General features: G+C 38.5%; 2 protein-coding genes across 3 annotated transcripts in view; both read left to right on the top strand.

The window, feature by feature from the left end:
• LOC131662394 (disease resistance protein SUMM2-like) overlaps nt 1-4,602 on the top strand; it is a 6,731-nt gene extending 2,129 nt beyond the window's left edge. Inside the window, exons 2-4 of one of the 2 annotated variants that reach the window (XM_058932169.1) lie at nt 1-1,478; nt 1,604-2,119; nt 2,369-4,599. The exon at nt 1-1,478 is cut by the window's left edge and continues 1,580 nt beyond it. In XM_058932169.1, coding sequence (XP_058788152.1) covers nt 1-1,478; nt 1,604-2,119; nt 2,369-2,383 — 2,009 coding nt within the window. In that variant the 3' untranslated portion in view covers nt 2,384-4,599. Of the gene's footprint in view, nt 1,479-1,603 lie in introns of both variants that reach the window. The other variant, XM_058932168.1, reaches the window with a different exon arrangement.
• A 39,074-nt stretch (nt 4,603-43,676) lies between these two features.
• LOC131658874 (uncharacterized) lies at nt 43,677-53,794 on the top strand. Its single transcript, XM_058928124.1, has 5 exons — nt 43,677-43,921; nt 50,432-50,475; nt 51,850-52,088; nt 52,515-53,682; nt 53,727-53,794. Exons 1-5 carry the CDS (start codon nt 43,677-43,679, stop codon nt 53,792-53,794), a joined length of 1,764 nt encoding a protein of 587 aa, XP_058784107.1.
• Nucleotides 53,795-72,089: the final 18,295 nt, after the last annotated feature.

The raw sequence follows: 72,089 nt of genomic DNA, 5'->3' as shown, positions 1-72,089 counted from the left end.
TTAAAATTCTATTGCTAAATATAAGTTCTCTTGGGTCATTTAATTCCTATGTTTTATTGCGTTTAACATTTGAAGGAATGCAAGGGCTTGAGGTGTTGTCTCTAACCATCAACTACAAAAGAGTACGATTATCACTACCTCCCTCAATCCAACTGTTGAGAAATGTTCGAACTTTGCGCTTAAATGGATTGGAGTTTGGTGACTTATTTTTCATACCTAGCTTAATAAGACTTGAGATTCTTGACTTGCGACGTTGTAAGTTCAATGAACTTCCTATTGAAATAGGAAAACTCTTAAGCCTAAGGCTGCTAGATTTGTCAGAATGTCATATTTTTAGAAGTTACTACTATAATGGAGCAATAGGAAAATGTTTACAACTAGAGGAACTATATGCTTCAGCATGCTACCCAGAAGAGTATGTTTCTGAGATCAGTATGGATATCAGTATCCTCCCAAATTTACAAAGGTTTAAATTTAGTGATCAAATCACACTAAAATTAAAGGATTGTAATATCTCAAATTTGAGGACAACTGAAAAAACAATTCTGCAAATAGGTAAATATGTTTCTTTGACAGGCCTCCATGGAGGATGTAAAAATATCATTCCAGATATGGTTGGAATTGTGGGAGGCATGAAAGATTTGACTTCTCTCCTTCTTAAAAGATGCAAAGAGATAAAATGCATCGTCGATGCAACCTATGATTTCAAGGAAGATGATTTGATTCCCAACTTGGCCGAGTTAAGACTTCAACGGTTGGAAAATTTTACAGTATTGTGTCGAGGTCCACCTCTGGAAGTACTGCGCTACTTTGAGAAACTAGAACTACTTGATATTCAATTTTGCAAGCAGTTATACGTCATTTTTCCTATGGAATGTAAGTTACGAAATCTTAAGATCCTCAGGTTACAATATTGCTGGACCGATGGAGTACTTTTCTCAGCATCTGTTGCTCAAAGTCTGCAGCAACTAGAAGAACTAAGTATAATTGATTGCAATGAATTGAAGCATATAATTTCTGCAAGTGGAAGTGAACATGATGATGGCTTTAATACTAGGGAGGAAATAATTCCAATTCCAACGAGTTCTCCTTTTTTGATGACCAATCTAAGGGAAGTTAACATTGTCGGTTGTAGAAGTTTAGAGTCGATATTCCCAATTTGTTATGTTGAAGGACTAAACCAATTGCAAATGCTGGAAATATTATCATCTCCTAAGCTGAAATATGTGTTTGATGAATATGGTCATGAACACCTTTCATCACACCAATACAAGAACCAGGTCATGCTTCCTCGTTTGGAATCTCTCACTCTCGATAATCTTAACAATTTCATTGGGATGTGTCCAGAGAATTGTCAAGCAAATTGGCCATCTCAGACACTGAGGATAATGGACATAAATAATTGTCCGAGAGTGGATCTACTACGGTTGAATTTGCAGGTTGGCTATGATAAGAGACGGCGTAATCATCTGAATGAAGTGAGTACTCGTTAAAATGCTTTATAGTTTTTGTAGAATAAATACCATTTTTGTTTTTTATATTTATAATACTACCCAATCCAATAATATTACTTGGTTATTTACCTTTGGATATTCCATTTCAGATTTGGAGTTTCCAGTGTCTTCAACATTTAACAGTGGGCAATAATGAAAAATTGAAATATTTGTTCTTCATGAAAACACATAGAAGCCTACCAGAGTTGATTGAACTTAGTGTTTACGATTGTCAAGAATTGGAACAAATTTTTGCAGCAAGTGAAGAACTTGTGCAGCTTCCCCGTGCTAAAGTTTATTTTCCGAAGCTAAAAGATATATATGTCGATAACTGCAACAAGTTGAAAAACCTTTTCCCTCTTGCTATGGTCAGAATGCTTCCACAACTAAGCGTGCTTAATATAACAAATTGTACTGGAGTGGAAGAGGTTTTTAGACATGGTCCCGGAGGAGACAATATTATCAGGAAATTTGAAGTTGTGATTCCATACTTGGCATGTATAATCTTGGATGATCTACCTAATTTTATAGATATCTGCCATGGTTATAAGTTACCTGATATTGAACTTCTACAACTCTGCATATCTAACTGCCCCAAAATTGTTCCAAGCTTAAAAAAAGTTCAGGTAACTCTTTTCCTTGTTAACTTGAATATTTTAATTTTTTTTTTCTTCATTTAGTTCAATGTTAGGATAATGAGATAGAAACAAGAAGCTTCATTTTGAATATTGCTTGCTGAAGATAAATTCCTTGAACATAAAAATGCAACATAAATGCAAACTAAAGAATTCAAATATATCATTTGAATGTACCTGGTGTGAAGATATTTCATCTGCTAACTTGCTAATCGAATTTTTTATTTTGTTGTTGAAAAGGATGAAACTCAATAAATATTCGGGTTAAGTAGATGAAGATTCTTTTTACAGATATGAATGAGAATTTTTCACGGTCATCTACAGATGGATCATCATCATTTTATTTGTTTAGACTTTACATTACAACTTGTATTGAATAACAATGTGGTTAGTTGCATATGAATTTTGAACTCTGAATGTGCTATATTATTTAAGTGTACTTAGATTATAGATATTTCATCACCTAATTTGAGAATGCACTGAAGCTGGTTGAATTTTTCCATCACGAGGTGTAAATATCAAGGGAATAATTTTGCCTTGAGCTGGAGATGTGGATGGGAGGCCGATTAACATTGAGCCGGACTTGTAGTTCTTTTTTTTATCAGGATGCTTTTGCCCAATGTAACACTTGCTGCTAAATAATTAAGACAATTTCTTTATAGATCTCTTATATACAAATTTCACAAACGCCTCTATATTTCAGAAGTGTAGTATCTCCGAAGGTGATTTCGGATGTGCACTTCCGAAAATACCATTTTTTTTAGAAAAAAAATATGCATTTAAAAATGCACTTCCGAAAACACTTGTTTTTTTTTAAAAAGTGACTTCGGATGTGCACTTCCAAAACCACCCTTTAGGATATTTCGGAGATGCACTTCCGAAATATTGTCTGATGCAGAAAACAAATAACAAACCAACGAAACTTTGATTTATCATAGATAGTGTTAAATACAGGTAGTTGAGGATGGGTTAACATTTTGATAACGTCGGCTCCCGATCTTTGTAGTTTCACATCCAACTCGATCGGACATTTCGAAGAATATCGATCAAAAATTGACCACACAACCGCTAAATCTTCGTCGTTCTTGACCTCAAATGGGGTGAACTGGACGTCTCCCTCGTCGTCAAGTGAAGGCGAACAGTACTCAAACTTGACAACCTTCCGATTTTTCGGCTTTTTCAAGAGAGAGTTAAGCGTCAGTATCAAGACGTAGCTCTTTTGTATGATGTGTCATCCACTGACAAGACGTAGTCGGAATAGGACGCCTCAGTTTTAAAAAACTTGCACAAAGTGGCGCGATCTTAGATACCCGATACAAATGACGCGGTCGGACGCGTCTAAAGGTGGGCGACTATGAAGCGGAAAAATGTCTCCAAAAATCCAAATCTCGGCAAATTGACACACACCCGGTCGTACGCACTTGCTATAAGATAGCCCATCTCGGGGAATGACATCCACTTTGAAACCGGTGCGTGACCGGTTAGTGATGGAACAAGGGAATCATGAATTTTATCAAAGTTGTCTTGTTTCTCATAAAGTCGGTCGTAGATGTCCCTGTGCCAAGTCAACTCCCAAATAAGTGCCCGTCGAATAAAAGTGTAATTTTCTTCTCCTTTTTCGAGCAAACCGGCAACGACCCGATACCCACAATTATCGTCGGTACCCACATCAACTATATTATCAATATATTTGTGCATAAATAGCGGCATCTCATCAATGTAAATCGTCAGAGGTTTTTTAATTGGAGGTGTGCGAGGCAGCTTCGAAATACGTGCTCCTTTGTTAGCACTACACTTGGACTTTGGTGTGGGTGAATCTAGGATCAATGCATCAACATGTTCACAATAAGAAGGATCTCGTTTAGTTGATGTGTCATCTTGGGTACTTTTCGACTATTTAGGTGCACATTTGGTTTTAACCGGTTGAGATGGAGGTTTCAAATCGGTGGTCTCCGGAAACAAAAATTTTCGCAATTGTTCTTTTATGTGCTCTTTCAACTCGTCGGAGATGGTAATTTTGAATTCACCCTCTTTTGCCAGTTCGAAATCATCAAAACAGAGCTTTTTCCAATGATCGATTACTTCATCAGTGCGTGTGATCCTCGGTTTTTTTGAGATACAAACTGACTCTTCTTTTATTTTTGAGTTTTGAAAATCAGAGAGTCGCCACCGACTTTTATTTTATCCAATTAAGGAAAGGTTTATAAAAGAAACAGAAAAAAGACCTTTAAGAGATTTTGGGTAAGGGGGTAGGTTATACAAAGGGAAGGTGTTAGCACCCTTTGTATCCATGGTTATCCATGGGCTCTTAATTTCTTAGCTCACTTGTTTGAATCGTTTGTCTTGCTTTGAAATGCTTGTATGTGGTTTTAAAATACGTTTGAAAAGAGTTAACTTTGTAATGATCCTTGTGCAGATGTATACAAAGTATTTATCTTTCGAAAGATATTTTGATGGTTCGAAAAAAAGATTTTTTTTAACTTCGTAATAATCTTTGTTTGGATGTATACGAAGTGTGATCTTTTGAAAGTTTGTTAAAAAAACAGTGATGTGCAACATTCGTTGTCTTTTTATTTGAGCAAGCAATTAGGAGGTCTACCCTAAGTTTATAAGGTCCTTTCCTATTTCGTTTAGAAAATTTTCCGTGACCGGATGTAAACAAAAATCAGAATTTTCATTCGAAACAACGGAATTGATTTTGAAAAAGAAGTAACAGAGGGATTACCCTAAGAGGTGCAAGGGTGATTGTGTTTTGTTTCAGATATATTTGTCTGAGATTAGTGATCTAGCGCTTCAGTTATTATTCTTGACATACACGCAGTTTTATATGTACAGAAATTAAAATGCGGGAATGTAAAATGCGGAAAGTAAATCTACGCTATTACATTGATTGTGCGAGAAATGTAAACTACGCTATTTACATGAATTTGACAACCTATACACTTTGTTGAATGCAGTATAGGGCAAGCAACAAAAAAAAAAGATTTGGAAATATTGATCCGGGAATTATCGTCCACAGAGATGGAGAGATGCCATTCAACAGTTTCTACGGTTTCGAACTTGGGTTTGAATGAGCAAAAAGTAAACAAAGATATAGACGGTAAAAGAATAAACACATTCTTAGAAGAGAAATAACTTATCAGGAATGTAAATATATTCACTCTTCACAAACATACACTTACCAACCCATTATACTCAACTTACGATACTCATCTATGTCATCACGTATCTCTCACATAAGCGTCCATCCCTGGAGCACAAACGAGATCATCTCACAACTAAGGTTATCTCTAACGCGAAGTCACGAGAACATCCGTATTCTCGCGTCGGCGATATCTCGCGCGTCGCTCAAACACAAAAGCATTAAGAACAGATACAAACGGTGAATGCTAGCTCTAAATCTATCTCTAGAGTTCAGAACCAACAGATTATCATCCTAGATAAGGATTCAAGAAGTTTATCTCTAAAGCACCCCAAATCCCCAGCATAGAGCAAAAATCCAGGATAACATCAACACAGATTCGTAAAGCAAGTTAAATATAACATTATAATCTGTAAATATACATAAGATTCGAGTAAATATACAAACAAACCCAACACAAAAGAAATACACAAAGAATAGAAGAGATAAACAAAACATCTCGCGGATTGTCAGCTCCGGTTGATGAGAAATCCACCTCCGATCTTCCAAGTGCATGACCCGGTGTTGTTTTCTAAGCTAATCTTACTCTAAGAATGAAAATGATGGAGTTGGAACTAAAACTTTCCTAAAACCATTCCCTAGAAATGTTACAAATGAAGAAATATAAACACATTTTCTGCTACGGCCGCTTAGCGGCCAAACCTCGCTGAGCGGACTACACGTATTACAAAAATATCTAGAACAGTAAACAGGGCTCCGCTTAGCGGCCAGAGCTGCCGCTTAGCGGCCAGGAAAATTGGTTCGCCCCTGGAAAGCGCTTTTAGACGCCGCTAAGCGGACCTCTCTGCACAAATCTTGCTTATTTGATCCAAAATCGCGCAATCGGAGCCGTGCCTTCAACACTTTATTCCTCGAGGCTCCAATAAGCATGAATACCTATAAAAACAAAGGAAAAACTATTAAACGGTATATAAAACATATGAAAACTAAATAATGTGAATATATACACAAAAGTGGGGATTTTATTACAAAAACGGAATGAATAGAATCGATAAGTGCCACAATTATATACTCAAAATAACAACATTTTGGCACTTATCAAACTCTCCCCAACTTGAAACTTTGTTTGTCCTCAAACAATGTCAAATAAATCAAAGAATCAAAAGCAATAAACCAAAGAATCGTGAATCAACAAGTTTTGAAAACCAAAAACAAATGTATGGCTCAATACAAAAACGTATAAACAAAGTAAATACTTACCACTATCCTACAACGACAACATGTAAATGAAACGAATCCTAAGCACAAAAAGCATACAAAACATTTTAAACCAATACATGCTCACATCATGAATCACACATAGCAAAATTTCATCAATGGATGAAGAACACACAAAGTGAAGGACTTTTAACACTCATCCAACAATCTTGCAAACAAAAGATTAAATTATGCATTCATCCAAAAATCACATTGAAGATACAAAAGCAAGAATCACAAGGACTTTTCAAGGTTGTAATGTGGCTTGGTAAACAAACAAGGGATAAGTCCTAAGGTTAATAGAAACAAAAACTTGCCTAAACCTAAGGGAGTGATCAATCCACCAAAGATTCAAACAACAAAATCTCGATTAAACTTCTTCCATAATCACAAGTTTCTCAAACCAATCACAATACTTATTAGCACAGTTATTCGCTTCTCTTTTCTTTTTGTTTTTCAAAACTTTTTCATATTTTTTTCTTTTCTTTTCACATTTTTTTCTTTTTCACATTTTTTTTCTTTTTCTTTCTTTTCAACCTCATAGCAACAACCACATGAGTAGCAACCATTTCTCTACCCAACTTGATTTCAACCACACCATCATATGAATACTCCCTACTTTTTAAGGCAAGGTACAAATTCATACCAAAAGTCATGGTTGAGGGTTCAAGAAAACAAAGAATCAATCATCCATGCAAAAATGAGAACTAAACACTCAAAGATAAGCATTTAGCAAAAACAACATGAACATTGACAAAAAGCTCAAAAGGGTTAACAAATGATCACACACTCACAAGGTGAATTGACTATTTGGTTATGGTGGTTGTGCTCAAAATGAAACAAAATGCCTTGATCCTTTTCATGCTTTCATAAAATCAACATAAACAAAAGATTAAGCATAATAAAATCCAGTTAAAACAAAGATTGTGGCCTCCAGCATATGTGAATAATGGAAAGCTTCCTCACATTTATGGTTTGGGAACTAAAGTGATTCAATCAACAAGCAAGTAATGCAAAAGAATGAATGATATGGTAATTGTACAAATAAAAAGTTTCCTAAACATGCTATGCTATAGAAAGCGATAAATGAGTACCTTGAATTATACACTTCAAAAACAATATCCTACCATACATCCGCAAGTTGAAACACTCAAGCTTTGGAAAATCACCTCAAAAATCTTCGAATTACCGACAAAATTCGAGTACAAACAACCACAAAAGAATTAGAAAAATAAAACTAGTATCTACTACTAAGTAGCCTTGGTGAGAGTGGGAAAAGGAGTGAACCAAGTGGAATAGGAACCCCACTGGTAAAAATCAGGAAAAAAAAATTTTACTGTCATCGCTTAGCGGAGCTAGGCTCGCTTAGCGGATGACAGAAAAATCAGAACAGAAATAGCTGTTCCAACTTTCCTCCACTTCACCTAAATACTTCTTAATCCTAATTATAAACAACATTTACAACCGTTGGGGTGCCTCCCAACAAGCGCTTGTTTTACGTCGTTAGCTCGACGCCTTTATTGTTTCGGTGTTTGGAAAGTAGTCTCCTCTCGTCATGCCATGGTGACGTCTCACCGCACAAGCCTAAAGAAAGTGTCCTAACCAACCACTCAACAAACGTCACAGGTACAAATATATACAATGATTAAACGAACTTAAAAATGAAAGTATACAACTATATACACAAACAAACACATATGTACAAGTATGGAACACAAATAACTATTATCATACAAAAAGGAAAAATTGGTGAATATAAACAAGTAAACATATACAAGTGAAACTATAAAAATATATATGTTATACACAAAAGTATAATTATATGTAATTATAAACAAGTAAGCTAAATTGGTGAACATAAACAAGTAAACATGTACAAGTGGAAATATACAAGTAAACATATACAATATATACGTTATATACAAAGCTCAAAACCACGGAAACTATTGCGATGCAATCATAACCATCCCCGGCAACGGCGCCAAGTTTGTTGAATGCAGTATAGGGCAAGCAACAAACAAGATTTGGAAATATTGATCCGGGATTTATCGTCCACAGAGATGGAGAGATGCCATTCAACAGTTTCTACGGTTTCGAACTTGGGTTTGAATGAGCAAAAAGTAAACAAAGATATAGACGGTAAAATAATAAACACATTCTTAGAAGAGAAATAACTTATCAAGAATGTAAATATATTCACTCTTCACAAACATACACTTACCAACCCATTATACTCAACCTACGATACTCATCTATGTCATCACGTATCTCTCACATAAGCGTCCATCTCTGGAGCACAAACGAGATCATCTCACAACTAAGGTTATCTCTAACGCGAAGTCACGAGAACATCCGTATTCTCGCGTCGGCGATCTCTCGCGCGTCGCTCAAACACAAAAGCATTAAGAACAGATACAAACGGTGAATGCTAGCTCTAAATCTATCTCTAGAGTTCAGAACCAACTGATTATCATCCTAGATAAGGATTCAAGAAGTTTATCTCTAAAGCACCCCAAATCCCCAGCATAGAGCAAAAATCCAGGATAACATCAACATAGATTCGTAAAGCAAGTTAAATATAACATTATAATCTGTAAATATACATAAGATTCGAGTAAATATACAAACAAACCCAACACAAAAGAAATACACAAAGAATAGAAGAGATAAACCAAACATCTCGCGGGTTGTCAGCTCCGGTTGATGAGAAATCCACCTCCGATCTTCCAAGTGCATGACCCGGTGTTGTTTTCTAAGCTAATCTTACTCTAAGAATGAAAATGAAGGAGTTGGAACTAAAACTTTCCCAAAACCATTCCCTAGAAATGTTACAAATGAAGAAATATAAACACATTTTCTGCTACGGCCGCTTAGCGGCCAAACCTCGCTGAGCGGACTACACGTATTACAAAAATATCTAGAACAGTAAACAGGGCTCCGCTTAGCGGCCAGAGCTGCCGCTTAGCGGCCAGGAAAATTGGTTTGCCCTTGGAAAGCGCGCTTAGACGCCGCTAAGCGGACCTCTCTGCACAAATCTTGCTTATTTGATCCAAAATCGCGCAATCGGAGCCGTGCCTTCGACACTTTATTCCTCGAGGCTCCAATAAGCATGAATACCTATAAAAACAAAGGAAAAACTATTAAACGGTATATAAAACATATGAAAACTAAATAATGTGAATATATACACAAAAGTGGGGATTTTATTACAAAAACGGAATGAATAGAATCGATAAGTGCCACAATTATATACTCAAAATAACAACATTTTGGCACTTATCACACTTATCTATGAATTTAAATTGCAATAAGATAAAAGGAAGTATTTTTGGATTTTTTGATGATTGATTTTAATTAGAATTAATGCATGATTAATTTAATTAAATGAGAAAAATGAGAAATAAAATTTAAACCTAAAAATTAAGTCTAAAATATGTTCAAAATGTTTGTTAATTAATTTTAAAATAAAACTATTTTTTTTTTTGGGATTTTTGAAATTGTTTTTGAAATTATTAAGTTAATTAACATATAATTATGCAAATAATTATACACATATATTAAACTTGAAGAGAAAAATATTCTAAATATGTACAAAATTAGCTTATAATATATAAACTTAATTTAATAAAAAGAAAATATTTTTTCTGATTTTTTGATGGTTTAGAAATATTTGATAAAATATTGATTAATTAAACAAAATATTTTTATTATTATGAAAAATAAAATATTTTTGTGTCAAAAATTAAAACAATATTTTATCAACCTAAAAATATTTTTTGTGTATTTTTCTGATTTTTGAAACTATTTTAAATTAATTTTGCAAAGAAAATAAAATAAAATGGAAAATATATAAGGATATGATCTGGTGTGGTTGGCTTAAGGTCTATGGTATGGATTTGCGTGTGATAAGCATTGGATGAGCTGGTAAGTTGATCTGATGGCCACTGAAGCGAAGGAGCATGGCACGTGTATCACCTGCAAAGCACTGAATCAAATATTATTTAAAAAAAACACGCGCGCGCCCTCCAACCAATGGGAAGGAGCCACGCATCATCTTCTTCCTCAGGAATGGCTTTTTACACGGCTCATTCGCAGGATGCTGTAAAAAGCTTTGATCTTTTACACCTGTGCAACACGAATACAAGCAAAACGTAAAAGAAATTTGGCGCGAGGCCATGGTTCAATTCGTCTGGTTCATACGAGTTTAATGGCACCACTTAGAACTTGTAATTTTGCCTAAATCGTGAATCCCTAATTTTGAACTCAAGAACCCTAAAATGGTAACTTCGTGAATACGTGACCAAACCTTAATTAAATGTCCAGAAACGATCAGGACATCAAACCAAGTTCAAATATATGTCTACATCGTGCTAAATATGCGTGTATGATTATATTTTGGTAGGTTTTGGTTTGAACAAACCGTGAGCTATGGAGCTTGATTCTGAGTGCTTTGCTTGCTGAAAATGATTGGGATAGATTCAGGGATGTTTGAGGAACATGTTTGAGTGTTTAGTTTGGGTTGAATTGAGCTTAAAATTAAAATTCGAATTTCAAATTTCTTTCAATATTTCAAGTTGTTACAAGTGTGATACAAGCATGAGTTTGGTTCAGAATCCGTGTCCCTTCTTCTACTGAAGTGTGCTACTCCATTTATAGGCCATGGAGGTGCTTAAATCTTAAGCTAACAAGCATTAAGTGCCTTTGAATTTTTGAATTTTTAAATAATATAAAGCTTTGAATTTAAGCAACCATGGCTTCAATTTTCTTCAACCTCTTGCCATAGGTCTTCTGTGCTTCTGTGCTGCAGAGCTTTGAATGATTCTTGGTGACTCATGCTAGAGACAAAACCTTGAATCATTATCTTTCACCATTTCTTTTTTAATTTAACTTTAAATGTAATAAAATTAAACTAAAAAAGAAATAAAAATGTTATGGGCCTTAGGTTGGTCGTGGGAGGCCCTTAACATCATTAGAATCATGTTTGGATCATGAAAGCTTGGCCTCTTTTGGAAAAAAAACATTTTTGATCAATGATGGTTTCATGCATTTTCCAAAAAAATAGTCAACTTCAACAAGGCATAAATCCCTCAATTTTGATCATATGAAGGAGTTCTTGTACTTTTTAGAAACCTCAATATGTTCTCTACAAGCTACTTTGGAAGCTTTTTTGCATTTGGAGAGGTTATTTTGATGTTATGGCCTTTGACAAAAAACCACTTTTTGTTGACTTTGAAAATGACCTGTAATGTCTTGGCTCATATTTTCCAAATGGTGAATCCAATGACCATGGGACCAATTGAATTTGAAATATAATTGAATTTCCTTCAAAATGAGCTTTGGTTGGAATTTTTTGGATGAATGATGAGAGAGTTATGGCCGGTCAAAGTTCAGTTGACTTTTTAGGAGAAAACTATAATTTTGAAACTTAGGGTTTTGCTGATTTCTGATCAAACATTAATCAAATGATGAATCTTTTGACAAAATATGGATGTTGACAAAAAATTTCATTTTTGACTGTTTGTTGACTTTTCGGTCAAACTGGTCGTCTGTTGATTGTTTGAGCTGTCGACTGCGCGTCCGAGCGAATCGAAGTTTGAAAATTTGTCTGATGGTACTTTGAGACATATGGAGATCCATGAAATCCATTTGAGGTCTCAAAAAACTTGTTCTCCTGAAAAAAACAAAAACCCTAGTTAGGGACTGTTCGTGTAGGAGACAGTTGAGCGTACCTGATTTTTGTGCAGTGTTGAATCATGGTTGATCTTGTGATTATCAGAAGACTTCTAGAACAAAAATCTTGGAATTTTGAAATGTGAAAGATTGACTTGATTGAAGGTACAAAACACGGAGAAACGTGCTGTCACCGGGTTTGACTGTTAACTGGCTGTTCGGGCATTAACGTAACAGTTAAAGTGAAAACTTAACAGTTAAAGTTAATTTTTTGTTTTTGTTTTTTGTTGTGTTAATGGTGAGATATTATTTACATGATTTGTTAGAAAAACACAAACATAATAAATAATTAAAATACACCGTACGCGAACGAAATTACCGTCAATAATAAGATTGAAAAGGATTTAATGCATAGAAAAATAAGTATTTAACTAGCAATAAGCACACATAATATTATCTTGATAATTAACCGACGGTATAATGGATAGTATAATACTTAATACTGACAGTACAAATATTACAAAAAGAACTGTAACGAACAGTACAGTAAACATAAAGAACGGTACATTCTAAAAAACCGAAGATACGACAAACTTTACATATGACGATTAATAATCCATGCTATAAACAACAGAAAATAGATGATCGGAAGTGTAAACATCGCAGGTCCGCATTTTTCAGGACTATGCAGACAGAAGAATGACATGATCACCGTAAAAATAGTGATGACTATAAGAAAAAGTGTATCCATCCACTTTGCAATTTTTGTCGGGGAAGAAGAGGAAATAGTATGATAAAAATTTGGGAGATGAATGAAATTTGATGTGAGATTTTATGGAAAAAATGAGGGGTATTTATAGAATGAAAAGAAGGATGGAGACGTTGGGGAATGAAGTGATACCGTACAAAAAGGAAAATTTGAATGATAGTAGATTTTGAAAAAAAGTGTATGGTAGGGTTTGAAAAGAGAGATGTATGGAATAAAGTTAGGATTTGATTTGAAAGAAAGAGATTTGAAAAGAAAGAAAGAGATTTTGAAAATAATAATATAGTACAAAAATCAGTGAGAAACAAAAACAGTGATAATTGTTACCAGTACAGTCTGAATTCCCGGACTCTGCGCCTGCAAAATTTACTTATGTACCAATTGCGTCAGTACTATTTATCTGCAAATAAACCTCAAATAAATAGCGTGTGTGAAGTGATAAACAGTACTTGGCGTTTGTGTAAGAATAAATTCAACAGCGAACCAAAATACCGTATAAGAAATATTCTAAAAACCGAGTATTCATAAAATCAGGATATTTATGAAATAACATCCAAGATTATATGAAACTCCCAATTTTTAGACAGAAGTCTGTTGCCTTCTTTTTTTGAAAAAGATGCGGGCAAATTTTGGGGTATAACAGTTGCCCCTATTCAATCTTCTTAAACCTGAAGAGACCGATTGGAATCTAAAGGTAGAAGATGATTGAATATTTAAATGCCCTGAAATTTGCACTTACCTTCACCAGAAGTGATGTTGGAATTTGCATTGAATGTTGTTCGAGAAATATTGTTGGCGGATCAAAACATTACCTGAGATGGGCTTTCAGATGCCATCTATTAAATGTGTTGATGATTTGTTCATCAGAATGAATCCATTGATTATATCTTGATGAAGGATTTGAAAACCTCTGCGTTGACCATTACGGAACCGTCCGAGGTTACCGCTTTAAATCTTGGAGGTTGATTGTTACAGAACTGTCCAAAGTTTCTGCTTCAGATTTTTGAATGCTGATCGTTACAGAACCGTCCGAGGTGTCTGCTTTTGGATCTTGAAGATTGATTGCTTTAAGGAACCGTCTGAGGTATCGACTTAGATCTAAAGGTAGATCATGAAGGAACCGTCCAAGGTGTCAACTTAGATCTGAAGGTAGATCATGAAGGAACCGTCCAAGGTATCAACTTAAATATAAAGGTAGATCATGAAGGAACCGTCCAAGGTATCAACTTAGATCTAAGGATTTGAAGTTGTTTATTCGACTGTGGTATAGCCTGGAAGTGTCAGAATGAGTCACCATTAGACCGTACCTGCTTTGCTTGTTGATAAGTGATTTGGAGAGAGAAAGCTCTTCAGAGTGAATCTTCGGTTTGATTATATCTGAGAGGAATGCTTGTCTGGACAGAACCCAGGAGAATATTGCATGTGATTGAGAATAACTTGCTGAGGATATTCATCCGCCTGAAAAACCAAGTTAGTGACATGTAATGTCATGATGTATGTAATGTATATGTTGAGATTCTCAAACTAAATGAGAACCGTGCACGTTATGTATGCGTTTGTCATGAAACATTATATGCTATGTATGAATATGCGTATGATGTATGATGTATAGACATGACTTATGCAGTTTAGAGCGTATCAAACTTCTGGTTGGGAAAATAAATCCCTGTTTGTTGTTTTGGAAATGAAGGCATTGTAACTGTTGATGATCTTTGCTATCTTGTTCGAGTATACTCAGTTGGGGAACTTCCTTACGAACCAGGGTGTTCTGTTGAAGGATCTTTGACTACCACTTGGGGATGAAGGTAACTTGAAGGTTCTGATTTTGATGCACCCTGACTGGGAGTAAGAGAGATAGGTAATCCTCTGATGCACTATTTGATCAAGCCTTGATGTGGAGGATCACACCTTCTGGGGATAGTGATCTTGAACTGCCCTGCCGGGGAATAAGGAGTATGAACAATCATTTGATGTAATATCTATCCCAGCTTGGAGATAGGGCCCTTCGAATCATACGGTTGGAGAGGGAAATCTCATCGAGGATTCTGCTGAGAAATGTATCTCTGTTGGGGAAATTTTCTTCCGATGCTGGTGTTGGGATAATATCCAGATGCTTGGGACATTACCTAAATGCTATTCCTGTTTTTCTTATTAATCATATTCAAATGCATATGTTCATTCAAAATTATCATTGGGACGTTTACGCGTTCAAAACAGAAAAAGTGAAAACATTGATTTTGAGCATGAGCTGTATTGATTTTGAAAGAGAGCCATAATAGGCGGATTAGTACAAGGAGACAAAAATCCTAGTAGTAGGAAATTGTCATAAAATTTTGAAAAGTACTTATAAAGTAAAATAGCTATGTGGAAACAATCCTGTCAAGTTTCAATTCTGCTATTGCCAATCTGTCTTCGAGTATCTCATCCCTCACTTGTTGGAAGAAAATGATTGGACTGATTAGTGCCTTTGATGTGTTGAACCTGGAATGTGAGTAAGTAGCCAAACGGGACATAGTCGTATGCTTTATTCCCTAACTTTTGCCTAGGCTGCCTTTTCAGATTTTCAGCCTACCGAGATAATTATTTTTTTAGTCTCTAATTTTTGCCTGGATCGCCCTTTCAGGTTTTCAATCCACCGAGACGCTCATTTTTTGCCTAAGTCGCCCTTTCAGGTTTTCAACTTAGCGAGCTTTTCTTTTCTTTAAGCGAAGTACTTTTTGACTATGTCCACATTTACAGGGTGTGGGAAATCTTCGTCATCCATAGTGGTAAGCAACATGGCTCCGCCAGAGAATACTTTATTGATTACAAATGGTCCTTCATAGGTGGGGGTCCACTTGCCCCTGGGGTCACCCTGTTGTAGGATGATGCGTTTTACAACCAAATCACCGATTTGATATGCCTGACTCTTGACTTTCTTGTTGAAGGCTTTGATCATACGTTTCTGGTACAACTAACCATGACAAATAGCCGCCAGCCTCTTTTCATCAATCAAGTTTATCTGGTCCAATCGAGTCTGAATTCAATCGTCTTCGTCTAGATCGGCTTCTTTCATAATCCTTAGGGAAGGAATCTGAATTTCGATTGGGAGAACTGCCTCCATACCATAGACTAAGGAAAATGGAGTTGCCCCTATTGAAGTACGCGCTGATGTGCGATAACCATGAAGAGCAGAAGGTAACATCTCATGCCAGTCTTTGTAGGTTACTATCATTTTTTTGTATGATCTTCTTGATGTTCTTGTTGGCAGCTTCTACGGCGCCATTCATCTTTGGTCGATATGGGGATGAATTATGATGTTTGATCTGGAACTGCGTGCAGAGCTCAGTAATCATCCTGTTGTTTAAATTTGTGCCATTGTCTGTAATGATCCTTTCAAGGATGCCATACCGACAAATGAGATTGTGCTTGATAAACCGGGCCACAACATTCTTGGTAACTGAAGCAAACGAGGCTGCCTCTACCCATTTTGTGAAGTAGTCAATAGCGACCAGTATGAAACGATGTCCGTTGGAAGCAGTAGGCTTGATTTATCCAATCATATCAATACCCCACATTGCAAAAGGCCAAGGAGCCGTCAGAACGTTTAATGGAACTGGAGGTATATGCACTTTGTCGGCATATATCTGGCATTTGTGACAAGTTCTAGAGTGATGATGGCAATCTATCTCCATGGTAGACTAGTAGTAACCTACTCTTAGAATTTTTTTAGCCACTGTATGTCCACTTGAATGAGTACCGAAGGCACCATCGTGTATATCTTCCATAATCTGTTCTGCTTCCTTCTTGTTCACACAACGAAGCAGAGTCGAGTCGTGGTTGCGCTTGTACAAGATTCCATTACTCGGAAAGAATTTGGCACCAAATCTTCTTAGAAACTTTCTATCGTTAATGGATGCCCCTTCAGGATACTCCTGGGCTTCGAGATATCTCTTTACTTCATGGAACCATGGTTTTTCTTCCACTCCTTCGGTATCAATCTCATTGCAATAGGCTGGTTCATCTTGTCTATAAATGGTGATCATTGGCGCCTCATTGTCCCACCTGACTTTGAACATGGATGACATGGTAGCTAGAGCATCAGCCAGTTTAGTTTCTTCTCGCGGGATATGTTCAAAAGTGATTTCTTTAAAGTAAGGAATCAAACTCAGCACATATTCTTTGTAAGGAATTAGATTCGGGTGCTTTGTGTCCCATTCTCCTTTAACTTGATAAATTACAAGGGCCGAGTCTCCGTAGACCTCTAGGAACTTGATTCTTAAATCGATTGCAGCTTTGAGACCCAGAATACATGCTTCATACTCGGCTATATTGTTAGTGCAGTTGAAACATAGTCTGGCAGTGAATGGCGTATGCCCTCCTGCAGGAGAAATGATCACAGCTCCGATGCCATTGCCAAGCGCATTAGAGGCTCCATCAAAAACCATAGTCCATCGGGATCCTGGCTCGGGTCCTTCCTCTGGTCCTGGTTGTTTGTAGTCAGTAACTAACATAATATCTTCACCTGGGAAGTCAAAGTTTAATGCTTGATTATCATCCACTGCTTGATGAGCCAGATGATCAGCTACCACACTTCCTTTTATCGCCTTTTGGGAAGTGTACTGGATGTCATACTCTGTTAAAATCATTTGCCATCTTGCTATCCTTCCAGAGAGAGCAGGTTTTTTGAACACATATTTGATAGGATCCATCTTGGAGATCAGGAAAGTGGTATGGTTTAGCATATACTGTCTTAGTCGGCGAGCTGCCCATGCCAAGGCACAGCAAGTTTTCTCGAGCAGTGAGTATCTTGTTTCACAATCGGTAAACTTTTTGCTAAGATAGTAGATTGCATTCTCTTTTCGGCCAGACTCGTCATGTTGCCCCAGTACACGCCCCATTGAATCTTCTAACACCGTTAGGTACATTATCAGAGGTCCTCCTTCCACTGGTGGTAACAAGATTGGTGGTTTTTGAAGATATTCTTTGATTTTGTCAAAGGCTAATTGACATTTGTCGTTCCATCTTTCCACTTGATCTTTCTTCAACAATTTGAAGATTGGCACACAAGTAGTAGTCATATGGGCAATAAATCTGGTGATGTAGTTCAAACGTCCCAAGAATCCTCTGACTTGTTTCTCGGTACGGGGTATAGGCATTTCTTGAATGGCTTTGACCTTGGCAGGATCAACTTCAATACCCTTGCTGCTGACAATGAAACCTAAGAGTTTACCAGATCTCACCCCAAAGGTACACTTGTTCGGATTTAGTCGCAACCTGTACTTCTTGAGTCTGTCAAATAGCTTGTGCAGATGACCGAGATGTTCTTCTTTAGTGTTGGACTTTGCAATCATACCATTGCACGCTGATACGTTGCTCCTGCATTCTTTAAACCAAAGGGCATCACTTTGTAACAAAAGGTTCCCCAGGGTGTTGTGAAAGTTGTTTTTTCCATGTCTTCGGGCGCCATCTTGATTTGATTGTAACCGGAGAATTCGTCCATAAAGGAAAATACCTTGCATTGTGCAGTATTGTCAACCAGTACATCGATGTGAGGTAAAGGGAAATCATCTTTGGGGCTTGCCCGATTCAGATCTCTGTAGTCTACACACATCCTGACTTTCCCGTCTTTTTTAGGCACAAGCACGATGTTAGCTATCCATGGAGGATAACTCACAACTTTTAGAAAGCTAGCGTTGAATTGTTTCTCAACCTCATCTTTAATCTTCCTGGACATGTCGGGCCTACTTCTTCGCAGCTTCTGCTTAACTAGAGTGCTACCTTCTTTGATTGACAGGCGATGGACCACAATATCCGTGTCGAGACCAGGCATATCTTCATAGGACCAAGCGAATATCTCGACGTAGTCTTGTAACATTTGAATCAGTCTTTGTTTGACACTGTTTTCTAAATCAGCCCCTATCCAGACTTCTTTCTTTTCTTCGTCACTGCCCAGGTTGATAACCTCAATTGGCTCTTCATGCGGCTGTATAGTTTTTCCTTCTTGTTCTAACAGCCTTGCAAGTTCCCTAGTGTTGCACCCCAAAATTTGCCCATCTGATTTAGTTTCTAATTGGCTTATGATTTTGCATTCATACGCATACCTTCATTAGGTCACTTGCATGATATCGCATTCATTCATTAAATAAAATATCCAGAGCATGGGATCGAGGATCAAGAATCAGTGTTTATTCCCCTATGATTGCATTCGTCAAAGTGTTTATGGAGATCAACTGGATCAGGTTTACTTCACTATTCGTTTATTAATTAAAGGGATCTTTCGTATGGAACTTGGGTATAATTGTCTGGTTCACTGTTTGAGTTATAAATCACGGTACAGTATTGAATGAATTCATTGAGATAAAGATGTCGATTTATGACAAGCTTTTTTGGATTGAGTTTCTTTTGATGCTTGCTTAAGGAACGATTTATCTTGGGCCATAGTTTGGAAAGGAAGTTATTCAAATTTTATTTGAATGTAAAGAGAAAAGCCCACATTATATTTCAAGCTCAAAAATATCCATAAAATTTATACAAGCAACATTACATAAAGAATCCAAGGATCACCATTCTCAAGTATCTAATTATACAATTATTTGAAGATCCATTTATGAATCACAATCCAACACATTCAAGGAGCATTCAATTACAAAGTGAGACTACAAAAAAAAAAGCTATTAGAAAGTACAAAAAATATATATTACATGAGATTATTGCCAATAACATGAAGCCATCTATTTCTACTAGTACAGGAACTGAAAATCCATGTGATTGAATGATGTATGGTAGCAAAAGCTAGCATTGGTTCACTGCATGCACATTTTAAGTCAAGAAGCAGCTGCATTTTCTACATCTTATTCAAATCACTCTTCTCATTGTGTCACATTCAACATCATATCAGCTCACAAATGCCAGCCTGTCAATCAGAAAGTACTCGTCCTGAGGTTGTTTCAAAGTCATAGCAGACTTTTGGTTCATACCGTACGATTCAGTCTTTCGAGCCAAAACGTGACGAAGCGAGACTCCATTCAATACACTTTTCTAGCCTGCACCTGTTCAAAACGAAAAGAATTCAGTTCCAATCATAAAACCACACATACATATCCTTTTTCTAACTCCCTAACCATTTACAAATACTAAACAGTAGCAGCACACATACACACATCAGCCCTGCACATTTGCTATCACATTTAACCAAAACAATCCTGTACATAGCATACTACCTATACGTTCACCATACATCCCTGCCAAATACACATTCAACAGAGAAACCAAAACGAACCGGTTCACAAATAATCACTTGTTCAAACACTCGGCAGCCAATAATCATACATATTTAAATTACTACAGCAGCCCTTTTTTATTCCCATGAGTAAACTCCTAACCAAGTGCTAACAACCATCTAAACTTCTAACAACCTCTAACAACCTAGTATAACCATATCCCTGCATAACTAACTTCAACTATATAACAGAATTCTCTAACCATTTATAACAGAAACTTCCTAACTGTCAGCTAACGTACCAGTTTGTAACAAACTCATAACTGTCCTAACCGATTCTCATAACTACCTAACAAACTTTCCAAACTTCTATAACTAACATCCAACAAACTCAAAACAGAAATAACTAACCTGAGCTGAACCTCCAACTGATTGCTCACAACCTCCTATCTATATAACAGAACCATTCTTCATTTCACCAATCCTCCACCACTTTTCCACAAATCATCACAATCATTCTCTTCACTTCCTCCACCATTTTCACCAATCCTCCACCACTTTCACTCAAACCTCTCCATCCATCTTCACATTCATATCTTCTTCCACTCTCTTCATTTTTGCTGTGAATCCTCACTCTCTCCAAATCCATAACTTTCACCTTGATTCTCTCATCGTTCTTCATCAAACTTTCTCAGCGTCTTCTTCACCTTCTCTGCTCCGCTTCTCCCAGAACCAATCTTCATCAATCACCATAAGCCTTCCTTCGACCTTCAAATCGTCATAGCTTGCATCTTTCTGAATTCAAGAAAAGAAAATCTGAGAAAAAACATACACAAAAACTCTCGATATATATTTCTGAGTTCACAATTCAGCAGAAAATCATACAAGGGAACTCACCACAATCTGAACTTGAACCATCTCCTTGACGCCTCAATCTTCAAGTCTCAACTCGTCTTTCTTCATCATCGCATCAGCAACCTTCAATCATCATCGTCATACACATCTGTTCTTAATCATCAACGCGCATCTCCAGCAAAATTCTATCGTCCTTCTTCATCTTCATAGCATCACCGAAACTCAGCGACAACAACAACTATCAAGACTTCATCATCGTCGATCTTCAACTGAGAATCTTCAGCACTGAATCGATAACATCATCATCATGTCAGCTTTACATTCACAATGGCCTTCATCACGGACGAAGAGGAGAGTGAGAGCTGAGTCAAATCGGAAACGAGGCGAAGCTTTAATTGAAAGATAAGGGATGGCAAGAAAGAGGTCTGTTTATGAGGTGGTGGTGAACGACGAGATTCTCGTCGGAGAAGAAGGATTCACGGCGCCGCTGAAGGAGAAGAAAAGAAACTCGTTCAAGAGAAGCTCAAAGGTTACAATATCTAACCCTAATTCCCAAACTCAATTTTTCTTTTTTTATTTTATTTAATTAATTGTTTTTTATAATAAATCTGGATCAGACCAATATTTTTTGGGCCATGTACAAAAATCTGATGAGAACATTCTGGGCCGAATCTGCTAAGCGCACCACCTCTGAGCCCATAGCATATTTTTTGGTGGCTGAAAATACTTAACAAAAACACCTCTGGGCCGGAATTTCTAGCTGCACCCCCAATGGCCCATGTTCATTTTCTGGCATAAGAAAATTCTGAAAACAATAACAATAACATCTCTGCGGGCCGGGTTGACTTCACACACCCCCTAGGCCCAACATCTCCCTTTTTGGTACAGAAGTTATAACCAAAAACGCCCTTTGGGCCAAGCTTTCTAGGCTCAACGCCCTGCTACCTACACCACTTTAATTCATTGCTTACCCCCTTGTTTACCTCTTTTAATTTAGGATTTAATTAGATTTTTACTAGTTCTTCTTGACAATTGAATTGCTAATTTTTCTCCCACTAATTTCAGACTTTTAATCCTGATTTTTGACATAGAAAATAATCACTAAAAAATATTAGTTTAGGCTTGTATTTTAATTCTTTTGCTTGATTAGAATTCTTGTTCTTTGTCATATAAGAATCAATAAAAATAATAGTCCTTTAATCCACTTTTGGTACTATATTTTGCATCATTTGCTTCTATGTTTTGTACCATATTTCAAGTCATTCTTTCAGTCATTTTTGCACTAATTTTGTATCATTGTTTTGCTTGTAATTTTTGCTTGTAATTTTACTTGTTTGTTCCTTTAGATTTAGGACCTATAATCTCCATAACCTTTAGGTTAGTCTTTTCCCTTAAAATCCTAACAATTAGGTATAATCATGACATTAGGCTATTTATTCATTTTAGGCTAGTTTTCTTCTTTTCCTTTTCAACTTTAAAACATTTAATAAAGGAAGATGCGAATCACATTAAGAAAGTGATAGAGAAATGAGTGGGATTCATTCCCTAATCTGTTTCTCAATCACTTAGTGGCATAGAAATGAGTGGGATTCATTCCCTAATCTGTTTCTCGGTCACTACTTAATGGGAGAGAAATGAGTGGGATTCATTCCCTAATCTGTTTCTCGAACATTAACTAATGGGATAGAAATGAGTGGGATTCATTCCCTAATCTGTTTCTTGAACATTACATAATGGGATAGAAGTGAGTGGGATTCATTCCCTAATCTGCTTCTCGATCATTATACATTATTATGTGATTCGAATCGCAAAGTAAATTCCCTTAAAAAATACCCAACCAAAAACATCTAAAACACTTAATAAAGGCTCAGACCTAAACAAAGTAAGGAAGTGACGCGAAGCCTTGTATTGGGTTTTGTTCATCATGGAATTACATCTAAAAGACACAAACCAATTTTCTCTTTTCTTTCTCTTGCCTTCAGGGCATTCTTTCTCCTAATCGGACACGTTATTTCCGCTCCATTCCCAGCTTAAGACTCCAGAGGTCGAGCAGCGGAGTGCGAATGTAACTGTTCAACTAAAAAACACAAAAACAAACAAAAACTAAAGAGCCGAACTACGGCGCTCTGATTCCTGAAAAGGATACGTAGGCATTAGGTCGCGGGGCCTAAGCGAGCACAACTATTTATAAACCTTATTTTCCCCGTGTTTCTCCTTCTTTCATTTGCATGCATTCCCTTAGTAATTAAGCTTTAGATTTATACACCCTTAGAATAGAACAAACATAAGTGGATCCTGTGGAGTACCACAGACGTGAGGGGTGCTAATACCTTCCCCTCGCGTAACCGACTTCTTACCCTATCTCTGGTCGAAAGACCTCTTTCTTATCCTTTCTGTATTCTAGGTTTTCTGATATTCCTTTCCCCTTTTGGGATAAATATATTGGTGGCGACTCTGTTCACATTTTCGCGAGCTTGCGACACCTAGGTACTTCACAATCTTCCTCACTTTCGTCCTCAGTTTGGTAGATCGGATTTTCAAAGTCATGACTGGAAATAGCAGAATCGTTATCAAGAGGATCCAGAGTGAATGTGAATCTGCATTTATTATGTGGGTGTGTGTAAGAACACATAGCTATTTGAAAACAAAGTAAAGAAATGAATAAAAAGGATCGCAATGATTTGAACATGCAAACGTCCCATGATTTTATTATATGAACATATGATCATGGTATGACAAACCCTTATAAAAAGGACCAGTGTGCTTCGGGCAAGGCACACGGCTTTCAAGCTCATGGTTCGATAGTATAGGAACCATTTTTATTTTTGAACTTATAAATAGCGAAAACAGGAAAATGCATTTACTCCTGATCAAAGGAGATAACATCTTCAGCTTCCCAGTTGTTCAATCCATTATTGTGAGTGGGGAATATCCAGTTGCCCCAGTTGCAGTTGTCTTCTTTGTCTTCCACTACATTGACTTCTTTGGTGACGAGATGAGCTGTTGATCCTTTAGGATGAGCAGGATGCTCTGTTGGATATGAGAGCCCAGGCTAAGGTACCTCTGTGGGCTGAGAGAGATACCCAATAAGGTCGTCCCATCCAGTTGGGATGATGTCTTGGATAGAGACTTGTGCATTCTGATGAGCGGTGTACTCCAATAGAAAATCATTCTCGTTATTTGGCGTTTCCCTAACTTCTTCAGGAGTGACAGGGTTTGTGATTGTCATATTGCCTTCGAAAGGTTAATCCCATCCGGTTGGGACAATGTCTTCAATGGCGACTTGTGAGCTCAGAGGAGCGGAATACTTCACCATAAAGTCATATTTGCCACTTGGTTCTCCTAGCGTATCCCAGACTTCTTTAGGTGGACTTTGGTATTGCTCAGTAATGGAACTTGTGAGACTTTTGTAATCTTCGAACTGATCATCCCATCCAGTTGGGACAATGTCTTCGACGGCAATCAAAGAACTCTGAGGAGCAGTATACTTCACCATAAAGTCATATTTGCCGCTTGGTTCTCCCAAAGTGTCCCAAATCTCCTTGGAAACGGGTGGAACTTGGTTGTCTTCAATAGCATTTACTTCTTGGTTGATGAAATGTGTCATTAACCTTCCAGAACGAGGACTTCGATCATTCTTCTGATTTCCATTAGCATAGCCCAGACCCAGCTTGTCGAATTTGTAGGGCACTTCAATGAGTTGTCCCCATACTGTGCAACCACCTTCTTCGATCACAGCTTTATCATCTTTGAGAGAAGCCATTGTTGGAATTATTTTTGTAGCAGGAGTAGCAGAAATATGTTTGGCAGTAGAGACATTTGGAGGGACCACCTCAAAAGCTTGGCAGGGAGTTTCGATGAATTCACCATCCATCTCAACATACTTGGAATTACTCAGGTGGCTAACCACATATTCTTCTTCGCCGTAAATTGTGACAACCTTGTCTTTTACCGGATATTTTAACTTCTGATGCAGGGTAGAAGTTACAGCGCTTGCCCCATGTATCCAAGGGCATCCTAGTAAACAAGAGTACGTCGGATAAATTTCCATCACGTAAAAGGTAGAATCAAAGATCTGAGAGCCCACTCTGATTGGGAGTTTAACTTCTCCGTATACCGTTCTTGTTGACCCATCGAAGGCTCTTACCACCACATCACTTGGTTGTAACACAATTCCTTCGAAGTCAAGTTTTTCCAGTAATACTTTTGGTAACACGTTTAACGAGGATCCATTGTCTACCAGCACATGAGACAAAGTGGTGCCGTTACATTCAATAGAGATGTGCAGGGCTTTATTGTGATTTTTCCCAGCAGGGGTTAAATCAGCATCAGAGAAACCGAGACCGTTGTGCACCGTTAGATTAGCAACACAATTTTCAAATTGGTTGACTGAAATCTCCTGTGGTACATGGGCAGCTTTCAAGAATTTCATTAAAGCTTTAGCATGAGCTTCTGAATACTTTAGCATAGATAGCATTGAGATCTTTGAAGCAGTGTGCCCCAGTTGTTCAACAATATTGTAATCACTTTTGCAGATGATTTTCAATATTTCCTCCATTTCTTGCCTCGAAGGATCTTCAACAGTGACTTCAACGGGTACTTGAGCTGGTTCGATTTGTGGCTCCTTTCCTCGAGCATTGACATCTAGATTAGGAACTGGGACCTAGACTGGAGTAGTAGCAACATTTGGAGAAATTTCTGGCGAAAAGATCCTTCCATTTCTTGTAATCTTACTAGTCCCCACAATATTATCAACTGCTGGATTTACGGCCTCCTCTTGTTTAACTCCATGGACATAAACATCAGTGTCATATTTCCACGGGACAGCTTTGTCGGAGGAATATGGAAATGGAGTCGGATTGGTAATGATTACAGATGCTACTCTGGGTGCAGCAGAAATCTTAAAGGGAGCCTTGGAAGGGATTTTCAATGGCACGTTAGAAACTACTGATACGTCCTCTATCTTCATTGTCATACCCTAATTTTTGACCCCCCTGAGATGACATATCTTCAGGATTTTCATCAGGTCAAAGCAAGTACCCAGAGCAGTCACTTCTTCATTTGGCATTTAATCAAGGATGTTCAAAGACAAGAAAACTCAAGCAAAGGATCAATCAATAGAAGGACTGGTCTCTAACACAATCATAGGACTCAAAAGCTTCACTTTTATATTCACCTATGATTGATTAGACACTCAGTCATCTGAGTACAGGTTTACTCAGGTCACCAGACTAGGGTTTTTGAGCCTATCAAGGACTGAAATCAGGGATCACCTTTGGGAAACCCTAAAAAGCTCCAGGACATCTATTAAAGACTTCAATCATCTTCAAATGATCCATACAATAAGATCCACTGGACATCACACCTCAATTCAAGATCCACAGTCACCAATTTCATCTGGTCGATAATTAGGGTTTTTAACCTAATTCATCTGGATAGTTGACTTTTAATCAGGGCATGGATCCAAAACTCAAGGCATGATTCAAGAATCTCTAATACCTCAGTATAACCCATTTACATCACTCATTTGAGGAGAAGATCTTAATTCCACACAAAAGTCCAAAATCTCACTTTATCTGGAAAAAGTCAACTGTATGGGATCACCTTTGACTTTTAAGATTTTTGGTCAAACCATGACTTTCAAAGATCAATATCATCAATAAATGGATATTAAAGTCATTTGACCAAAGAAATTCAAGAAGAATCATCAAAGAGCGAAAAGTCGGGAATTAGGGTTTTTGAGGGCATTGTGGGAACTCAAAATTTCACCTACACAACTCAAAAAACTTCCAACATGAAAGTTGTAGATCTTGCAAAATAAAACAACATCTTACATAGGAACTTTTTTCAAAAGATCAACCATTTAAGAGATTTGGAATTTTCAAGCTTTAGGTTATAAAAACTCAGAAATTTTTCTAAGTGTTTTTAACCTAGTTTTCATCCAACTTTGGGCTCATTTTTCACAATTTTCCCAAATGATTCTGAAGAAACCCCAAACTAATGATTTGAAGTAGATGTTTAGGGCTTTCCAAATTGTGCTCAACCTTCTCCAAATTCATTTTGAGCTAGGAGTTATGCTTGTTCAAAGTTGGCCTCATAAGGTGAAATTATAGGTCATGTACAAATTGGAACTTTGCAATTTTGTGCAAATGCCTTCTCTAAATGATGCTACCCGACCTCTAATACATCTGCAAGCACACCATACATCCAATTTCATCATTGCATAAGGATTAGAGAAGATTCCCAAAAACAAAGGCATGTGATTATGTAATGATTACATTTAGGAATTTATGGCAAATTGATGAATCACCAAAGGAATCTCTTCCCAACCAATTGGAGCTCATTTCTGTCTCAGATTTGTCCCCTAAGATCAAGCAAAATCGAGGGCTAGGGGATCGATCAAATGGAATCAAAATTCTCATCATTGCATAAGAGATATTTGCAAACTTCCTTCATGGCCAAGAAAACCAAATCAACCTCACTAAGCAAGCTCACTCCTCTGCAACTATACTGAACCATTTGCCTATAAATAGGAGAGCATACCTCAGTAGAAAATCACACCAAAGCAACAGAATTCTTGCTTTCTCTTTTCTTTCTCCATACTTAGTTTTTTCAAAGGTCCTTTGGCAAGAAGACTCGGATTCTTCAAACCAAAGCTCTCTCTTTGAAAGTAAGTATTCAAACACATTGAGGGAGGCATTTAGAGGTGATCCAAACCTCTGGAACACTTCTGGGCGTGGAGAATCATCATCTTCACCTCTCATTTGGAGCACTTGCAGTTGGAGGACCACAGAACAATTCAGGAGGTTCCAAGCAAGGTTAAGCATCCAGGCACATTCCTTAGAGTATAGTGAAGCTATTCAGATGGTCGCAGCTCATCTGTAACTGCAGATTCATCATCCTCCATGTTCACTTGAAGCTCAAATCGAAGGAGTCGAGTAGAGCAATTTAGAAGGTTTGAGGTCGCAACAAGCATCCAGTTAGCATCACTGAGTCCCAAGGAAGCTTTTAGGATCATTCATACAAACCCAGATGCTCTCCAACATCCTCACGATCTTCATTTTCAGAGGTAAGTTTCTCAACTCCACCTCTTTAATTCATGCACCTTTTTGGATAAAACTCAACACCATTCTATTCAGCATCATAAGAGGATTAAAAACCCTCAATATAGCCATTTAATTTAATTTTCAAATTTTAGGGTTCTTCACGTATTTTAGATAATTCAGTAGATGTAGTTAATATAAATTCATATTAGTTACATATCTGGAATCGTGAGTGAATTTAGAGCAAGTTTGGTCTTTACATCTTTGCGAATGGTTGAGAGTTGAGAGAGTTCAGAAATTCAAAATTTGACAGCTTGAGGAAGAAGATGACAATGGTGGTGGCGCGCAAATTTCAAATCCCAGGGCAGAGTTTATTTTATATTTAATGATATGCGTTTCATAAACGAATGAATAACTTGCCCCAGTGGCCACACATGCGCTCTTAGTCTCCTCATGCCCAAGGTCTGGGGTTCGAATCCCCCTCGCCTCAGACCTTTTGATTTTATTTTCTTTTTTTGCTTCTATACACTTGAACACTATATGAATTGCATTGAAGCCAGCTTACTATCACCACACGCGCGTTGGCTCAGTGGTGTTTGTTTTGGGTGTGTGACCTAGAGGGCGTGTGTTCAAACCTTGGAGGAGACAAAACCATTTTTTTACCACTAATTCCCTTCATTTTTTCTCACAACTTCACACAATTAATTCACCTATCAAATTAAATCATTTTCACTTCATTTTTCACACACTTGTTATTTAATATACCTATTTTATGAATAATCAAAAAAATCACAAAAAAAATTATTTATTTCATATATTTTAATTAGGTTTAAAATAGTATGTTTTAAGTGTTTTCTTAAATACTTTAAATATATATATATATTTTCATTTTGTTTTAATCTAATTATCTTGTAAATAATTTTATTATAAAACCCTAATTATTTAGGTCTTATTTAGGTATAGATTTTATCTTTACCTTAACTAAGCTGACTTTTGTCAATTTTCAAAACCGTATTTACAAAATCCTCTTTCTGTTTTCAAAATATTCTTCTGGTATTTGAAGGGCATTATTCCCGGTGAAACTCTTCAGATACCTATGTGACCTATGTCCATCTTCACTTCTTCTGTTTTCAAAAAAACCATTAACTGTTTATCATATATATTCAACTGTTACCCATCAACTGTTGGTGAGGCTTTGTACATACTTCTTCAAAGGCCTCCACTCCATCCAGGTTAGGCTTTACAAGCTTTCAATTTACAGTCTTTGTTTAAATTACTGTCAAATATAAACTGTGTATATATTTGTTTAGAACTACGTTTGAGTGTAAACCCTAGGACAGTTAAACTATATATACATATTATAGGAATATGACCTAGGATTGAGAATGTCTTCCCGGTGAAGGCTCTTTCCTAATTAGAGATCTGTAGTTCAAAACCCCCAAGATGAATTATTCCCGGTGAAACATCTTGGCAAAAACCTTAGAATCCAAAAAAATAGGACACATCCACCCAAAGAGGAATTATTCCCGGTGAAATCTCTTACCCATTTGCTTAGAGCCAAAATAAGTTCAAAACTACATAGCTTTCTTTTGTGCTATAACAAGGACCCTCGATGACCCTCGATTAGCCTCCTCTTGGGCTTTGTACAAGGACCCACAGGCTTCTTAAAAGCATTTCCAGCTTCCTCTTGAGCTTGTATACAAGGACCCACCAGGTTTCTTATAAACATAGGAACATGTCTTTAGTCACCTTTTAACATACCCTGGTGAGTTTCTTCCAATTTAAGCCAGACTTTAAACAAGCTAAGTTTGTCTCAATTTTACATTGAGTACACCTTTTGGAATGAGAGACATGGACAGTCTCTGTCACCCTTATCTTCATCAATTTTCCTTAGCAGAGTCTAGGATCCATGTTTGATTATCCTCAGCAAGAGTCAGCCTTCATCTTGGGCTTTAAACAAGAAGTCTCCACTAGATAATCTTTCTGCCAATCATTTTAACAAAAACCCCTGGAAAGGGTTAGCCTCCACATCATTCTTTCATCTTAATAAAAACCCCTGGAAAGGGTTAGCCTCCAACATCACTCCTTCAAATCCAAAGATTTATTCCTTTAAGGGATAAATTCCCCAAAAGAGTCAAAAACCCCTGGAAAGGGTTAGCCTCCAAAATCACTTCTTCAAAAACCAAAGATTCATTTCTCTTATGAGATAATTTCCCCAAAAGAGTCAAAACCCCTGGAAAGGGTTAGCCTCCAAAGTCAATTAATAAAGACCTATTTAAAAGAGTCAAAACCCCTGGAAAGGGTTAGCTTCCAAAAATCATTCTTTTCAAAAGATAAACTCACCAGCTGAGACAAAATCCCTGGAAAGGGTTAGCTTCCAAAAAAAATCAGTCTTTTAATCAATAAATCCTTCAGTAGAGTCAAAATCCAACAAAAATAGTTAGCCTCAACCTTGGGCTTCATACAAGGCACCAAAACAATAAAACTCCCTTGTTAATAGTCAGCCTCAACCTTGGGCATTGTGCAAGGCAGATAATAGAGTCTCCCCAGTGAGTCCTTCATCATTCAGGTAGCCACAACCTTGGGCTTTGTACAAGGCAGATAAACCATACTTCATGTGTCAAAGATTCCTAACATCTAGGATCTTTTCCCTATTAGAGTCATTCATACTCAGTCAGCCACAACCTTGGGCTTTGTACAAGGCAGAAAATAATATTTTTTCTAGCTAGAGTCAGCCTCAATTCTGGGCTTTGTACAGAACATAAAAATCCCTTGTAAATTAATCCCCAGTGGAGTTTTCTCCCAGAGTCATAATAATAATCAATCAATCAAAAAGCCTCAAGCTTGGGCCTCATACAAGCCAGTTAAAAATCAAATCTTTTATACAGTAGATAGACATAGCTTATCTCTATAGAGAGATCTTTCCTCTATCTCACCACATTCAAACAAACAAACATTACATTTCATTTTAATCAAGTCTCCCATTTAGGATTTTGAAAGGCATGAGCTGGCAGTAAAACCCAGACATGTGGTAACTTTCCCTAATTTGGACGAGCATCTTTCTTTCATTTAAGAGATACTAGCATACTTGCAAACACACAAGTAAGGTCACTCTCTTAATGAAATGAATTTAGTTATTCTGTCACTCTTTTAATGTTTGTGGTGGAATAGTAGAAATACCTCTCTGTAAAGATAACTTCATGTCTCTTTACTATAAACAGAGATTTAATTCAAGCTTCAACCTTGAGCTTCAAGCAAGACACCAAAAATAATTAATTTCCCTAGTTAGTTCCCCGAACTACATTAAGCTCTGACTTCCATTAGGGATATGTAGGCATGAGGTTCACAAGGAATCTCAACGAGCTAATAAAATACCAAAAATAGTCTGTCTGTCTGTCTGTCTTTCTTTTATTCAATTCAATTCCTTCTCCTAATACAAAGGAGAAACTTTCCCAATAATCATTAGCAGCACAAACACATTTAGACACAGAGAAGGTTCCTGTAGAGTACTACAGATATGTAGGGTGCTTAAACTCTTCCCTATGTATAACCGACCTCCCGGACTCCAGAATTTCTAGTCTAGGTGAATCCCCACACTTAGCAAACTCCTAGGGTTTAGTTGAGATCTTTTTTCCCCTTTCCTACTCGTAGGACAAATAAGAAAGTTCGTGTGATATCGTAGGAAGAACTGAAATAAAATTCCTCCCACCATGGGCGCATTCTCCTTCCAAATTTCGCGTGAAGGGTCTAGCGTGCCCTCCTCCCAAGTGAAACGGGGAGGTAAAAAAACGACAACCACAGAAAAATGGCGACTCTGCTGGGGATATAAGTGTTAAAAACCTTGGTTTTTCATCCAAACCAATTGTTGACCTGTTGCTGGTCCAGCCCCAATGAGGAATTAGGGATGCCAAATTCCCCCTCAAACAAGAGAGGTCCTGCCTAACCTCTGTGTCATTTCATGTGTTTGCTGCATTTATATTTGTTTATTTTGTTTATTTTGTATCGGGAAAGGGCTTGATTCCCCCTTGTGGTGAGAAATCCTTTACCCGGATTTGAGTGCAACATAAGATAGGATAGAGGATGTCTTCCCGGTGAAGACCCTCTAATCTTGGTTCACAATTCTACTCTTGGGATTTGCCTGGCTGGTTGTGATTAACTGCGCCACTGCATTCCGAGACTGATTTGTACCAGGAGGACCTAGAAACAAATTAACCCCACTTAAAGCATTTTTTAGGACGTAGAGCGGTGATTATGAAAGTAATTGTCACGCAGATACTACACTCAGAGAAAACTCTCTTATAGATATCAGTCAACGTATCTTTAAGGTTGAGCGAAAACTCTAAGACCCCTAGAACCCTTTCTACAGGTACAAAAATCCTTATCCTTAGTTTACCATTGGGGCGAGGTTTGCGTTTTGACTTCATGACCACTATACCCTTCAACGCCATGTTTGTTTAAAACTCTTGTGTGTGCATTCATGCATTCATGCATCATTCATTAATAACAACTAAAAACAAAAAGAGTCTTTTTCGAGTCGTTTTTCAAGGAAACTAAATAACGAACGTTTTAAACTTCAGAGAAAGAGAAAAACGAAGAAAGGACTTAAGGATCTATACCATGGATTACGGAAGAAAGAGAGCTAGGAAATACACCTTCAAGATTCCCCAGGTCGAGGAACTGGGAAAGCTCGGAAAACTGGTGGTCAACCCCCAGACTTTCAAGGAGAAGTATGGAAAACTTCTGCCTTTGCTCAATACCAACATTGTGGATGGGGTCCTTCCCACATTGGTACAGTTTTACGATCCAACGTATCACTGCTTCACCTTTCCAGATTATCAGCTCATGCCTACATTGGAGGAGTACTCTCGTTTGATTGGAATACCCGTGTACGCGCAAGATCCGTACTCCGGTTTGGAAAAGAATCCTGACGACATTATCATTGCTGCAACTACTCCTTTGAACGTAGTCGACATCAGAACTCATATGGTGAGTAGAGGAGGAATTCAAGGATTGCCTTCCAAATTCCTGTTTGATCAAGCTCGGTACTTCGTCAGCATCCAAGATATGAGCGCTTTTGAGGAAATCTTGGCTTTGCTTATCTACGGATTGTTTTTGTTCCCTAACATTAACGATTTCGTCGACATCAACGCAATTAAGATCTTCTTAATTGGAAATCCAGTTCCAACCTTGCTTGCGGATGCTTATCACTCTGTGCATTCAAGAAACCTGCAGCAAGGAGGATTAATCACATGCTGCGTACCGTTGTTATACGAATGGTTCGTTTCGCACCTACCAAAGTCTAGCACTTTCTGGAATATGAGGGATGGCCTTTACTGGTCACAGAAAATCATGTCCCTCACTCATACAGACATTGAGTGGTGTAGTCCTGACAACGACGAAACCAAGATCATCTTCAGCTGTGGAAGTTTTCCCAACATACCCCTTATTGGAACTAAGGGAGGAATCAGTTACAATCCAGCTTTAGCCCGTCGTCAATACGGCTATCCTATGAAAAATATACCAAGTAACATCCAATTGGAGGGTCTGTTCTTCAAGAACATCGACGATCATGGCAACATGCTGAAGAAGGAAATTGTCCAAGCCTGGTGTCTTGTTCACAGCAAAGGAAGAAGGTTGTTAGGAAAACATCTTTGCATCTCTTTGGATCCTTACCTTCAATGGGTACGCGTCAGAGCATTCAAGCTCAGGATGCCATATCAGCATCAAGAACCTATTCCCCTAAGGGAACCAATTTACCTTTTCTCCACCGATGTTGAAAAATTACAAGCAGCATTAAACAAGGTATGCCAAGAAAAGAATGCTTGGAGGAACAAGTATCAAATCGTCAACACGGAAAATGTTGAGATTCAAAACATCCTAAGAAGGAAGGATGAGTTACTTGAAGTACTCGATCGACAAGTGACACAAACGTCACTTTCTCATCATATCCCTCCTGCTTCCTGGATCATCGATCAGCTCACGTCAGAAAACGCTCAGCTCAAGAAACATAAGAAGATGTTAGAACGTGAAGTCGGCTCTTCGTCAAAATTTTAGAGTCCTTTCTCTCAGTTTCTCTGTATTTCCCTTTTCAAAGTGTGTAAAAAACGGCGTTTTCGCTTAATTAATAAAAGTTTGATGTTTCATAACGTAATTATGGTGTTTCCTTGAAAAATATTAACTTAATTGCATATCATACATCGCTTTAGTTGTACGCACTGACACGAGAATTGTCGCGGATCTAATAGTCACTTTCCTTTCTCCAGAAAGAGAGGAGGAGAAGGAGGTGAACCAAGACTTTCAAGCTGTCTCATCCATACAACACTCGTTCAAGTCGCAAGAAAAGAATGGAAGACTTTGAGCAAGAGAATGGAGAACTCAGAGAAGAGATTAATACTCTCAAGGGTACTGTTGAAAGGCTCAATAGCATGGTAGAAGCCCTGGTAGTTGCACAGAGTCAACCAACGCCAGAAGAACCACAAAGGACTGTGGTTTCCGAGATTGTTTCTACTCCTATTCCTCAGTATGCCATGCCACCCAACCGACCTTGGGGCATGCCGTATAACTTTATTCCAGAAGGGTACATACCCCCAGTTTCTGAAGTTCCAAGAGCTACAATGGAGATGCAACCGCCGGAGGGTTACAAACCTCTGGAAATTGAAGTTCCAAGAGCAACGGCAATGGGTTTCACACAACAGAATGTTGAGATTCCAAGATCTGCTGTCATGGCTTCTCCACAGCCTATTATGCATACTTTTCCTCCACAGGGTGGACAAGTATATCATCACGCTCCCAGTGAGGACGCTGGCGTGTATGAAAGATTGGACGAGTTCTAGGAACAGTTTCAACAAATGCAGAAGGAACTCAAGACTCTTCGAGGACAAGATTTATTTGGAAAGAATGCTGCAGACCTCTGTCTGGTTCCAAATGTTAAGATTCCTCACAAATTCAAAGTACCATATTTCGAGAAATACAAAGGGAATTCATGCCCACAAAGTCACCTCGTAATGTACGCTCGAAGAATGTCAACTCAGACTGATAATCAACAATTACTCATTCATTATTTTCAAGACAGCCTGACTAGTGCTGCACTCAAATGGTACATGAACTTGGACAGTTCAGAGATTCGTACTTTTCGAGACCTCGGAGAGGCCTTCGTCAAACAGTATAAGTACAATCTGGATATGGCTCCCGACAGAGATCAACTCCGGGCCATGACTCAAAAGGATAGGGAAAGCTTCAAGGAATACGCTCAAAGATGGCGTGAAGTTGCTGCTCAAATTTGTCCACCACTTGAAGAGAAAGAAATGACAAAAATCTATCTCAAAACTTTGAGTCCATTTTACTACGGACGAATGGTTGCAAGTGCACCAAGTGACTTTACCGAGATGGTAAACATGGGTGTACGTTTAGAAGAAGCAGTTCGGGAAGGACGCTTGAACAAAGAACCAGAATCTTCTATTGGTCCAAGGAAGTATGGAAGTTCTTTCCAGAAGAAAAAGGATCAAGATGTCAGCAATGTCTTGCACAAAACAAAGAAGAGATTTTCACCTCAAGTTGCAGCAATAACTCCGGTTGTTAACTCAGCGCCAACTTATCAACCTCAGGTCTCGCAACAACAAATTCAACAAAGGTCGCAGCAACCTCAGTAACAAGTTCGACCTCCAAATTACAAAAATCGGGCTCCAAGGTATCCTGCCTTTAACCCCGTACCAATGCCGTATGCGGAATTATTTCCAACATTACTGGCAAAAGGACTCATTCAGACAAGAAGTCCTCCAAATCCTACAAACAGTTCCTCACCATGGTATAAGGCTGACCAATCTTGTCCCTATCATCAGGGGGCACCAGGTCACAATATTGAGAACTGTTTCCCTTTCAAGATTGACGTCCAACGATTAGTGAAGAGCGGAATGCTATCCTTCAAAGATACTAGTCCAAACGTCCAAGCAAATCCTTTGCCGCAGCATAAAGAAGCTTCAGTAAATCTGATAGATCAACACCCTAACGTCATTCAAATCTACGACATTCGTCAGATAGGGGAAAATCTTGTCAAGATGCACGCTAAACAAGCTGGGTACGGCCATGTACCACCTCACAACTACTTCACATGCGATATTTGTCCAAAGAATAATCAAGGATGTGCCGTAGTTCAAGCTGCATTACAAGAACAAATGGACTTAGGATGGATTCAACATATCCGAGTCAGGACTGAACATGACATCAACATGGTTCAAGGATGTCCAGGAGAATACAAAATCTACAAAGTTGAAGATCTTGAAGGATCGGTAGTCAGGTTCCATAAAACTTTAAATGGACTTGCCTACTTTGGAACAGATTTCCACGCTTACAGTAGATGCGAAACTTGTCGAAGAAATTCACAAGGATGTTTGCGTGTTCGCAACGACATTCAAAAGCTGATGGATGACAATACCATTACTGTTCTTGCCAACAGAGAAGATGATGAAGTCTTTACCATATCTCCTCAAAGTAATCAAGTTGAACCAATGCAAGTTAAGTATGATAGCAGGAAGACAGCAGTTGCTCCACTAGTCATCTACTTACCAGGTCCTGTACCGTATGAGTCCAGCAAGGCTATACCATACAAGTACAACGCTACATTCATTGAAAATGGTAAGGAAATACCATTACCGTCTGTTGTCAACATTGCTGATGTTAGTCGAGTCACCAGAAGTGGACGAGTCTTCAACAGAACAACAGAAAATATGGAGAAACCTTCGGAGGAAGTACCACATAGGCAAGACAATCATCCGACCAATGCTGTTCAAGCGAAAGAAAATGATGAGATCTTGAAGTTAATCCAGAGGAGTGAATACAACATTGTAGATCAATTACTACATACTCCGTCTAGGATTTCTGTCCTTTCCCTGCTATTGAGTTCTGAAGCTCATAGGGAAGCTCTACAGAAAGTTTTGGAACAAGCTTTCATAGAACCAAGTGTTACTGTAGGACAACTCAACAGTATCGTTGCCAACATCTCCGTAGGAACTAACTTAAGTTTCTGTGACGAAGATCTTCCTGAAGAAGGAGTGGACCACAATCTTCCACTTCACATCTCAGTTGGCTGCATGGGTGATATACTCACAGGAGTCCTAATAGACAATGGATCCTCTCTCAACGTCATGCCGAAATCAACATTGTCAAGATTATCTTTCGAAGATTACCCTCTAAGAAAAAGTCATGTCATCGTCAAAGCATTTGATGGATCAAGGAAGTCAGTTTTTGGAGAAGTGGATCTTCCCATAACTATTGGACCTCAGACGTTCAAAATCACTTTCCAAGTCATGGATATTCCATCACAATACAGTTGTTTGCTAGGTCGCCCGTGGATTCATGAGGCTGGGGCAATTACTTCAACACTTCATCAGAAACTGAAGTTCATAAGAAATGACAAATTGATAACCGTATGTGGAGAACGAGCTCTGATCGTCAGCAACCTGTCATCATTCTCCAACATAGAACCAAAAGAAGTTGTTGGAACTAAATTCCAAGCACTTTCCTTGGATAAGAAAAAAGGAAAGGAGAAAGCAGCGTCTATTTCTTCCTACAGAGATGCAATCCAAGTTGTAAAGGATAGCACTACCAGTGGTTGGGGGCACATTAATATTCATACCAACAAGAACAGAACAAGAGTTGGATTCTTTCCAACATCATCAAAGACTATTCCAGGAATTGAGGTAGTTCTTCCAATTCAAGAAACTTTCCGCAGCGGAGGTTTTCTTCAACCTGTTCAACAAACAGTCAATACCATCGGTACGGAAAACACCGATGAAGAGGAATGGCTATCCTATCTTAACAAAGCAGGATACATAGCCCTATCAGAGTCTGAATCACTTTGCTGTTATCCGACTAAAGGATCTGACAGTAAGACTCAACCCAACAGTGATGAAGTTACTAACAACTTCACCACCAGAAGTCATGGTTCATCAGAAGAAGTTCCTCCTATCCCCGAAGAAACTTGGGATACATTAGGAGAACCAAGCGGAAAATTCGACTACATGGTGAAATACTCCGCTCCTGAAAGTTCAAGAATTTCTCTTGAAGATATTGTTCCAACTGGATGGAACAGTGATTTTGAGTACCTCTCTCAGCCAAAAGAGATGTATAACCCTTGCTATTCATCATCATCGACTGGTGAAATCATCATTGAGGATTATATCCCCAAGTCACCTTCTGAGGCTACGGATCTAGAGTTCACATATCTAGTCAATGCCATCTTGGGAGAAGAGCAAGACCAAAATACAGAAGAGGATGATCTCGAAAGTGTCTCCGACAACGAGTCTCTCCATTCAGAAGATTGGAAGTTTCCTCAAAAGAAAGTCCGACATACTCCACTTGGAAATGGGTATGCTCACACCGCTCAGTCTGCTGAAGTAGAAGAAGATCGTCTGAGTGTTGCAAAGACAGTGGTTGGTAAATCAAGACCTACCACAGGCCAGCTTAAGCCTAAGGTTCCAGATTACCTAGTGCACAGTGGGGTTCGCCACTATTGGACAGCTGTTGAAGTTACAACTGTTGTTCGCACTCCTAAGTAGGAACTTTCACCGTTATTTTGTCCTCTCACCATAGCCCAGGGTGAAGAGATGTTTCATAGGGCTTTGCATTTTACTGTTTCTTAGGAAAATGTCCCTCTTTGCTTCACCCAAAGCAATAGAGTTTTGTTTTATAGGGTCTTTGTTTCAAGAAATGACTGTCAATAAATAAAAATGTCATTTTGTTCCGTCGTTAGTTTTTCCTTTTCTTTTTTCGGAAATTGGTAATCCTAAAAAACACCCTAAAAAAACATCAAAAAATTCCATTAATTGCATACATCGAGTCTTCCCTCGTTGTCTAAATAAAACTTATCACACATATGCAGATTAATCATAAAATACCCCGTTGAAACGTGCGATCGTATGACTTCTCCAAGCTTTGAGTTTCCTGTATTCGAGGCAGAGGAAGAAGAAGACGAAGAAATATCAAAGGAAATTTCACGATTACTTCAACAAAAGGAAGAGGTCATTCAGCCATACAATGAGCCTCTAGAGATCATTAACCTTGGTTCCGATGGAAACAGAAAAGAGGTTAAGATTGGAGCTTCGCTCAGTTCAGAGATTAGAGACAGTCTGATACAGCTGCTCAAAGAATTCTCAGATGTCTTCGCTTGGTCTTATCAAGATATGCCAGGGTTGGATACCAGTATAGTGGAGCATCACTTGCCATTAAAAGCAGAATGCCCTCCAGTCAAGCAAAAATTAAGAAGAACTCATCCGGAGATGGCCATGAAAATCAAAGAGGAAGTTCTAAAGCAAATCAACGCAGGTTTCCTCGTCACTTCAGAATACCCTCAGTGGTTAGCTAACATTGTTCCCGTTCCTAAGAAAGACGGAAAAGTCCGCATGTGCGTCGACTACAGAGATTTGAACAAAGCTAGCCCTAAGGATGATTTTCCTTTACCACATATTGATATGTTGGTAGACAGTACAGCAAAATCCAAAGTTTTCTCATTCATGGACGGATTTTCAGGATACAACCAAATCAAAGTGGCACCTGAAGACATGAAGAAAACAACTTGGCTGATGCATTAGCCACACTCTCTTCCATGATTAGGATAAATCATTAGAATGACATTCCTCGGATCGATGTATGCGCCTGGATAGGCCCGCTCATGTTTTCACAGTAGAAGCAATCATCGACGCCAAACCGTGGTATCACGACATCAAGAACTTTCTTCAAAAGCAAGAGTACCCTCTTGGGGCGTCAAAGAAAGATAGAAAGACTTTGTGAAGGTTAGCTTGTAGATTCTTCCTGAATGAAGATGTTCTGTACAAGAGAAACTTCGACATGGTTCTGCTCAGATGCGTTGACAGAAAAGAAGCAGAAGTACTCATGAGAGAAATACATGAAGGTTCCTTTGGTACTCACACCAATGGACATACCATGACAAGGAAAATACTGAGAGCAGGATATTATTGGTTGACGATGGAGTCAGATTGCTACCAGTACGCAAAGAGGTGTCACAAATGTCAGATCTACGCCGATAGAATTCATGTACCACCATCTCTTCTCAACATACTCTCTTCCCCTTGGCCTTTCTCCATGTGGGGAATCGACATGATTGGAATGATCGAGCCAAAAGCGTCCAACGGACATCGCTTCATCTTGGTAGCTATAGACTATTTCACCAAGTGGGTTGAAGCAGCTTCATATGCAAACGTTACAAGACAAGTTGTCGTCAGGTTTATCAAGAATCACATCATCTGTCGCTACGGCATTCCTAGCAAGATAATCACTGACAATGGGTCAAATTTGAATAACAAAATGATGAAGGAACTTTGTGAAGAATTCAAGATTGAACATCACAACTCATCTCCTTACAGACCAAAGATGAATGGAGCTGTAGAAGCAGCTAACAAAAACATCAAGAAAATCGTTCAGAAGATGGTCATCACTTACAAAGATTGGCATGAAATGCTCCCGTATGCTCTTCATGGTTACCGTACATCAGTACGTACTTCGACTGGAGCAACTCCTTTCTCCCTTGTATATGGCATGGAAGCAGTCCTACCTATAGAGGTTGAGATCCCATCAATGAGAGTCTTGATGGAGGCAAAATTAACAGAAGCCGAGTGGTGTCAAAGCAGATTCGATGAATTGAACTTAATCGAAGAAAAGCGCATGACAACTTTATGCCACGGTCAGCTATATCAACAAAGAATGAAGAAAGCTTTCGACAAAAAGGTTCGACCTCGCACAGTCAAAGAAGGCGACCTTGTACTAAAAAAGATTCAATCTTTTCTCACAGATTCGAGAGGGAAATGGACTCCCAATTATGACGGCCCCTACGTGGTCAAGAGAGCTTTCTCAGGAGGAGCCTTAATACTCACGACTATGGATGGAGAAGAATTCACTGTGAACGTCGACGCAGTCAAGAAATACTTTGCCTAAATAATTAAAAGAACAGCTCGCTAAGTTGAAAACTCGCAAAGAGCAGCTTAGGAAAAAAAGAGCGTCTCGGTGAATCGAAAACCCGAAAGGGCGATTCAGACAAAAGTTAGAGACATAAAAAATAAATAATCAATCCCGGTAAACTTAAAACCCGAAAGGGGTAGTTTACGCAAAAGTTAGGGATATATGGCAAGTAACTGTGTTCAGGACAAACTTGATCATTCAAAAATCCATAGCGGAGTATTCATCAGCAGTAGGTCATCTTCTACGAAGCACGAATACAGCGCAACTTGGAGTGGAAGGGAAAGATAACGGTTGTCACGTTTCATCGTAGCCCTTTTCCCGAAAAATTACCAATTTCCAACTTTGTAAATACTCCATGGAATCAAGCATTTGGCTGATTACCATTCCATATATAATAATTTGAGCCTTGTGCCTTTCTTTGCAAATCGAGTCTTATTCAGTTTCTTGAAATGCATTTTAAGTTTAAACAGTCATTTTCTTGAAACAAATGTTTTCATAAAATAAAATGAATTTACTTGCAAAAAAAATAAAGGTGAAATTTCTTTCTAAGGTTTACAAACAATAGGAAGAATGCAAACAGCTACTCCGAGAACGGTTGAGACTCCGGGAACCAAGATTTCCCCATGAGGTCGCTTTGCGAACATCTCCCGATGACGGATCTTCACTTCAATTCATATCACTCACTTCGGATAGCGGACAACTGATAACCAGGTATTCCCAACAGAGTTCGAACTACAAGAAGAAGACATCTTCTGATCAACAAGATTCGAGTCGTATCATTGGATTTTACATCCGCGACAATTCTATTCACATTCACTTTGCATTTCATAATCATCGTAATATTCATGCATTTTGTCTCACACCATATTTGCGTAATGAGCATAGTCTAGTGATCGGCCACCAATTTCACCTTGTTCCTATGTTCGACTCAATGGAAAAGCACTTCATTCGGTGGTATTTTAAGTCGTTTTAGTCTAGTTCTTAATTAGTTTTGTTTACCTTTGTATTTGAATTTGGTGTGTTACTTTTTCTAGTTTTTGTTGTTTTTCCATTGCTTTTGATCTTGTGTTGGTAGTGTTTTAAGTTATGCAGATACAGGGCATGATTCGAGACAAGAAAAAGTGAATTTTGGTGAGACAGAGCTGTGACACGGCCACCCGTGTCATGGGACACGGCCGTGTCAGACTTGCTGAAGAGAAGAACTTGAAAATATGAAAACCAAGAAGACAGGGTTGTGACACTGCCACCCGTGTCCCATGACACGGCCGTGTCAGACATGCTGAAGAGAAAAAGTTGAGAAATCTTGGAACCAAGAAGTCAGGGGTCTGACACGGCCACCCGTGTCCCATGACACGGCCGTGTCAGACATGTGCGCAGAAAAATTCTGATTTTTAACTTATGAAATCTGTCACTTAAGTAAGGGTATGATGGACTTTTCGTATGAGAATATTTGCTGTGAGGTATTTAGTCAGTGTTTGGAAAGAAGAAAATCACTTTTTGACGGTCGGAGAACGTGAAAATAGAGATTGAGAGCACTAGGGCTTGGAGTGAAGAAATCTTCAAGAGCATCCGCGATTGAAGATCAATTCCGATTCAGCCTATTGTAATGTCTTCATCTTTAATCATTGTTATCTTGATAATTGTCATGAGTAGCTAAACTCTTTACTTGTTAGGATTGATGTCCCTGAATCATGTGATGTAATGACTATAATTTACCGTTAGTTTTCGGATTATCTTTATGAAATTCAGTTTATGATTAAAAGTGCTTATTGCTTCTTTATATTGGAAAATATATGTGTTGATATACGGTTGAGGGTTCGTCGGACAAACTACCTCAACGCCTTTTTAATCATAACGCTATAATTAAGAATCACTTAGGAATAAGGGTTTAATGTGTAGCGACCATATTATCCAGGCTATGTCTTGTATAATCTTGAGGTAAAATCATCTTGTTAAGGAATTAAAAGAGGGTTTTAATCTCAAGAAGTTTTCACTAAGGAATTAGGGGAAATCAATGTTTGGTGTCGGTAGTGAGAATTTCTAAAGTTAATTTGTTAATCGGTGATTATTTCATTGCAGAGCGATTCATACATCTGTCCTGACTTGTTCCCGCATATTTTCATTAAGCAAATTATTTTAACTCTTTCATTGCATAAGTTGTTATTTTAAATTAAACATAAAAACCAAACCCCCGATGACTTTTTATTCCGTTGCACTATTCTAAAACGTATAATTCCTACGCAGTCCGCGAGTTCGATACTTGGGGAATTTACTCTATTATTACTACATCGGTAAAAATAGTACACTTGCTATTTTACCGGTCAAGTTTTTGGCGCCGTTGCCGGGGACTGCCAAATTATAAGTTTAAGAATAGTTCAATTGAATTTTTGTTGCTTTGCAACTAAAATTATTTTTCTGTTATTTCATTTGCTTATAACTAACAATCATCTAATCTTTGTATGCGAGGTAAGGCCTCAGCAGAATTTATTTTTGACGCAGAGCCAGAACGATCATTGCGAGCGAGACTTCGAAAAGCAAAGCAAGAACGACTGGAAGCGTTGGAAGAAAATCTGGAAGCTTCTGAATCTGATAACGAGGAAATCCTCTCCCTTCATTCTGAGCATTCAGATTCGGAGGCAGAAACAATGGCAGCTCCCGTAGAAAGGCTGTTAGGTGATTACGGTGGAGCGAATGCACCAGCTGGCCGGATGACAATTGTGAATCAACCGGTGGATGTTGCTCACTTTCAGTTACATCCAGCAACTATTAGACAGCTGGAGAAGAAACCATTTTCGGGAAGGATAAATGAAGATGCTAATAAGCATTTACAAAGGTTTCTCACCATGACAACTTCTCTAAAGATCGAAGGACACTCTGAAGAAGCAAAGAAGTTGGTTATGTTTCCGTTCACATTAGCGGATGACGCTGAAGAGTGGTTCTACTCATTACCTGCTGGGAGTATTACCACATGGCAACAAATGGAGTCAACCTTCCTCAATGAGTATTTTCCGGCTGCTGTTTATATTCGTAAGAGGTAGGATATTGTAAATTTTAAACAGAAGGAAGGAGAATCACTTGGAGATGCGTATAAGAGATTCAAGAGGTTATTGGTGGCATGCCCAACTCACAACATGGATGTCACTGAACAAATGCAGAATTTTCTGAATGGTCTTAAAATGAAGACTAAGCAATTGATTGACACAGCAGCTGGTGGCTCATCCAACTTTTCAACAGCCACTGGTGTTAAAAAAATCATAGAAGCTATTGCGGCCAATGAACACTTGGAGTTATATGACCGGAGTGTTAGCCAACCTGAAGGATTAGTGGATATGAAATTGTCAGCGCAAGTTGTGAAAATAGAAGATCAGGTAGCTGCAGAAGTTGAGCGGAGATTAAAACAGATGGGTCTTGAAAAACAAACAGTAGCACAAATTCAACCGGCTCAAGCAATTCAACCGGTGGGGTGTGAAATATGTGGAGGACCTCATTTTACTGTTCAGTGTGTTGCTACAGCTCAGCAAGTGGAGGAAATAAAGTTCTTGAAGCAAAACAACCCCTACTCAAATACCTACAATCCGGGGTGGAAAAATCATCCAAATTTTTCATGGAAGGATCAACCAGGGAATGCTCCTAAACAAGAGGTTATTCCATATCAAGGTCAGCAGTCGCAGCAACAGTATAGACCTCCTCAACAACATTATCAACAACCTCAACAACAGGCCTCCAGAAAAGCAGATTGGGAGATTGCCATCGAAAAAATGGCAGCCCAAAGCTCTCAGTTTCAAGAAGAAACAAGTAGTAATTTTCGAAACACGGGTGCATCCATCAAAAATCTTGAGGTTCAGATGAGTCAGATAGCACAACAACTCGCCAATGCTCAACCACAAGGTGCCTTACCTAGTGGAACTGTTACAAACCCAAGGGAGCATCAGAATGTGAATGTCATCTCAACAAGAAGTTTGAGGAGATCAAAACCAGAAGAAAAAAATGAAACCGAGTATGATGATATCATCGAAGTAGATCTAGAAGTGAGAGAAAATCCGAAAGAGCCTGAAGTAGTGATATCACCGGTTAAGCCGCTGGAAAAGAAAAATAAGAAAGAAACTAAACCGGTGGTCAAATTACCATTCCCCTCTAGAGTGGCCAAGAAGGATTCAAAAGAGAAGGATTTTGAGAAGTTTGCTGCAATGTTCAAGAAGTTAGAGATTAACTTACCTTTCTTTGAAGCACTTGAGAATATGCCTTTGTACAAGAAATTTATGAAAGATGTCATTTCTAAGAAGAAACAAGTGGGAGATGAGCTGAAAGTCAGAATCGAAAAGTGTGGCAGAATCTCACCAGAGAAGAGAATACCAATCAAGCAAAAAGATCCTGGATCAGTTGCAATACCGTGCACGATAAATAACAGAACTTTCATGAAGGTTCTAATTGATTCGGGTGCTAGTGTGAGCTTAATGCCGTTATCTATCTTCAAAAAGCTCGGTATTGAAAAGGTGAGTGAAAGAGGAACAGAGTTGAAATTTGCAGATCACACCATGAAGAGGTCATATGGGGTGGCAGAAGATGTATTGGTAGAAATTGACAAATTTGTTTTTCCAGTTGATTTTGAAATAATGGATATCCCTGAAGATGAAGAGACCCCTACTATTCTGGGTCGACCTTTCTTGCACACTAGTCGGTGCAATTTCGATATTGAAAAAGGTACTCTGACTTTGAAATCTTTTGAGGAAGAAATAACTCTGAAAGTGTTAAACACCAAGAAGCAAGGTGAAAGTGGAGATAATCAATCTTCAGTTGGAATGATCCACATAGTAGGCGAAAGCAAAAGATCGGAACCAACCCCAAAAAAGGTCTCAAGCATAATCTCTCAGGTGGCAGCATCTCATATAAAAACTCCAAAGTCCAATGAAGGGATCAAGGAAAGAAAGAAAAAGGAACATCGAGGTGAGGAGATGGAAGTTGAAAGTGACTTGAGGCACAAAGTGGTCCATCCACTATTTCTAGATGAGTTCTGGGTTGCGGAAAGGACAAGCAACATGGTGTGGAAGAGGAAGTATCCCCCATAATAGAAGGGAATGGACCGTCGAGCCATGCGACGTTAAACGAAGCGCTTCGTGGGAGGCAACCCACGTGATTTCTTTTTAATAGTTTTATGTGTTTTTGCATTTTATTCCGTAGGTACAAACAGTGTGTCTCTTGCAAGGAGAAAGGCGAGAAGGGACAGATAAGTCTGGACATAAAAAAATAATAAGTTTGGAGGAAGTCAGGGGTCTGACACGGGCACCCATGTCCTGTGACACGGCCGTGTTACAACTCCTGAAGAAGAGGATTTGAAAATTCAATTTATGGAAAAGCCAGAGGTCTGACACGGGCACCCGTGTCCTGTGACACGGCCGTGTCACATACCCTGGAGGATTTTTTTTGTGTGAAACTCAATTTTGGAAGGGAGGCAGAGTCCTGACACGGACACCCATGTCATGTGACACGGCCGTGTCAGGCAGGTGCGCTAATTTTTTTTCTTTTCCTTCTTTATCTTCTCCATCTACAATCCTCCACCTCCGCCTCAGTGAGCACTGTAAGTCTCCCTTATGCTTGCTTACACATTGCGGACAATGTTGAGTTCAAGTGTGGGGGAGGTTCTTTCATTTAAGTTATTTTCTGTTATTTCCTTCTATTTCAGTTTCCTTATTTTCAATTAAGTATGTGTGTTTTGAGTCTTCAGTGCACCAGGATGAATGTGATTCCAGAAGATAGTATCATGGGAATGAAGGTGAAAAAGGGGAAAGACGCATCTTAAATTGGCATCCGGGGCACCTGTGAAAGTTGGCACAACTGGAGAAAAATGCTAGACGCAACTTGATGGTGCCAAGTGAATGAGTTTAGAGCAACCCGAACCGGGCATGAAGTTGTACAAAATGGAGACCATTGTTGAACCTGTAAGCAATACCTAACATGTGAGGATATACAAAGCCAAACACATCATTTCATCGTGGGAGAGCATCGGGTATGGCATCATCACTCTAATTTTGCAATTGTTCTTCATATAGTACATAAATTGATCACACACACTGAGGCACTTTTGTTTGTTTAACCCGAAACCTTTCTTACCCAACCTTGTTGTCTATTATCCCTCGTTAACAAATCTTTACCCATCATCCATGTTGTTCTTTTAAAAAAAAAAGAAAAAGATATTTTTTTTCATAACCTCTCTTGTTTCCTCTATATATGGTATTAACTATAAGTCTGAGTCCGATAGCAAAAGTTAAGTTTGGGGTACCCAAGTCCGGTAGTAAAAGAAGGAGGCAAGTGTAAAAAAAAAAAAGAACACATGCAAGAAAGAAAATGTTTGTGCAAAAGAAAAAAAAAAGAAGAGAAAAAAATTGATTTTGTTTTACACACTTGCCATCATGTAAAGAAGTTAAGAGTCCGGAAAGCGAAAAAAGCGCTAAACACCCCAAACATGATGTAATGTGCAAAAAGATATCGGACTAATTAGTTAATACCGAACCATAAACCACAGTACCTACTTTCTTTGTTTATCCTACCTACCCCAAGCCCCGTTACAACCCATAAGTCCTCTAAAAGTGTGTGTTGTTGATATTGTGGAAGTATGTTAGAATGTTTACAAAACAAAGAGTAGATATGTATGCCTTGATGAGCGAGTGAAACACTTAACCCCGAGAGAAGTTGTGAGAGTGTGATTGAGCTTGCAGGTAAAAGAATGAGTCAAAATTGAAGTACAACGGAAAAGTTCGGGGAGGGGGATCGAACACTTTGACACGAAGTAATTATCAAGTGTGGAAGCATCAGTTGTGTTGTGGAGAATAGAAAAATTCATAGGTGTCCTCTTGTTTTCTCGTCCATCACTTGAGGACAAGTAATGAGCTAAGTTTGGGGTTGTGATCGGCCACCAATTTCACCTTGTTCCTATGTTCGACTCAATGGAAAAGCACTTCATTCGGTGGTATTTTAAGTCGTTTTAGTCTAGTTCTTAATTAGTTTTGTTTACCTTTGTATTTGAATTTGGTGTGTTACTTTTTCTAGTTTTTGTTGTTTTTCCATTGCTTTTGATCTTGTGTTGGTAGTGTTTTAAGTTATGCAGATACAGGGCATGATTCGAGACAAGAAAAAGTGAATTTTGGTGAGACAGAGCTGTGACACGGCCACCCGTGTCATGGGACACGGCCGTGTCAGACTTGCTGAAGAGAAGAACTTGAAAATATGAAAACCAAGAAGACAGAGTTGTGACACTGCCACCCGTGTCCCATGACACGGCCGTGTCAGACATGCTGAAGAGAAAAAGTTGAGAAATCTTGGAACCAAGAAGTCAGGGGTCTGACACGGCCACCCGTGTCCCATGACACGGCCGTGTCAGACATGTGCGCAGAAAAATTCTGATTTTTAACTTATGAAATCTGTCACTTAAGTAAGGGTATGATGGACTTTTCGTATGAGAATATTTGCTGTGAGGTATTTAGTCAGTGTTTGGAAAGAAGAAAATCACTTTTTGACGGTCGGAGAACGTGAAAATAGAGATTGAGAGCACTAGGGCTTGGAGTGAAGAAATCTTCAAGAGCATCCGCGATTGAAGATCAATTCCGATTCAGCCTATTGTAATGTCTTCATCTTTAATCATTGTTATCTTGATAATTGTCATGAGTAGCTAAACTCTTTACTTGTTAGGATTGATGTCCCTGAATCATGTGATGTAATGACTATAATTTACCGTTAGTTTTCGGATTATCTTTATGAAATTCAGTTTATGATTAAAAGTGCTTATTGCTTCTTTATATTGGAAAATATATGTGTTGATATACGGTTGAGGGTTCGTCGGACAAACTACCTCAACGCCTTTTTAATCATAACGCTATAATTAAGAATCACTTAGGAATAAGGGTTTAATGTGTAGCGACCATATTATCCAGGCTATGTCTTGTATAATCTTGAGGTAAAATCATCTTGTTAAGGAATTAAAAGAGGGTTTTAATCTCAAGAAGTTTTCACTAAGGAATTAGGGGAAATCAATGTTTGGTGTCGGTAGTGAGAATTTCTAAAGTTAATTTGTTAATCGGTGATTATTTCATTGCAGAGCGATTCATACATCTGTCCTGACTTGTTCCCGCATATTTTCATTAAGCAAATTATTTTAACTCTTTCATTGCATAAGTTGTTATTTTAAATTAAACATAAAAACCAAACCCCCGATGACTTTTTATTCCGTTGCACTATTCTAAAACGTATAATTCCTACGCAGTCCGCGAGTTCGATACTTGGGGAATTTACTCTATTATTACTACATCGGTAAAAATAGTACACTTGCTATTTTACCGGTCATCTAGCCAGGTTTTGATCGTGTTAATACCCAAATTACTTGGACATATACTCAAGATTCCCCTGCAAAGTTGTGAAAGGGTTTTTCTTCTTCATGAAGAAGGTTCATACACCCAAATTCCCCAAGCAAGTCAACAAATGGTAGTCTCCCTCAAAGAGATAGTTTGTTCACTTTTGGAGTTCCTCAGCCGAGAATCTCCCGCAGAGCGAAACTCGACAGTCTTCTTCAGATGAGATAGTCTATTTCGCATTTTGGAATTCCCCACAGGGTCGATGAGCGGTTCTCTTCTCCAAGAAGTGTGGATTCCCCGACATACTTGACAAGTGGTAGTTTTTCCTCCTGGAAAACAGTTTGGTATTTCCCCAGCAGGGTCAAGAGATGCCACTTTTCGTCAAAGAAAATAATTTGGAATCTCCCCAGCAGATCGACAAATGATCCCCAGCGAAGTCAGTGAATGGCAGTCTCTTTCGGCAAAAGACAGTTCACTCACTTTTTCGAACAAAAATAACGAATGGCAGCCTTCTTCATGAAGACAGTTCGTTTTGCTTAAAGGTTCCTCAACAAAGTCAGCAAATGGCAGTCTCTTTCGACAGAAGACAGTTTGCTCACTTTCTCTCACGGCAGGGTCAACAAATGGCGGTCTCTCCCAGTAGAAGACAGTTTGTTCCCCTAGCAATTGGCAAATGGCAGTCTTTCCCCAAGGAAAGACAGTTTGTCTGTTAAACATTCAAGAGATCGACAAATGGCAGTTTCTTTAAACAGTTTGTCTGTTCCTGAGATGTTTCATCCCCTTCAGAGTCGACAAATGGCGGTTCTCCTCTTAGGAAAACAGTTTGTTGGTTCCCCGGCACAAGTCGATGAATGTTGGTTGATCGGTCACGATTCTCACTGTGTCTTTGTCACTTTCCTGATGATAATCCAGGTATTTTGCACTGCTTAATGTTATAGTATAGTCTTTTTAAGCTGTTTAAGTAAGTTGGTTTGTTTTTGCAAGTTTTATCCATTTGTTATTTTTCGAGTTTATTTTCCCATTTTATGCGTTGGTTTGGTTGTTTAATGGTATTTCAGATCTAGGAGATTCTTCACTCGACCCAGTGCAAGAAATGTTGGAGGTAAAGCGCAAGACAAAGAAGAAAGGATAAAATCAGTGGTGCAACACGGGCGCCCGTGTTGAGTAACACGACCCGTGTTGCTGGTAGTGTAAGCAAGAAGGAAAAGTGGAAAGCAGTGGTGCAACACGGGCACCCGTGTTGCCTAACACGACCTGTTTTGCTGCTACTGAGTGCAAGAATTATTTTTAGAGGAACCAGAGGACCAACACGGGCACCCGTGTTGCCCAACACGACCCGTGTTGGCTTGCTACGCTGATTTTCATGTTTTTATGCTTTTTACTCAAAAATTGATCCAGAAGGGCGTTTTGGTACTTTCCGACTTAAAAAGAAGGGTTTGCAATATATAGTGAAGGATGGAGAAGAGAAGGGGTATCTTTTACACTACCAAAGGAATTGAGTCTGAAGCAGAGCAACGTATGAGATTATTGGAGAAGGAAGATCATTCATGAGCAAGAGCAATTGAAGATCACAAATTCTCCAATTATCTGTAATGTTTAACTTTGATACTTTTGAATTTCTTTTGAACAATATGAGTAGCTAAACCCCCTAATGCTAGGGGGGTGTCCCTGATTTAGTTTGTAATGACTTTTGATATTCTGATTTGATCGACTTCATGTTTATGTTATTCAATTCAATTTTATACTGTTTTTAATGCCTTCTTTATCGGACCAATAAAGATTGTTCTGTGATTAACAATTCGCCGGCTCGCAATTGTTAAGGTTTGTATTCAATTAAACCATAGTAGATATCACCTAGGACTAGGGATACCCTATGGTCACTAAGAATTCTTGATAGAAAACAAGCTTGGTTTTATCTGTTAGCTCTAAGGACTTAGGTTTATAGATGAAAAACCAAAGGTTTGCCCAATAAGGATTTTGGGGCAAACACTCTAAAGATTTAGTAATTGAATATCATGAACTTGTTGAAGAGATCTCAAATAAGAATTCAGGGTTATTACAGAGCAAATTACACACCTTACCTTGGCATTTACTCATATCAGTGAACAAGGCTTAAATTTACTTTCTGCTATTTTTATTTTAAATTTAGAAATTATAACTCAATCAAAAACACCCGTTGACTTTTTGTTTAATTGAATAATTATAAAACTTATATTCAAACGCAGTCCTCGAGATCGATACTTGGTTTTTAACCTTTTATTACTACTTCGTAAGAATAGTACACTTGCTATTTTTCCGATCAAGTTTTTGGCGCCGTTGCCGGGGACTGCCAAATATAAGTTAAATAATAATTCAATTGAATTTTTGTTGCTCTGCAACCAAAATTTTATTTTCTGTTATTTGAATTGCTCATACTAATATTCATCTAATCTTTGTATGCGAGGTAAGGCCTCAGCTGAACTTCTTTTTGACGCAGAACCAGAAAGATTATTTCGAGCAAGACGCCGAGAAGCTAAACAAAGAGAACTGGAAGCAAAAGAAGAACCGCTGATAGTTTCAGATCCCGAAACAGAGAAGACTCATTCAATACATTCTGAGGATTCAGATTCTGAACCTGAAACTATGGCCGAAGACCCACCTCCTGTGGAAAGGCTTTTAGGTGATTATGGAAGAGCAAATGCACCTCTTGGCTGGATGACAATTGTTAACCAACCGGTCAATGTTGCCCATTTTCAGCTACACCCGGCAACAATAAGACAACTCAAAAAGAAACCGTTCTCTGGAAGAATCAATGAAGATGCAAATAAGCACTTACAAAGGTTTCTTACTATGACAACGTCATTAAAGATAGAGGGGCATTCTGAAGAGGCCAAGAAATTGGTGATGTTTCCATTTACACTGTCAGACGATGCTGAAGAGTGGTTTTACTCTTTACCTGCTGGAAGTATCACAACTTGGCAACAAATGGAGACAACATTTCTGAATGAATATTTTCCAGCTTCTGTGTATATCCGCAAGAGATATGATATAGTTAATTTCAAACAGAAGGAGGGAGAATCACTTGGAGATGCGTATAAAAGATTCAAGCGGTTGTTGGTTGCATGTCCTACTCATAACATGGATGCAACCGAGCAAATGCAGAATTTTGTGAATGGTCTTAAGCTTAAGACTAAACAATTAATTGACACAGCTGCTGGTGGTTCAACAAATTTTAAAACAGCCACTGAGATAAAGAAGATCATTGATGCTATTGCAGCAAACGAACACTTAGAGCTGTATGACCGCAGTGTAAATCAACCAGAAGGGTTAGTTGATTTGAAGTTGACGAATCAAGTTGTTAAGATGGAAGAGCAGATCGCAGCTGAAGTTGAGCGCAGATTAAAACAAATGGCTCTTGAAAAACAAACGGTGGCTCAAATTCAACCTGCACAACCGACTCAAGCAGTGAATTGTGAAATATGTGGGGGACCTCACTTTGCCGTGCATTGTGTGGTCACAGCTCAGCAGGTGGAAGAAATCAATTTTTTGAAGCAGAACAACCCTTACTCTAATACTTACAATCCAGGGTGGAAGAATCATCCAAATTTCTCCTGGAAGGATCAACAAGGGAATGTTCCAAAACAAGGGGTGATTCCTTATCAAAATCAGCCACAACAACAACAGCAGTATCGATCACCACAACAACAACCGTATCAACAACCTTATCAACAAGCTCAACAACAATTCCAACAACAAGGGCCAAGAAAAGCAGATTGGGAGATCGCAATTGAAAAAATGGCTGCTCAAGGCTCTCAATATCAAGAAGAAACAAGAAGTAATTTTCGGAATACTGGAGCTTCAATTAAAAACCTTGAAATTCAGATGAGTCAAATAGCACAACAATTGGCAAGTCCTCAACAACAGGGTGCTCTACCTAGTACCACAGTTACGAATCCCAAAGATCACAATAATGTGAGTGCTATAGTAACAAGAAGTGGAAAAGCGAAGGAAGTTGTGGAGGAGAACGCTGAAGAAGAAGAACCATTGCTTGAAGTAGATGTAGAAATAAAAGAGAATGAAGCACAAGTGGAAGACTTGGGTGTGTTGGAACCAACAACTAAAGGGAAGACTAGTGAACAAAAACCGGAAATCAAATTACCCTTTCCAACAAGAAATAAGAAGAAAGGACAGCACGAGAAAAACTTTCAAAAATTCTTGGAAATGTTCAAGAAACTTGAGTTGAACATACCATTCCTGGAAGCGCTAGAACAAATGCCTACATATGCCAAGTTCATGAAAGATATCATCTCCAAGAAAAGAACAACCGATTGTGACCCAATTATTCTAACTGAAACTTGTAGTGCTATTTTGCAGGGTATGAAGATTCCGGTGAAGAAGAAAGACCGAGGCTCTGTAACTATTCCTTGTACTATTGGGGATAGATCATTTTAAAAGGCTCTTATTGACTTAGGAGCAAGTGTTAGCCTTATGCCGCTGTCCATCTACAAAAGATTGGGAATTGGTAAAGTTCAAGATACAAGAATGACAATCCAATTTGCCGATTATTCCGTAAAAAGACCGTACGGGATAGTAGAAGATGTGCTTGTAAAAATAGACAAGTTTGTGTTTCCAGTGGATTTCGTAATTTTAGAGATGCCAGAAGATGAAGAAATTCCGATCATTTTGGGGAGACCATTCTTAGAGACCGGGAGATGTTTGATAGACATAGAAGAGGGCACTATGACCTTGAAGGTGTATGATGAAGAGTTAAAAATTGATGTGCGGAACACCATGAAATACAAGGATGATGTTGCTACTAGTCAACATATTGAGGTGGTTGATCAAATTGTTCACAATGAGAATGCTTTGAAGTCACAACAATTACCTTTAGAAAGAGTGTTGAGTTTGTCAATTCTCAACGAAACTGAAGAGGTTGACGAAGAAGAGATAGAAGTGTTGAATATGATGGAGGCAAAATCTTTCTTTAAAAGTTCTCGACAAAATCGGTGGGAGGATTTAAGGCAACCATTAGTAGAGGAAAAGAAAGATGAACCAAAGAAGGGGGCTGAATTGAAACAACTACCGGAGAATCTCAAATATGTCTTCCTAGACACAGAAAAAAAATGTCCGGCTATCATAAGTTCACACCTTGAAGTTATCCAAGAGAACAAACTTGTTGAAGTTCTGAAAAAGCACAAAAGGGCCATGGGATGGTCGATTGACGATTTGAAAGGTATTAGTCCTACGGTTTGCATGCACAAAATTCTCATGGAAGATGATCACAAACCGGTAGTCCAACCTCAACGGAGGTTGAATCCAGTAATGAAGGAAGTAGTCAGAAAAGAAGTGGTGAAACTATTAGATGCGGGAATGATCTATCCTATATCTGATAGTGCTTGGGTGAGTCCTGTGCATGTAGTGCCGAAAAAGGGAGGAACTACGGTAATAAAAAATGAGAAAAATGAGTTAATCCCTACAAGGACAGTAACAGGATGGAGAGTTTGCATCGATTACAGAAGGCTAAATCTGGCGACAAGAAAGGACCACTTCCCGTTACCTTTCATAGACCAAATGCTAGAAAGGTTAGCGGGTCATGATTACTATTGCTTCCTCGATGGGTATTCGGGGTATAATCAAATAGCGGTCGCACCAGAAGATCAAGAAAAGACAGCTTTCACTTGCCCGTTTGGTATTTTTTCCTATAGAAGAATGCCATTCGGGTTATGTAATGCCCCAGCTACTTTTCAAAGATGCATGCAAGCCATCTTTGATGATATGCTTGAAAAGCATATGGAAGTATTCATGGACGACTTCTCAGTTTTTGGTAAGTCTTTTGATAATTGTTTAACTAATCTTGCTCTTGTGTTAGAAAGATGTCAACAGACCAACTTGATCCTCAACTGGGAGAAGTGTCACTTTATGGTGCGTGAAGGTATAGTGTTGGGTCACAAAACTTCCCACAAAGGAATAGAAGTTGACCAAGCAAAAATAGAAGTCATATCAAAGCTACCGCCACCAATGAATGAGAAAGGTATTCGAAGTTTCTTAGGGCATGCGGGTTTCTACCGCCGGTTCATAAGAGATTTTTCTAAAATAGCTAAACCCTTAACTACTCTGTTGGTTAAGGACAGGGTCTTTAATTTTGATAAAGAGTGTGCCGTAGCATTTGAAACAATTAAGAAAAAACTAGTTTCGGCACCAATTGTTGTGGCCCCAGATTGGTCTCTACCTTTCGAGATCATGTGTGATGCAAGTGACATTGCAGTAGGGGCAGTTCTAGGACAGCGTAGGGACAAATTGTTACATGTTATTTACTACGCTAGTCATGTTTTAAACCCTGCATAGATAAATTACGCAACAACTGAAAAAGAGTTGCTAGCTGTTGTTTATGCCTTTGATAAATTCAGGCAATATCTGTTGGGTTCCAAAGTTATTGTTTACACTGACCATGCTGCTTTGAAGTATCTTTTTTCCAAACAGGATTCTAAGCCAAGGCTTCTGAGATGGATCTTACTCCTTCAGGAGTTCAATGTGGAGATTCGTGATAAAAAAGGGTGTGAAAACACAGTCGCAGACCATCTTTCTCGAATGTCACCTATCGAGGAAACAGAGGAAAAACGCCCAATAAAGGATGAATTCGCAGATGAACATATCCTTGCTGTTGTTGGTGCACCTTGGTTTGCCGATTATGCAAATTATCTGGTAGGTGGGGTAATTCCAGAAGATTTTGATTCTAACCGCAAGAAAAAGTTTCTACATGATTGCAGGTTCTACTTATGGGATGACCCCTTCCTATACAAGAAAGGGATAGATGGGTTGGTCAGACGGTGCGTACCAGAGGAGGAACAACGGGATGTACTAAAAGCATGCCATGACTCAGACTATGGGGGACACTTTAGTGGAGATAGAACTGCTGCGAAAGTCTTACAATCTGGGTTATACTGGCCGACCTTATTCAAGGATGCTCACCATGTTGTTCGAGAATGTGACAGATGTCAAAGAACAGGTAACATCTCAAAGCGAAATCAGATGCCTCAGAATGCTATGTTGGAAGTGGAACTGTTCGACTTATGGGGGATTGATTTTATGGGACCGTTCCCACCATCCTTCGGGAAGAATTACATCTTGGTGGCAGTTGACTACGTATCAAAATGGGTGGAAGCTGTAGCCTTACCCACCAATGATGCGAAAATGGTGGTGACTTTTCTCAAGCATAACATCTTCTCTAGGTTTGGAGTACCCAGAGCACTAATCAGTGATGAAGGTACTCACTTCTTAAATAAACTAATGGAGAATTTGTTGAAAAAATACAATGTGAAACACAAGATCGCCACCCCATATCACCCTCAAACAAGTGGGCAAGTCGAGGTTTCTAACAAGCAAATAAAACAAATTCTGGAAAAAACTGTTAGTGCCTCTCGCAAAGACTGGTCGACCAAGTTAGATGACGCTCTCTGGGCATACAGAACAGCGTACAAGACCCCGATAGGTATGTCTCCGTATCAATTGGTGTATGGGAAGGCATGCCACCTACCGCTTGAACTCGAACACAAAGCGTTTTGGGCCACCAAATTCCTAAACTGTGATTTTCTGAAAGCCGGTGAAGCTCGAACAACTCAACTTCACGAACTGGAAGAGTTCCGCAATCAAGCATACGAGAATGCCAAAATCTACAAGGAACAAACAAAAAGATGGCATGATCAGCGGATTCAGAAAAAGGAACTGCGGGAAGGTCAATTGGTATTGCTGTTTAATTCCAGGTTGAAACTGTTCCCTGGAAAGTTAAAGTCACGATGGTCAGGACCATTTCTAATTCACAAAGTATTCCCTCATGGAGCAATAGAATTAAAAAATCAAACCAACGGGGATACATTTAAAGTGAATGGACAGCGTGTGAAGCCGTATTATTAAGGACAAGAAAGTGGTCTGATTCATAGTATTCGTCTTACAGGATAAGATGAACGATCGTCGAGCCAAGCGACGTTAAACGAAGCGCTTCGTGGGAGGCAACCCACGGATATTCCTAACGTATTCTCGTTGTTTTATTTTATGTGTGTTTTGTTTCTTTTTAATGTTTCAGGAAAAGCTGATCCTAGTGGTGGTCACAAGGTGAGGAAAAACAAGGAAAAATGAAGAAGAATTTTTTTTGTGAAGTGGAACCAGGGGTGCAACACGGGTGGCCGTGTTGCCCCAGGCGAAAAAGGAAAAAAAAGAGAGGAGAAAGAGTGAAAAGCAGTGGAGCAACACGGGTGGCCGTGTTACACCACATGGGCCGTGTTGCGTCTACTGGGAGGAAAAACTTTTTTAAAAAAAAATCAGTGAGGCAACAGAGGTGGCCGTGTTGCGCAACACGGGCCGTGTTGCCTGTGCGTGAATTTTTTTTCAAATTTTTTTAAATGGGCCCATGGACCCCATCCATCCCACCTATTTTCCATCCAATCATATTCGAATTCCCCCCTTATTCTTATTATTTTATTTCCTCCTTCTCTCATAAACACACTTCTTCAACCTCTCTCTCTCTCTCTCACAAAAACCTATAACTCCATTAAAACCAATCTTAAAGCTCCAAACTTCTCCTTCTACACTACTCCAAACCCGCATCAACCTTCACAAAAGTTGTTCCTCTCCTCACCCTCTTCAACCCTACGGTGACTTTTTCTTCTAATTCATCAATTTTTCGTTTTGTATTTTTGTTTGCTCTCTTTCTTGTAGGTACTCATCATGCCACCAAAGAAAAGAACCAACACGGGTAAGCAAGTTGCCGAATCTGCAGGCACTCACAAAAGGCCGGTCCGCCAATCCAACCCGCATGACATTCTCTTTGAGGACCCTAAGCATCACCAAAGATATTTGAACCATGTCAAACGGAAGCTCATCCCCACAAGGTATATCTGTGAAAACACTATGAATACCCTAGGCATTAAAATCGATATTGATAGGCTATTTCAGTCTGTGGGTATGCTGGAATTTATGTATATGGAGGCACCATCCTATGAACGCCTCACTCTTGAGTTTCTAAGCACCATAGAGTTTCATTTAGAAAGAAAGTGGAACGGGGCTATTAAGTACTTCTTTGGTACTCTTAAGTTCCGCTTGTTTAACCAAGCTCATGAGTTAACAGTAGAGGAGTTAGGGGGTATCCTCAAATTGCCCATCTATGGACCAGGGGCTGTTCCGGATGAATTCCCGGGACAACAATTTTGGGGCGATATCACAGGATTGGAGGCGTATGTCGCCGCGAGTGCTAAGTCCTCATGGATTCAGAATCCATGTATTCTCTATGCCCAGAAGGGCCTTGCATACACTGTATTTGGCCGGGGTGATAGTCATGGCGTTGCGACCATGAGGGAACTCTTTTTCCTCTATGCAATGCTTCATCATGATGTGCTTAATGCCGCCGCTTTCGTGGCTGATTTTTTAGGCAAGGTAGGTCGTGCCTCGTCGGGAGGAATTTCTGTGGGTGGTCTCATCACCCAAATTGCGGTTCATTTTGGTTACAAAGAATTATTGGACACTGACACTCCTATTGCAGGTAAAACTAAGATTGATATGGAATCTCTTATTCATCAATCCATGATTACTATTTCTAATGGTGGCTATTGGTTGACAAGCAGAAGTCGATTCCTGTTTGAATTACCTGACCCGGCAAAAGCCAGCTCGTCTAATCGTGCTAACTGGCTTTACACTAATGTCGCTCCGGAAGGAGACGACCAAGATGTTGATTTTGATGCAGGTAATCAAGGAGACGGCGAAGACCCGACTCACCATCAGTTTCCACAGGAGCCCTCTCATTTTGATACCTATGGTTCAGGATCCTCTTCTATGGCTCCGAATCAATGGGAATGGGTCCAATCTGAAATTGGGCACCTGCGAACTGAGCAAACCAGGCAGGGAGAAGAGCAGACCCGTCAAGGAATTATGATCACTGATATGCACGAGATGATACAACGTTTGATGTTGCAATTTCCACCCCCTCCTCAGTAGGTCCGGTATGTACCTCTCATGCTTGTGCAAAAACATTGCGGACAATGTTTCGTTCAGGTGTGGGGGGAGTTCTTTTATCGCTTTCAGTATTTTCTTTTCATTTTCATTTTGATATCGTATCTCTTTTGAATTTGTCAGTATTTTTGATAGTTTGTATGTAGCTATGACATGTCAGTGCAGGATGCTGAAATTGTTAGCAGGAAAAGTGGTGAGAATTTGAGATAGTGAACCGAATCGCACCTCGCAATGGTGAAAGGAACCCCCAAAAGGTTGGTACTGTTGATTTCAATGATCAGACGCACTTTCAAGAATTGGACCCAATGATAGACTTGCAGACTCGGAGAGGTGATAAAGTGTACCAAGCAAGAAGTGTCTTCGGACCCTGTGAGCTTGACCAAACATGGTGAGGATCATAAAAAGCCAAATACAAAATCATCATGAGAGTTGTCAGGTATGCCATCGTCACTCTTGATTTGTGTAAGTTTTTGTTGAAATTTCTAATGCACATGTTTACACACTGAGGCACTTGTTTGTTTTACACCTGAGCCTTTCAAGCCAACCTTTTCACGTTATCCCTTGCTAACCCCGTTTGAGCCATATAGCCTTTTGTTTGTTTAATACATGCATGAATTAACCCATAACCCAAACACTTCCTTACCCTGCTTAGATAAGAGTTGTTATTGTTGCAAGCTGTGAAACAATTTAAGTTTGGGGTCGGTACACCGAAATCAGAAGAATAGATAAGTACATAAGAACCAAAAAAAAAAAAAGAAGAAAAAAAGAGAGAAAAAGAAATGAAAAATACAAAAAGGGAGCACTTATCTATAGAAGAAACTGATCTGAGAATAACGATGCGCAAGAAAAGAGATATTCAAAGTAAGATATGCGTAGTCAGTCAAAGATCTTAAGAAACGGTGTCCGACATTTGTGATTGTGAACTTCATACTAACACAGTGAGCGAGATAATAACTCTGATTCTAAGCCAAAAGCCTCTAGTTCTCCCGTTTGTTTGTTCATCCCACCTTGTCCCTTAGCCCCGTTACAACCTTAAAAGACCTCTAAAAGTGTGTCGTGTGCGCATGAGATGAAGATAAATGTTATACAAATCTATGAGTTGACTGTGCATGCCATGATCATTGAGTGCAAACACTTTAACCTGAGAGTTTTGGTGAGAGTATGAATAAGCTTACAGGTAAAGAGACACCGCAATGTGGAAGTATAACAGAGTCACTATATTCGGGGAAGAAGGAAATCATTGAAAGTTCAAGAAAAGGGAAGTGCGAAAAATCTCAGCAGTACTGTGGTAAGATATCTGTGAATAAGTTGGGGGGGCCTTACTTGTTTATCGAGCATCGCTTGAGGACAAGCAATGAAATAAGTTTGGGGTTGTGATCGGTCACGATTCTCACTATGTCTTTGTCACTTTCCTGATGATAATCCAGGTATTTTGCACTGCTTAATGTCATAGTATAGTCTTTTTAAGCTGTTTAAGTAAGTTGGTTTGTTTTTGCAAGTTTTATCCGTTTGTTAGTTTTCGAGTTTATTTTCCCATTTTATGCGCTGGTTTGGTTGTTTAATGGTATTTCAGATCTAGGAGATTCTTCACTCGACCCAGTGCAAGAAATGTCGGAGGTAGAGCGCAAGACAAAGAAGAAAGGATAAAATCAGTGGTGCAACACGGGCGCCCGTGTTGAGTAACACGAGCCGTGTTGCTGGTAGTGTAAGCAAGAAGGAAAAGTGGAAAGCAGTGGTGCAACACGGGCACCCGTGTTGCCTAACACGACCCGTGTTGCTGCTACTGAGTGCAAGAATTATTTTTAGAGGAACCAGAGGACCAACACGGGCACCCGTGTTGCCCAACACGACCCGTGTTGGCTTGCTACGCTGATTTTCATGTTTTTATGCTTTTTACTCAAAAATTGATCCAGAAGGGCGTTTTGGTACTTTCCGACTTAAAAAGAAGGGTTTGCAATATATAGTGAAGGATGGAGAAGAGAAGGGGTATCTTTTACACAACCAAAGGAATTGAGTCTGAAGCAGAGCAACGTATGAGATTATTGGAGAAGGAAGATCATTCATGAGCAAGAGCAATTGAAGATCACAAATTCTCCAATTATCTGTAATGTTTAACTTTGATACTTTTGAATTTCTTTTGAACAATATGAGTAGCTAAACCCCCCAATGCTAGGGGGGTGTCCCTGATTTGGTTTGTAATGACTTTTGATATTCTGATTTGATCGACTTCATGTTTATGTTATTCAATTCAATTTTATACTGTTTTTAATGCCTTCTTTATCGGACTAATAAAGATTGTTCTGTGATTAACAATTCGCCGGCTCGCAATTGTTAAGGTTTGTATTCAATTGAACCATAGTAGATATCACCTAGGACTAGGGATACCCTATGGTCACTAAGAATTCTTGATAGAAAACAAGCTTGGTTTTATCTGTTAGCTCTAAGGACTTAGGTTTATAGATGAAAAACCAAAGGTTTGCCCAATAAGGATTTAGGGGCAAACACTCTAAAGATTTAGTAATTGAATATCATGAACTTGTTGAAGAGATCTCAAATAAGAATTCAGGGTTTTTACAGAGCAAATTACACACCTTACCTTGGTATTTACTCATATCAGTGAACAAGGCTTAAATTTACTTTCTGCTATTTTTATTTTAAATTTAGAAATTATAACTCAATCAAAAACACCCGTTGACTTTTTGTTTAATTGAATAATTATAAAACTTATATTCAAACGCAGTCCTCGAGATCGATACTTGGTTTTTAACCTTTTATTACTACTTCGTAAGAATAGTACACTTGCTATTTTTCCGATCATTGGTTTTCACCCAGAAAACAGTTCGTCTGCTTTCAAGCAAAGTCATTAGCCCCTCAAAAGATCATGAGGCCATATGACATTCTTTCAAGACGTCAAGTCAAAAGGAAAGATGGTAAAGTTTCTTTATTACCATCAAATGGCGTCTCATCTCCAAGTGCTGATGAGAAGTTTGATGAGGAAACAAACCTTTGAAGTTTCTTTATTACCATCAAATGGTATCTTACCTCCAAGTGCTGGTAAGAAGTTTGATGAGGAAACAAACCTTTGAAGTTTCTTTATTACCATCAAATGGTATCTTACCTCCAAGTGCTGGTAAGAAGTTTGATGAGGAAACAAACCTTTGAAGTTTCTTTATTACCATCAAATGGTATCTTACCTCCAAGTGCTGGTAAGAAGTTTGATGAGGAAACAAACCTTTGAAGTTTCTTTATTACCGTCAAATGGTATCTTACCTCCAAGTGCTGGTAAGAAGTTTGATGAGGAAACAAACCTTTGAAGTTTCTTTATTACCATCAAATGGTATCTTACCTCCAAGTGCTGGTAAGAAGTTTGATGAGGAAACAAACCTTTGAAGTTTCTTTATTACCATCAAATGGTATCTCATCTCCAAGTGCTGATGAGAAGTTTGATGAGGAAACAAATCTTTGGAGAATTTCTCTTTATCTGAGATATTGTCTAAAATCACAACTTAGACCAATTTCGAGATGCAGACATCCGAAATAAGGGGAGGTTGCTTGCCTTTTTCTAAGTGTCAACACTTAGTTAAAGAAGATGGAATGCGCGTCCTACATTGCCATCCATTCACCAGAATCCACATGACGTATTCCTATAGGATTTTGTCTCCTCATCCCCCGCTAAGTGCGATAACGGGATCAGTTCATGTAAATATTTTATCAATTACAACATCTCAGGAGCGCCCAAAAATTCGGGCATTCTTTGATATTTAAGTCTCTTTCACGCAGGAGAGATCGAGATATCAATCTCTCTCCCTCCGGATAAAAGAAACTTAAATAGGGGCATCTGTCATACCCTAATTTTTGACCCCCCCTGAGATGACATATCTTCAGGATTTTCATCAGGTCAAAGCAAGTACCCAGAGCAGTCACTTCTTCATTTGGCATTTAATCAAGGATGTTCAAAGACAAGAAAACTCAGGCAAAGGATCAATCAATAGAAGGATTGGTCTCTAACACAATCATAGGACTCAAAAGCTTCACTTTTATATTCACCTATGATTGATTAGACACTCATTCATCTGAGTACAGGTTTACTCAGGTCACTAGACTAGGGTTTTTGAGCCTATTAAGGACTGAAATCAGGGATCACCTTTGGGAAACCCTAAAAAGCTCCAGGACATCTATTTAAGACTTCAATCATCTTCAAATGATCCATACAATAAGATCCACTGGACATCACACCTCAATTCAAGATCCACAGTCACCAATTTCATCTGGTCGACAATTAGGGTTTTTAACCTAATTCATCTGGATAGTTGACTTTTAATCAGGGCATGGATCCAAAACTCAAGGCATGATTCAATAATCTCTACTACCTCAATATAAACCATTTACATCACTCATTTGAGGAGAAGATCTTAATTCCACACAAAAGTCCAAAATCCCACTTTATCTGGAAAAAGTCAACTGTATGGGATCACCTTTGACTTTAAAGATTTTTGGTCAAACCATGACTTTCAAAGATCAATGTCATCAATACATGGATATTAAAGTCATTTGACTAAATAAATTCAAGAAGAATCATCAAAGAGCGAAAAGTCGGGAATTAGGGTTTTTGAGGGCATTGTGGGAACTCAAAATTTCACCTACACAACTCAAAAAACTTCCAACATGAAAGTTGTAGATCTTGCAAAATAAAACAACATCTTACATAGGAACTTTTTTCAAAAGATCAACCATTTAAGAGATTTGGAATTTTCAAGCTTTAGGTTATAAAAACACAGAAATTTTTCTAAGTGTGTTTAACCTAGTTTTCATCCAACTTTGGGCTCATTTTTCACAATTTTCCCAAATGATTCTGAAGAAACCCCAAACTAATGATTTGAAGTAGATGTTTAGGGCTTTCCAAATTGTGCTCAACCTTCTCCAAATTCATTTTGAGCTAGGAGTTATGCTTGTTCAAAGTTGGCCTCATAAGGTGAAATTATAGGTCATGTACAAATTGGAACTTTGCAATTTTGTGCAAATGCCTTCTCTAAATGATGCTACCCGACCTCTAATACATCTGCAAGCACACCATACATCCAATTTCATTATTGCATAAGGATTAGAGAAGATTCCCAAAAACAAAGGCATGTGATTATGTAATGATTACATTTAGGAATTTATGGCAAATTGATGAATCACCAAAGGAATCTCTTCCCAACCAATTGGAGCTCATTTCTGTCTCAGATTTGTCCCCTAAGATCAAGCAAAATCGAGGTCTAGGGGATTGATCAAATGGAATCAAAATTCTCATCATTGCATAAGAGATATTTGCAAACTTCCTTCATGGCCAAGAAAACCAAATCAACCTCACTAAGCAAGCTCACTCCTCTGCAACTATACTGAACCATTTGCCTATAAATAGGAGAGCATACCTCAGTAGAAAATCATGAAGGATAGAAAAACACTTAGAAAGGGGGGGTTTGAATAAGTGTAGCTTTAAAAACTTGACAGATAAAAATAAATTGCACAGTTATTTTTATCCTGGTTCGTTGTTAACTAAACTACTCCAGTCCACCCCCGCAGAGATGATTTACCTCAACTGAGGATTTAATCCACTAATCGCACGGATTACAATGGTTCTCCACTTAGTCAGCAACTAAGTCTTCCAGAGTCTTCTGATCACACACTGATCACTCCAGGAACAACTGCTTAGATACCCTCTAAGACTTTTCTAGAGTCTACTGATCAACACGATCACTCTAGTTACAACTGCTTAGTTCACTCCTAAGACTTTCCTAGAGTATTCTGATCAACACGATCACTCTAGTTCCTTACAACTTAATGTAATCAATTCTAAGAGTTTACAAATGCTTCTTAAAAGCGATAATCACAACTGTGATATTTCTCTTAACGTTTAAGCTTAATCTCACTAATATATTACAACAGCAATGTAGTGAGCTTTGATGAAGATGAAGATTCTGAGCTTTGAATTGAACAGCGTTTCAGCAAGTTAATTTTGAGTTGTTTGTTCAGGATCGTTGTTAACTTTGCTTCTCATCAGAACTTCATATTTATAGGCGTTGGAGAAGATGACCGTTGAGTGCATTTAATGCTTTGCGTGTTCCGTACAGCATCGCATTTAATGTTATACGCTTTTGTCAACTACCTCGAGCCTTGTTCACGCTGTGTCTACTGACGTAGCCTAGAATAGCTTTTAACGTTCCTTTTGTCAGTCAGCGTAGCTTGCCACTTGTACTTTCTTCTGATCTGATGTTTGTGAATACAACGTTTGAATATCATCAGAGTCAAACAGCTTGGTGCATAGCATCTTCTGATCTTCTGACCTTGAAGTGCTTCTGAGCGTGATACCATCAGAACTTCAGTGCTTCTGTTCTCTTGTTCTTCTGATGCTTCCATAGACCCATGTTCTGATTCTGCTTCGACCATCTTCTGATGTCTTGCCAGACCATGTTCTGATGTTGCATGCTGAACCCTTTGAGACAAAGCTTCTGAGCGCTGAATTATGCGTACTCTTTATATATTTCCTGAAAAGGAAATTGCATTGGATTAGAGTACCATATTATCTTAAGCAAAATTCATATTATTGTTATCATCAAAACTAAGATAATTGATCAGAACAAATCTTGTTCTAACAATCTCCCCCTTTTTGATGATGACAAAAACATATATAAATGATATGAATTTGCGATCAGAAAGAATAAACGGCAAAAGACAAATTACACAGCTATAGCATAAGCATATGAATATGTCTCCCCCTGAGATTAACAATCTCCCCCTGAGATAAATAATCTCCCCCTGAAATAAATACTCGAAGAACTTTAATAAAAGACTTCCCTGATTATTTTGGTAGAGACGATCATATAAGCTTCTTGTCTTCAGAGAATTCATAGCTTCTGACTTTTGCTTCCATAGGACAGCTTCAGAACTAGAATTTCTTTAGATTCCTAGAACACTCACAGCTTCTGATTCCTGCTTCCATCTAGGACAGCTTCAGAACTTGAATTTCTTTGATCTTCTGAACATTCACAGCTTCTGACTTCTGCTTCCATCTAGGACAGCTTCAGAACTTGAATTTCTTTGATCTTCTGAACATTCACAGCTTCTGACTTCTGCTTCCATTTAGGACAGCTTCAGAACTTGAGTTTTCTGGATCTTTAGAACATTCGCAGCTTCTGATTTCTGCTTCCCTCGGATAGCTTCAGAGCTTTGAATTTCTACTAACATCACTTCATGCTAGATTTGTATCAGAACATTGTTGAATGTACCAGAGCATCATCTGAGCATCTCTACATCCTGAAATGTTACAGAACAAAAAACTAAACGACAAAAGTCAGCATGAACGAGTTAGAACATAAAATGTATATTTGAACACATAATATGTATCAGAGCCATATAGGCTAAAATAATGTATCAGAGCAAATAGAATTTTGTCAGATCAAATAGACAAATATGGATCAAATTCTATTATCAGTGCTTCTGATCTCTGAAGCTTGATAGCACTCAGCTTGCTTCAGTTTCCATGGTTTTGCTTCTTGTGTTTGCTTTGAAGATTTTCTTTACTTCTTTATACCTGCAAAACACTTAAACCATATAGAACTTGCAGTTCTTGTTAGTGAATGTGTGGGAGCTTTACCCAGCAACTGATAGATTTAATCAAATCATTTATCATTTATCTTCTCCCCCTTTTTGTCATAACATCAAAAAGAATATTTCAAAAGATTCAAATGCATAAAACGACAAATAAAAATACTGGAATGTAAAAACAAAGAAACTTTTTATTGATAATCAAAAGATATTACAAAAGGTTCCTATGTTTAACAAGATGAGAAACATTCCTAGCAAATACATAAAAAGTCATCCCAAGAGGAAATGACTACAAAAATTAAAAACAGCACCCTAGCAGGACACGCTCTGTGTCAACCCATCAAGAATCCCTGTGGACTCTTGTCTTCCAGACTAGAACCTCCACTGTAGAAGAGATCCAAGTGACCAAAGAGGAAGAGAGGGACAGTTCACAGACAGAGAGCTAATGTTGCAAACGGGGCTTTCCCTCAACATAGAAGTTAAGAATATCATTCTTAACCTCCTCCCATAACTCAAGAAAGTCTTCTGTCTTTGGGTGAAAGTTGATAACAACATCAAAGAAGAGGTCTGACTTGAGAGGTATTAGGAGAGCCATCCCGAGATATGCATAGATCTGTCGCCTTTGAGTCATAGATCCTCAACAGACTTAGGATGAACGCTAGGAGTGAGCTAGGATTTTTTAAAAAGAGAAAAACTTGTTTGAGCAAGAGAAGAAAACGGAAGAGAGAGAGAAATAACTTGAGGAGGAATGCAAAGTGAGAGAGATATAAGAGAGAAAAGAAACGTTTGAAGAATATAAAAAGAAAAACTGAAAGATAGTTAATGATGAAAAGCATTTAATGTTACGTGACGTGAGGAGAGATAATAAAGACAAATGAGGTGACTAGCACAGTTACCTATGGTCGGCGTCCCTTCAACTGCACGCGCGCTTATCCATGAACAGTAACGACAGGTTTACCATCCCGAGATAAAACGTTACAGCTGTTTTGCTTTAAAAGAGGTTCTGCATCAACTTAGACAATGAAACGTCAGGAATAACCGAATCATAATTTCTAAAAGATTTCAATCAGAACTTCTGATAAAAAAAAATCCATTTTCATTTCAGAAGATACTCATACATGAGAACTTCTCATCTCCTCATTCTGGGCATAAATCCATACTGATGTTCTTCAGAATGAACTTAAACCTATCTTCAGCCAGGGGTTTTGTAAAGATATCAGCCCATTGATGGTCTGTATCAACAAAGTTTAAAGATATAACACCCTTCTGAACATAGTCCCTTATGAAATGATGTTTAATCTCAATATGTTTAGCTTTTGAATGAAGAATAGGATTCTTAGATAAACATATAGCAGAAGTATTATCACAGAATATAGGAATGTTACTCTCAAATATCTGATAATCTTCTAACTGACTCTTCATCCAGAGCATCTGTGTACTGCAACCAGCAGCAGCGACATATTCTGCTTCTGTTGTTGATAGAGCAATAGTTGCTTGCTTCTTGCTGTACCAGGAGATTAAATGACTTCCAAGAAATTGGCAACTTCCTGAAGTACTCTTTCTTTCAATTCTGTCTCCAGCATAGTCAGCATCGCAGAATCCTACTAAGTTGTATTCTTTAGATTTTCTGTAAACTAAGCCAACATTAGTAGTACCTCTCAGATACCTTAGAATTCTCTTAACAGCAGTTAAATGAGATTCTCTAGGATCTGATTGGAATCTAGCACACAAACAAACACTGAATAGAATGTCAGGTCTAGAAGCAGTCAGATATAGAAGAGATCCAATCATACCTCTGTATAACTTCTGATCTACCTTCTTACTTACCTCATCCTTACCTAGGATGCATGTTGGATGCATAGGAGTTTTGGCTTCTTTGCAGTCCAGAAGATTAAACTTCTTCAGAAGTTCCTTCACATACTTGGTTTGGTGAACATACGTTCCTTCTGATGTTTGATTTATTTGTATTCCAAGGAAATACTTGAGTTCTCCCATCATGCTCATTTCAAACTCAGCCTGCATAGACTCAGCAAACTCCTTTCCAAGTGTAGCATTAGATGTTCCAAAAATAATATCATCTACGTATATTTGACAAATTAGAATATCTCTTTTAAAGGTTTTACAAAAGAGAGTAGTGTCCACTTTTCCTCTAGTGAAACCATTATCCAGAAGGAAAGAACTTAAGCGTTCATACCAAGCTCTGGGAGCCTGTTTCAATCCATACAATGATTTCTTTAGTTTAAACACATGATTAGGAGACATAGAGTCTTCAAAACCAGGAGGTTGATGGACATAAACTTCTTCATCTATATAACCATTTAAGAAGGCACTCTTAACATCCATTTGATAGAGAGTGATATTATGTTGAGTGGCAAATGAAATTAATAGACGAATAGATTCTAACCTGGCCACTGGTGCAAAGGTTTCTGTATAGTCAATCCCTTCTTGCTGACTATAACCCTGAGCCACCAGTCTGGCTTTGTTCCTTACCACTTCACCTTTCTCACTGAGCTTGTTTCTGAAGACCCATTTTGTACCGATTATATTGAATCCATCTGGTCTAGGAACAAGATCCCAAACATCATTCCTTGTAAACTGATTCAGTTCTTCTTGCATAGCAATTATCCAGTCTGGATCTTCTAGAGCATGATCAACAGAAGTTGGCTCGATCAAAGATACAAGACCTAATTGACAGTCTGCATTGTTCTTAAGGAATGCTCTTGTTCTGATTGGATCATCCTTCTTTCCAAGAATGACATCTTCTGAATGACCAGAGATGAGTCTGGATGATCTTCTGACAGATGGTTCTTCAGAAATGCTTAGATTCTCCAGAGAAGCTGATACTTGATCTTCCAATTCTTTGCTTCTGAGAGGTTCTGCTTCTGATGCGTTGCTTCTTGGCTCAACAACTTCTGATATATCAATATCACAATCTGCAAAATTATCAAACTGCTTTGGTTTTTCAGAACCAAGCTTATCATCAAACCTGATATTGATTGATTCTTCTACAGTCAATGTTTAAGTATTGTATACCCTGTAGCCTTTTGAGCGTTCAGAATATCCAAGAAGGAAACACTTTTGTGCTTTAGAATCAAACTTACCAAGATGATCTTTAGTGTTCAGAATAAAGCATACACATCCAAAAGGATGGAAATATGAAATGTTGGGCTTTCTATTCTTCCACAATTCATAAGGAGTCTTATTAAGAATAGGTCTGATAGAGATTCTATTCTGAATATAGCATGCAGTGTTTATTGCTTCTGCCCAGAAATGCTTAGCCATATTGGTTTCATTGATCATGGTTCTGGCCATTTCTTGTAGAGTCCTATTCTTTCGTTCTACAACCCCATTTTGTTGTGGAGTTCTAGGACAAGAGAAATCATGGGCAATACCATTCTCTTTGAAGAATTCTTCAAAGGATCTGTTCTCAAATTCACCACCATGATCACTTCTGACCTTTATGATTTTACACTCTTTTTCAGATTGAATCTGAATGCAGAAATCAAAGAACACTGAATGAGTCTCATCCTTGTGTTTCAAGAATTTTACCCATGTCCAGCGGCTATAATCATCTACGATGACTAATCCATATTTCTTCCCTCTGACAGATGCTGTTTTGACTGGGCCAAACAGATCAATGTGCAAGAGTTCTAATGGCCTTGAGGTAGAAACAACATTCTTAGACTTGAATGCAGGTTTGGAGAACTTGCCCTTCTGACATGCTTCACAAAGAGCATCTGATTTGAATTTCAGATTAGGGAGTCCTCTGACCAGATTCAGTTTGTTAATCTGAGAAATCTTTCTCAAACTAGCATGACCTAATCTTCTGTGCCAGACCCACTGCTCTTCAGAAACAGACATAAGACAAGTCACCTTCTGACTCATAAGATCTTGCAGATCTGTCTTATAGATGTTGTTCTTCCTCTTGCCTGTAAATAGGATTGAGCCATCCTTCTGATTTACAGCCTTGCAAGACTCTTGATTAAAGATTATATCATAACCATTGTCACTCAATTGACTGATAGATAAGAGGTTATGTGTTAATCCTTCTACAAGAAGTACATTAGAAATGGAAGGAGAGTTACCAGACTTTATAGTTCCAGAGCCAATTATCTTGCCCTTCTGATCTCCTCCAAACTTGACTTCTCCTCCAGACTTAAGCACCAGGTCTTGGAACATAGACCTTCTTCCTGTCATGTGTCGCGAGCATCCAGAGTCCAGGTACCATGACATGTTGTGCTTTGTCCTTTTTGCAGTCAAGGATATCTGCAATAGGAATAATCTTATCCTTAGGTACCCACATCTTTTTGGGTCCTTTCTTGTTAGATTTTCTCAAGTTCTGGTTGAACTTGGGTTTAACATTGTAAGCAATAGGAGGAACAGCATGATAATTCTTAATGTGAGTTTCATGATATTTCCTAGGTTGTGTCACATGCTTTTTGGTGTGTGTTATGTGAAAACTTTGAGCATGTGAAGTGTGCCTAATATCATGAGAGTGGCCATACTTGAACTGATCATACAATGGCTTGTATGTTAGTTTCATTTCATCAACAGGTTCAAGTTTGTATGGGGTTTCACCCTCAAAACCAATGCCAACTCTTTTGTTTCCAGACACAGCATATATCATAGAAGCTAGCTGACTTCTGCCAATACTTCTAGATAAGAACTTCCTGAAACTTAAATCATATTCTTTCAGAATATGGTTTAGACTAGGAGTGGATTTTTCTGAATCAGAAGGAGATCCAACATTATTGGATAATTTTAAAAGTTTTTCTTTTAATTCAGAATTCTCCAACTCAAGCTTCTTTGTTTCAAATTCAAATAGCTTTTTCAGCTTTTTGTATTTGAGACTCATCTGAGACTTGAGTTCCAGTAGTTCAGTTAGACCGGAAACTAACTCATCTCTAGTAAGTTCAGAAAATACCTCTTCAGAATCTGATTCTGATGTAGATTCTGATCCGTCATCTTCTGTCGCCATCAGCGCACAGTTGGCCTGCTCATCTTCAGAGTCTGAATCATCTTCTGATTCATCCCAGGTTGCCATAAGACTTTTCTTCTTATGAAACTTCTTCTTGGGATTTTCCTTCTGAAGATTTGGACATTCATTCTTGTAGTGTCCAGGCTCATTGCATTCATAGCACATGACCTTCT

Source organism: Vicia villosa, linkage group LG3 (assembly GCF_029867415.1).
Source record: "Vicia villosa cultivar HV-30 ecotype Madison, WI linkage group LG3, Vvil1.0, whole genome shotgun sequence".
Lineage (NCBI taxonomy): Eukaryota > Viridiplantae > Streptophyta > Magnoliopsida > Fabales > Fabaceae > Vicia > Vicia villosa.
This window is presented reverse-complemented; position numbering and strand designations above follow the sequence as displayed.

Bases quoted from the DNA above. Each gene is read 5' to 3' on its own strand.
- LOC131658874 (XM_058928124.1), top strand. From the start codon at position 43,677: ATGGCAGCTCCCGTAGAAAGGCTGTTAGGTGATTACGGTGGAGCGAAT. The intron at 52,089-52,514 runs GTCAATGTTGCC...GAGCAAATGCAG, and splicing joins TGACAATTGTTAACCAACCG to AATTTTGTGAATGGTCTTAA. The intron at 53,683-53,726 runs GTGACCCAATTA...GCTATTTTGCAG, and splicing joins CAAGAAAAGAACAACCGATT to GGTATGAAGATTCCGGTGAA.